This window comes from Carya illinoinensis, chromosome 16 (assembly GCF_018687715.1).
Source record: "Carya illinoinensis cultivar Pawnee chromosome 16, C.illinoinensisPawnee_v1, whole genome shotgun sequence".
NCBI lineage: Eukaryota > Viridiplantae > Streptophyta > Magnoliopsida > Fagales > Juglandaceae > Carya > Carya illinoinensis.
The window spans coordinates 22,352,672-22,424,760 of NC_056767.1; the positions used below are offsets into that span (position 1 = coordinate 22,352,672).

At 37.1% G+C, this 72,089-nt stretch overlaps 3 protein-coding genes and 1 pseudogene across 3 annotated transcripts; 1 reads left to right on the forward strand and 3 right to left on the reverse strand.

The window, feature by feature from the left end:
* LOC122298912 overlaps window positions 1-3,383 on the reverse strand; it is a 7,010-nt pseudogene extending 3,627 nt beyond the window's left edge.
* An 18,770-nt stretch (window positions 3,384-22,153) lies between these two features.
* Window positions 22,154-24,771, forward strand: LOC122298913. The gene is made up of 3 exons (XM_043108757.1): window positions 22,154-23,464; window positions 23,603-23,845; window positions 24,757-24,771. The coding sequence occupies exons 1-3, from the start codon at window positions 22,154-22,156 to the stop codon at window positions 24,769-24,771; spliced, it is 1,569 nt and encodes a 522-aa protein (XP_042964691.1).
* Window positions 24,772-54,405: 29,634 nt separating this feature from the next.
* Window positions 54,406-58,788, reverse strand: LOC122298914. The gene is made up of 4 exons (XM_043108758.1): window positions 58,213-58,788; window positions 57,993-58,081; window positions 56,798-56,851; window positions 54,406-56,554 (listed from the first exon to the last, which is right to left on the reverse strand). Exons 1-4 carry the CDS (start codon window positions 58,786-58,788, stop codon window positions 54,406-54,408), a joined length of 2,868 nt encoding a protein of 955 aa, XP_042964692.1.
* A 10,651-nt stretch (window positions 58,789-69,439) lies between these two features.
* On the reverse strand, window positions 69,440-71,339 carry LOC122298497 (organic cation/carnitine transporter 3-like). Its single transcript, XM_043108264.1, has one exon. The coding sequence runs from the start codon at window positions 71,149-71,151 to the stop codon at window positions 69,580-69,582; it is 1,572 nt and encodes a 523-aa protein (XP_042964198.1). The 5' UTR covers window positions 71,152-71,339; the 3' UTR covers window positions 69,440-69,579.
* Window positions 71,340-72,089: the final 750 nt, after the last annotated feature.

The window sequence follows — 72,089 nt, forward strand, 5'->3', positions numbered from 1 at the left end:
GTAATCGAGCCCAATGTCTTCAACCATTGGACCCCAAGTACAACATCACAACCACCTAAGGACAGAACATGAAAGGGAACAGGAAACCTTGAGCCTTGAAGCTTAATGATTTCTTGCCCACTGCCTTGAGTCACAATTTTTTCCCCATTAGCCACACAGACTTGCAAACAAGAATCTTGCTGAACTTTCAGCTTTGCTGTTTGAACTACTGCAGGGTCCAAAAAATTGTGTGTGCTCCCTGAATCCACCAGAACTTCAACAACACAGGAGCCCACATAACCATGCAACCTCATAGCATTACCCCCAATACAACCTGAAATAGCATTGACAGAAACCTCCAAGCTATCACCCTCATCAGACTTAGGCTCATCATGAATAGAGACCTCAGACTCCTCAACTTCTGGTTGGCTTTCTATATCAGAATCAAGTTGGATAAAATAGACTTTTGGTTTCTTACACACATGATTCGGATTCCATTTTTCTTCACAATGGAAACACAAGCCTTTTTTCCTCTTTTCATCAATATGAGAAGGATTAACCTTCTTAAAAGGCAACAAGCCTTTGGGACTCTGAGAAACTGAGTCATTAAGAGCAGTGGTGTTAATTGGCCACTTATCAGCATAGTGACTAGTAGGCCTCCAAGATTTTCGGGAGGACAACACATATTCCTCCTGTAACTTAGCCAGACCAAAAGCAGCCCCCAAATTCAATGGATTAAACATTTTAACAGGAATTCGAATGTCATCTTTTAATCCACTAATGAAGCAACTCATTTTGTGTCGTTCAGATAAGCCTCTCAATCTATTAGTCAATGCTTCAAATTGAGAAGTATACAAACTCACAGAAGAAGTTTGTTTCAACCGAGTCAGAGCTTCCATAGGATCATCAAATGAGGATGGTCCAAACCTTGTTTGTAAGGCTACCACCAAGGTCTCCCAAGAGTTAAATTGCCCCGAGTCTAAACCATTTTGATACCAAACCAAAGCATCCCCATCCATATGGTGTGAGGCAACCATTAACTTCTGGTGAAATGGAATTTGAAAACAGTCAAAGTACTGATTAGCCTTAAAGACCCAACCAGCAGGTTCCAGTCCATTAAAACGTGGAAAATCCAATCTGAAATTCCTTTGAACCCCACCCCTTTCATCATGAGGTCTAGCATCATTATCTCTATCGCTAGGATTGTCTCTCTCTCTACGAGAGATTATATTCACAGTTTCCACCAAAGTTTTTAAAACATCAGACATTTGATCTAACCTCTCTGCCATGCCAGAAATGGCGATCTGGTGATGCTCCAACTGTTGCTGCACCATTTCCTGCTGTTGACCCTTCAATGCTCCCCGTGTCCCTTCTGCCATCAGTAAGGATCGACCGCTATGCTGATACCAATTGTTACGTTCGTCCTGCTCAAGAAACCACCAGGAGAAGACCTCTGTCGCAAGTTACAGAAATTAACAGACTAACGTAGTAAACCTCACAATCTCACAAGGAAGGAAACACACAAACAAAGAATCAAGAATCACTATATTTCATTGGTAGAGATTTTCGAGCAATCCCTAAGCTCCACAATTTCTCACTGTGCCAATTACAAGAATTCAGATCATGATCTTCATTCCCAGATCAGTCTTTTTTTTTATACTACCTTCCGATCCTAACAGAAACAACTAACAATTACATGCAAATGAACCGACGTCGCTTTGCTTCTAGTCGACCCTTGCTAAGTCTTCATACAACGCACCGTTTTATTAATGTTGCAATGCAGCGTATTATAGCTTCAGAAACACTACTCCTTTAAGACCATACGCACCGTTTCATCCCGGCAGTTAAAGCCGTTAACTCCCTCTTCAGCCTTCAATCATACACACCTTACAGTGTCCCGCCCCTTGTCTCTGGCAAACATGCTGCAAACATCCCGCAACATCCTATTGCCAACCCAAACACCCCAAAAGATGCTAAACCATCTTTCCTGCCGACGGAGACAAGCATCGGACCGAACACGCCACCAAGGACGAGTGCTTCTCTTGTCATCGACGTAGCAGAGTTCCGAACACATGTCGGAAATAGCTCTACTGTGTATAATAATAGTATATTAACCACTGTAGAGGCGCTGAAGAAGGACACTAACTCAAGTCCAATCTGCAATCTTGTCCACATCTTTCCCTTCAAAACACACATGATGCTGCAAACACCACTATGGGTTGTGAAAACTATAATTGAATTTTTCCTTTCCAATTTTCCTATGAAGAAGAAAGTGAACAACGCAGAAGGCAGCTCGGACAAGGCATTGAAAGTGACGCCCAGATAGAGATTGAATGCCATGTTTCCCAGACCTAGTGGCATGCCATAGTAAACAAGTCCGACGCCGAAAGCTATCACCATAACCGCCGACAACCTTCGTAAAGCCCATTTTTTCGCCACCAAGATCTTAACAGTGGAGTAAAGATTGGCATTGCAAGTTTCCTGCTCAAAACACATTCCGGAAAAGTTCCAGTTTGAGCTGTCATGGTGAGTTGAAGCAATACTTTTCAAAGTGGCCACGGCTTCTTCTTCACGTCCATTCACAAAAAGCCATCGGGGAGACTCACGAACAAACAAGTGAACTAAGATAGAGTAAAATATCCCAGGGATGGAACTCCAGAGATAGAGAGATCTCCATGAAGACCCTCTGTTCATGTAAGCCATGGCTGGAAGGGATAAAAACCCTAATGCGAAACAAAAGAATCCCACGACCCCCACCTGGCCACGCCACCTTTTCCCCACAAGCTCAGTTGAAAGCACAAGCGCACAAGTACTGATTGCAGAACGGAAAAACCCGCAAAGGAATTTTAAAGCGGAGTAAATCCATATATTTGTGGAGAAGATCACAGTTAGCAGCGAAGATAGAGACATCATTAGACATGAGAGGAGGAGCATGTTTTTGCGACCGAGTGACGAGTCAGCGAGTGTGGCAAGAACGAGTCCACCCACTAGGCAACCCGTGAAGAAGGAAGACGCGGGCAGGCCAGGTACAAACGAAGCGGCACACTCCAAGTTCCATTCTGAGAGGATTGAAGTGTCGGCGGGCAAATCCCAGGCCCATGAATTCGTGGGCAGATTGCAGATATTGGAAGCCGAGTTGCATGACTCGTCCCCAAGCTGAGTACAGTGCCATGTTGGGTGTGCATCGGTGAAGACGCTGATGAATGTTTGCTGGGCATCGAAGGCCCACGCAATGGATACAAGCACGGCTTGAAGGAATTGGGGCAACCCGAAATTCCCGATGACACTCTCGATAATCGAATCAAGGGATGGTAGGTGTTTCACTAATGGTGGGGTGTCTTCTGACTCACCCGAGTCGGCTAGGGAGAGAAGTGGATGAGTTGAATCAGCCATTGGGACCTTGAAATTTGATCTTGATCAGGCAGGAGAGTTGTTCTACAGAGAAAGAGGGACCTTTGAAGGTTTTTATATAGACTATAATATTCTTAGAATTAGTATTTCTAATCTATGTATCCTTCCAAGCATTTTGAGATCAACTAGCACGCTAGGCGTGGTTGGACTGTTTTGGATTGCTGTTGTCAAGCTATTTGATGGTTTCATTTTTATAATTACCATTTGTGCCTTCTCTACCCACGAGTTTGAGTACTTGGACAAATATACATTAATGCGTATAAAACAGGAAAAAATAGAGAGAGAGAGAGAGAGAGAGAGGGAGAGAAGTCTTCCATGAACCAGTACCTACCATGAAATAACAACAATCAAATAAGTTTGTCATTGTCATTGTCCAGTCAGTAAATTAAGACGAAAATAGTAGAGTATACAAAAGGAACTTGCTCGTATATATACTATTGAACATTATTCACCAAGTTGCAAAGAAAAGGAATCGGTGCCATAAACCAATGATAGGTACAGAAAAGGAATCATATCATATACAAGCTGTAATTTGATGTGTTTAGACAGGAGGAATTTTAATTGCTGGTGTATTTTTGGCTCATAGTACTGCTTCTGTATATATAGCCTCTACTCTTAATTTTTATTTATTTATATTTATTTTTTAAGCTAGCCTCTACGATTAATTTACTCTTTTGTTGAGTGATATCTATTCATCATATAAAAACTATTAAGTTACTATATAAGGCTATATTACATGGAAAAGGTTGAGCAGATCATTCATCATTGTCATTACAAGAAAAATATAGACTTTTTACTACAACAAAAATAAATTTTTATGATTAATTTATTGCAAGAAAAAGACTATTCATTATAATAAATTCCTCATAAAAACTCATTTTTTTGTAGTATTTTTTCCGCAACACATTTTTTGTAGTATTAATAAGCAAAAATAGAGCTCTAAAAAAAACCCGCCCATTACTTCTGGTCTACAACAAGATTACATTTTGACAATTGGCTAAAAAAGAAAAAAAGAAAAAGAAAAAAGGAGGAGCTGCCGTTCGGAACATCCAATTCTTCCGAAAATATTTTTAGAATGGGTAATCAGAATACATCTGCATCGGTTGGGTTAATAGTCCTATGCAAAATTGTGAAACGAGATGAGATAATTTTAGATAAAACATGAGATGAGAAATGAGACGAGAAGGTTTTAGAATATAAAAGATAAAAATTAAATAAAATATTATTATTATTATTTTAAGATTTGAAATATATGAGTTGAGATTTAAAAAAGTTGAATTATTTATTATATTTTGTCTGAGAATTTAAAAAAGTTATAATGATAAAATAAGATAAGATGAAATGAGTTGAAATGAGGTGAAACCACCTCCCAATCCAAACAACACCTTAAGTATTGGCTTTTTCTGATCATGAACTCACGAAAATTGTCTCATCTTAATTGACCATTTACGGCGGGAAGGAAACGTATCTTTTTCAAAAAATTACATCCCAATTTTTTGTTGTTGGACAACATGTGCAACACTTAAAATTCTACCAACTCATGATCTAATAAATGCACTATTCAAATATATGATATTCAAAGCTTATTTCCACCGTATGCTTATATGAAAACATTAGCAAAGAAAAAAAATCTGATCTTTATCATTAATTAATTCCCACAATAAAAGGAAAATTCAAAGAATAATGCGCAGAAACAGTGTGCCATTGGATTGATCCAAACTAGCAACACCTTGCATTGAATTGGTCTCTGTCATGTTCCGATGAATCTTATATATATAATCAGTACTTAATTATAATTAATAGAAAGAAATATTTGGCCAAGGCCGGCAGATAACTGGCTGACTACAACTTATGTGTTGTACTGCATGCAATGGATCAGAATCATGACTCATCCACATGCACTATCGATAATATTGTCTGAAGTAATTAATTAAGCTTTTCCCTTTCATCTACAACGTACGTATGTATATATCTATATATATAAAGTATAAACCCCATAAAATAATATTCAAGTTGACAGAAGAATTATTGCTCCCTAAAAGAAATGCGTAATGATACTTATACAATACATTTTACAACACATTTCACTATACATGCTTTAAAATGATGGTTTTTATAAAGTGATATTACTTTTATGAGGTATTTTATAAAAATACCATTCATTTTAAAGCATGGTCGGTAATAGGTTGTGAATAGTGATATGTGTTTATTATTTTTCAAAAAATAAAAATAAAAAATCAAGAAGAACCTTTCATCCGAAAAGGAGCAAATCCTATTTATCAAAAGTCTCCGCTCTATTTTCTATCCAGAGAGATTGATAGAAGAGGTCTGAGTGTTTCCTTCGAAGCCTTTTTTGGAGCAGGAGGGTTTAATGATTCTTTTCATTGAGGGAAGCAAGTAAATGGATGGGATAGAAGAACTTTAGGGTCAACTAAGGTTAATAGAGGAAGAGAACCTCTCGATGGAGTTAGATGGAGGGCCTATGAAGGAGTTATAGAGGAAAGGAGAACGATGTTTGGTTGGCAAGGTGGGTATAGAAAGTTCAATAAGCAAAGCTATTATTTCATCCACAATGGCAAAATTGTGGAGGCTGAGCAAAGTGGCTTCTTTTCAAGAGGTTGGGCCAAATGTTTTTATCATTACATTTCCAACACGTGTGGATAAATAGAAAGTAGAGGAAGGCAGGCCATGGTTTGATGATTTTTTATAATAGCTTCTTCATCATCAAACCATTTGATGGGTTTACACAACCAAGGAATATGAGTTTTGGTCGTGCCTTGATTTGCATACAGTTTCACAATTTGCCAATAGTGTGCATGAACCAAGAGAGTGGGGAGCAAATAGGATGATCAATTGGCAATGTAGAAGAGGTGGATGTGGAAGAAGATGATGTAGGGTGGGGAACTTTCCTCTGTGTTAAATTTGCGATTGATCTAACAAAATTGTGATTGATCTAACAAATCCAATTTCGAGAGACTGAACAATCAACGTTAATGGGACTAGAGATGGTATACTATTAATGGGACTAGAGTATGGGGCAATAGTGGCTGAGTATGCAAATCAGTTTGGTTTGTGGCTTCGAGGAAGGGCTCTAGGGCTGTAATCGAGCCGAGCTGAGCCGAGCTCCTTTTTGGCTTGCCGAGCTCAGTTTGATTCAAAATACTCGAGTTCGAACTCTAGCTCGAGCTCGAGATTGTCCCACAAACGAGTTCGAGTTGAGCCGAGCTCGAGCTCGAGCATGAATCGTTTTTTTTTAATAAGATTGAATAATTAATAAACTAAATAAATAAATAAAAGAACTATTATTGAATTTATATAGCTAACAAGTAGAACCTCTACTAAATTATAAAATTTTAAAAAATTTATGAATAATTAATATCTAAATAGTTGATATTTATCCAAAATAACAATATATTATATGCCTACATATATTATTAGTACATATACTTAATATAATAGCATATATCTATTTCATATATGGTTCCCACATACTAGTATATGAAATTATTAAATTTTATCGGCTAATTATTATACAAATTATAAAATATATCTATGAAGCATATTCACTATACAAACATAAGTAATTAGAATACACATTATATGTTTAATTATAAAAGTGATATGCTTATATTATTAGTTAATACATATATACATGAATAGGTGTATGTATATATTTATCAATATATGAATGAGTTTTAATCGAGTCGATTCGAGCATAAACGAGCCTTAGTCGATTCGAGTCGAGTTTTGTCGAGTATGTATCATTTACATATAGAGCGGGTGTCTACATTCACGAAAGAGTTTTTTTTTTTTTCATGAGTCGAGTTCGATTTGAGTTTAACCGAGTGTGTACCTAGCGGACTATCGAATATACTTGTTCATTTACAACCGTAAATATAGCCTTACTGGAGAAAATGTAATTCTGCTTATTACACAAATCTAGCCAATAAAGAATTGAGAGGAGATGTGAATAATGGTCATAGGAAGGCTAGGAAAGGTGTGGCTGCTATCACGTAGGTCTAAGTCCAATAGGGGAGATGAGCAGTGAACCAGAATACTATTTTGGAAAGAACAAGGAACCAAGAGAAAATTTTAGTAGTGGGGTGATTAGGAAGGAAATAGCAGTTATCGAGGAGGAATTAAAGGGAGGATTTCAAAATGTAGATCTGGTTGATTCAACGGAGATCTGTTAATAGAAACGAGGGGATGAGGGGTGAATTTGTAATAAGTGAAGAAGAAAAGACCGGTATGATGGTTGATAAAATTAGCAAGATGGGTAAAGTGTATGAAGAGCCCATGCCTTAAGGCCTTTTTTTGATGGACAGATCATTATCCGGTTTAACCATCTAGAATCAATAGATAGAGAGAAGGATATCGTTGGAACTCACGACTCAGGGTGTAAATTGATCCGTTTCGGTTTGAAGGGGTGATGGATCAAAATTTTTGGTCCATCATTTTTACTAGAATGGATTGAACTGAACATCCATAGGGATTGGTCCTGTCGGTCTTATCTAATTATTTTTTCTTCTTTTTTTCCAAATAAATTAATAAAAAATTTTATTTAAATTACTAAATTAAAATTAAGTGAATTATTAATATAAATTATGTAACTAACTTATTAATAAAATATTTTATATGGTCAATGATAATAAATTAGATAAAAATTATATTAGTAACTTATATAATTACTGTATAAAAATAATATATTAAATTATTAAAAATATTTTTAAAATATATATAGGAGTTCGGCTCGATCCAATCCAAAATTTATAGACTCTGGGACTAAAATGAATAGTTTCATTCCACAATCTTTAGGATTGAGACCTAACTGTCTAGAGTTCGGTTTAATCCAAATGGTTTGGTCTGTTCAGTTTTTCTAGTTTGGACCGACTGGCTTACACCCTTACTCACAACTCGCAGGAGCACCTAGAGAATAGAAAGCAATAGGTACAAAGCATTTGGAAAAGAAGGGCTCGAACAAGAAGTTGGGGTCCTAACTCTCTAAATAGTAGTGTTTCCTAAAATTGGGTTTTGGTGGATAAGGAAATTATAGACACACAATTTTCCATGTCTAGGAAGCTCAAATTGGGAACAAATGAGAAAATTGAAAAAACGTGATCAATAGTAGTGTTCCCGGACATGGTTTGCAACATCCCCCAAACTTAAAACGTGATCAATAGATTCTGTAGCTTTATAGCAACAATCACATAGGAAGCCATGGACACTCCCCTACTGTGCGGTCTCTCATCCACTACTAGAGCTTAAAATCTAGCTTTCCAAACACACACAGACACCCTTTTAGGGAATAGTTTATGCCAAATCCACTCTTGCCACTGCAATAATTCTCCTTTAACCTGAACCACTTCCCACGCACTTTCCAATGAGAACGAAACATCCTTAGATGGTTTCCAATAAGAAACGTTAGAACCTTCTCTACCTATTGGGATATGTTGCACAATCTCAATTGTGATATCTTCTCCAACTAGTGCGACCACACGTTCATAGTCCCAAACATTAACTGACCAGCAGTCCTTAATTTTCAGCATATTATTTTGTATTGCATCAATGCGCATAGATAAAGGACTCGAAGCGAGCCATCTGTCAAACCAAAAGGAGGCATTTCCACCTCGCACTAAAACCTGGATATTCGAAGTAACCTTAGGTAAAACCAAGACAATTGCTTTCTAGAAACGAGATCCTGAAGAATTTGTAGTAGCAAGAATACAGTGACCAAGACTCAAATATTTAGCACGAAAAAAATCTATCTACAGGTTCTTCATCCACATGAGTCTTTATGCAAACTTCATGTGCAAAGAAAGTTGAACTTCTTTAAAATCCCTCGACCCCAAACCACCCTCTTTAGTCAACTTACACACCTTTGACCAAGCTTGCCAATGCATACACCACTTACCATTAGTATCCCCCAATAGAAATTTGAAAGAATAGAATGAATCTTTTGAGTAAGAATCAAAGGCAATGAGTAACCGACCTGAGATGAATAGCCATACTCAAAAGAACATGTCTCAACAAAATCAAGCGTCCCCCTTATGATAAAATTTTAAATTTCCATCTTGCCACCTTGTTACATATTTTTGCCACAAGGGATTCCAAAATTCTAGCAATTAATCTTCCCACCACAGGCAGCACTCCCAAATATGTCACTAGAAAGGTGCGTTCTTTAAAAACTGTCACAGCCAATCTCATCAAAGCTCGCCTTCGCGATACTTTGAAAGAAAGAAAGTATATTTTTCTTTACTGATCCTCTAACCTGACCAGCTTTCATAGAGTTCCAGTGTCTCCATAAGCCTTTTAATCGTTCGTCTCCCACCATTGACAAAAATTAAAAGATCATCAGCATTTGATAAATGTGAAATCAAAGGAACTCCAACTGGATGAAAAAACTGCTAATACGACTCTCTTCAAAATTCATCCTTAGCAAACATGTTAACACTTCCTCCATCATAATAAATAAATAAATAAGGAGATAAAGGATTATCAAGGAAGATATTGAAAATATGCAATCAACATCTCAAACTCAATGACAACAATAATCAAAGCCCGATTTTGTGCTTAACTTGATTTCAGGAACTGTTTTTATTTTTTGTTAATATCTTTGTAATTATGTTGTAAATCTTCAGTTACATTTTTTGTATTCCTTAATTCATGCTCTCGTATTTTATATAAACAGAGTACATATAGAAATAAAATTGTGTCGATTTTTCAACTCCGTATTGCAAATCCTCTTTATAGTATCAAGAGCCACGAATCTCTAACGAGATACCTATTCTTCCATTCCTCAAACGGCAGCCATCCATGTCACCAGTTTTGACTCTCCTATCATCACCATCAATGCTGCCATCATTATAAATGAAAAACTTACCCAAGCCACCTTCCCTTAATGGAGAGCTCAATTTGAAGCATTGTTAAATGGCTATGATCTTATCAATTTCATCATTGGAGTCCACAAATGTCTAACTATTGACGCAGAAAATCCCACCATATCCAAAGCCATGAACTCCCATTGGGTTTGCCATGACAAGTTAATTCTCCATGCTATTCTAGCCTCCACCTCCACAACTATTACTCCCCTTCTTGCAGCCTGCAAAACGTCCCATGAAGCCTAGACAACCCTTACTCTACTCTATGCAGGAAAATCACAAACATGTGCTATGCAACTCAAGGTATTCCTTAATTCATGCTCTCAGATTGTATATAAACATAGAATTTATAGGAATAAAAATCGTTCTTGAAATCAAGTTAAGCACAAAATCAGGCTTTGATTATTGTTGCAGTTAAGTCTAAGATGTTGATTGCATATTTTTAGCATCTTCCTTAGTAAGGATCTTCTTGTTGTAAGCCCCAAGAAGGTGAAAATAACTCTTGAAAGTTCCATTCATCATAATTGAGAACCAAGGAAATTTAACACACTCTCCAATTAAGCTACAAAAAATATTAGAGAAGCCAAAGCCTTCAAGCACCTGGAGAAAAAAAAACCCCTATCCACTCAATCATACAACTTTGCCGTATCAATATTGTTATAGACGCTGCAAATCTCAATGTAAATTATGTAGGCTCTTCAAGGGGCCTAGTCCTCCAATATGTAACACTCAAATGTCGTAGAAACTAAATGAATGTTCATTACTGATACTCGAGAAATATTTAAAAGAAATTATAGATAGACTTGGTCAACAATGACCCAAGGACTAAAAGAAATAACTACCCACAATACCAATAACCGACCCATAATAAACGTGACCCATACCATAAACAACTCTCTGCACTACAGCCATCGTGGCCCATTAGTTCCTATAGCCTAACATTGACTAATTCAACAAATAAATTGCAAATTGCAAAGCAAACGCTTGGCCCATTAACTGCCAACCCGGCCCATTGTCTTCAGACATCCCCTAAAGACTAGGATTTTGTCTTTGCCTCATAACAATTTTTGCCATCACATTGCCACCCCTGGATGTCTTACTCAAAGAATGCACCATTTATTAAGCAAGCGTGATATTTTCAAATATATTGCACCCTTGCACAAAAGCATTTTGCTCAGGAGAGGCCAACTTATGTAATAGGGGTATCATCCTCTTAACAACAATCTTTAAAAAAATCTTATAAGTCACAGAGCAAAGACTGATAGTCCAAAATTTATCAAAGGTGGTTGGGTTTGGAACTATAGGAATAAGAACAATGAAAGAGAAAAAATAGAACTTCGGCAACGACGTCCCACCAAAAAAGTTGGCAACTACCTCCGCCAAATCTTTTCTAACAATATCCCAGCATGCAATATAGAAAGCAGATTCGAGCCCATCAGGCCCAGAACTACAGTCTCTAGGAATGGAAAAAAGTGCTTCTTTTACTTCATCCTCCGTCAGTTCCACACTGTTAGTGAAATACACAATAATTTAATGAAAATTACAATAAAATTAACATTTAAATGGAACTAGTTTGGACCGAGGCATTGAAATCTCGCTCTCTTTAAGGGGATTCAAGCCTTCTACAGTATACAAAATCTCAAATTAACCAGTACAGCAGAATTAATCTTGACTTGACTCCTTTAGGATACAACAGCCTAACTGATTATCGTATAGCCCAAACCAACTCTGCACAAGTGGTTGAACTCAAAAATCCACCAGAAGAACACCTTTCTTTTAACTGGAAAATGCTCTCAAAAACATATGTACATACAACCCTTTTTTTATTTTATTGTATATCAAGACAACACTACTCTCAAAACCTCTAAGAGACACTAGATGGAAGCCCCCTTTTATCAAAACAGTTCCCCAAGCAAATAAAGAATTACTAGCCATTTTTATCGTAAAGCATCTGGTCATTCAATGAAAAAGACTTAACATGAAAAGAGACGTTGGCCATCAATGGTACTCAGTACTGCGAACGAGTAAATAAAAACCAAATGAACTTATTAGACAATTAATAGGCTGGTAAGAAGTTAATAGATAGTTAAGAATGTATAAGCAACCGTAAGAAAAATGTTATTAATTAAAAAATACTTTCAGACAAAGAATGATTATTATGCATCATGAAGTTGTGCCCTGCATTAAACCCTCACTTAGTGAAATAACAACCTTTACTCCAGAGTCAGTAGTGGTCTCAAACTTAAACTATGACTGCTTAAGAGAAATAAATAATTATTACTCACACATAATAACATAAGTGTTGACATGAGCTTTATTAGCTAGCACATTATGACCTTGTGCTAATCCTAGTTTCATGAGTGTATTTGAGAATAGTCCAATCCTCATAGAGAGCGGTCCTACTCCCACGCTCACATAGGTAAAATCTGTCAAGGGTGCTCGTATAATTCTTACACCCTACTCATAAGAGCTACAAAATTTCATTAAGAGTTTCATCAAAAACTCATCATCCACAATATTACAAGATAAATGCACTCACATCATAGGAATGAGAAATAAAATAAATAGTGCATTTCTTATGACCATCATATGATTCATTTTTTTCAATGAACCCGATTCTCAAGATCTTTGGTTTCAGTTTGGGTATCCTCATACATGGCTCATGAATTTATGGGTTTTAATCTCATTCTTCTCGATGTATTCCAAATCATGATTTCTCTTGTCAAGGCCTTTAATTTGTTAGTGGATCTACAAGATTATCACATGACTTAACATAATTCACGTTAATATATAACACGACCATCAATTAAATAAATTCTCACAGCATTGTACATGATTTTCTTCTGAAGGATCTAGATTTATCATTATAATAACGGTTTTGTACTCTACCAATTGTAGCAGTACCATCACAATAATGTATTAATATGAGTGAAGCTGATTTTCTCACAAGAAAACCTCATGTAATAAATCTTTCAACCAATTTGCTTCCTTATTGAAGCCAAAACAGCTCAACTTCCATAGTTGGCATTGCAAAAATATGGCAGCCAACCAACATTAAAACAATAACCACTAAAATTCTAAAACGGCTTAAAGCAATAATAATACATGCATTCAAACCCACCTCAGAATAACGTTAAATCTGAACGTTGAAATTAGGCTTTCGGTTATATATGACACTAATTCCAAAATTAATACCATATACGTTTTAAACAAACCAAACGGCAACAAATAATAGATACATCCGATGTAAATGTAAAACCGTTTGGAAAAGTTTTCCCATGCATCTAAATTCACGAGCGTATTCTTAACAATTAACACCAACAAATTAATAACAGTATTCACTTGCCAACATGTTGCCGGTGCTTCTACGGATGCTCCTAGCCTACTACAAACATCTCAGGCCTTTGAGAACAATTATCTAGTAACCAAGTTCTATAGTCTCCATTGTGTCAAACTGACTGGCGCCACACAGAAGAAAGACACCCGAGCCAAAATCTTTTAAACAAAAATTCTAAAATCTTACACCCCCACTAATTTTTGGATTTAAAAATAAATCTCCTTGTCATAATATATATATATATATATATATATATATTCCAAAAAAAATCACTTTATTCCAAAAAAATATGGATTGCTATTTTTTCTTTCACCTCTAAAAAAAGACACAAGCAGCAGATTCATGGATAATTTCCAATAACTAAACAAACGAATCAAACTCATTTCTACTAAATTGATTTTCAACTTCATGGTGGAATTCTTTGATTTTTCAAAATCATCATATTCTTCCACATCCATTTCCTCCACTAATTAAAATTCCTTTAAATTCACAAGAATCGGTGTGAATTTTATCTAACAATTTGGTATTTTTCTCATCAATTTTTTTGTAAGGCCGTTTAATAAAATATGCTTGAATACAAGCTTCACATTTTTTAAAATACATTTGTCATCAGATTGGGAATTAATCATAAACTACGCATGATTCTAACATATTAACAATTGATACGACATCAATGTGCATGCTAAAAATCTAAAGATGATTAATGCATATAATTAAAGAGAAACATTCTATGCTTTATTTTCAATATTCAATTTAAATATTCCCATCACAAGTATAGCCTTTGCCCACAAAAACTCTATCTTTTGTAATTACATATTGATCAGATTCCATAGTTTATTTGAAGCCCGTTTAAGTTGAGTAAAAAAAAAAACTCAACATCAAATTCTTCATCATAGATGGTGTAAAAAGTACATCTTTGAGTATCAATATACGTCTAAAGGTAAATTTTAGCTCAACCTCACCACTTCCAACAACTTTGGTGTTACTTGAATCACCAAGCAAAATTGTTTTCTCTTTTACAAAGGGAGTATAATTTTTTAACCAATTTTTATCATAGCAGACATGCCTATTTGTATCGTAATCTGCCCACCACCCTTCAACAAATTCATGAAGCAAGTTAATGTCTGTAATCATTGCTACAAAAGGTTCCTCAGTTACGTTAACTTGAGGATTATTTTCTTGCTTCAAAAACTTGCAAGTTTGAGCAAATTGCCCACTTATGCCACAAACAAAACAAGATTGAATTTGTGAAGAGCATCATTGGTTCTTACTCTTTTGGCTTTTTTTGTGAAGTCTACTAATTTTTTCTTGCGGCTTCAAATAAAAATTTCTTGAATTCTGACCTTTGGGCAAGACATAATTTTTATAAAATATATTTACCTTTGTCGTGAGAATATACAAGACTTTCAAAAGGTTTAGGTAGAAGAGAATATTACACTTCCATCTCTTCAAGTAGGCTTCCTTGAAACTTAAAGGCTTGTTGAGATCCCCAAAGCTTTCCGTGCATTTTTTGATTGTAGCTTCATTTGAATCTTCTTAACATTGCTAGTGAAATACACAATAATGTAATGAAAATGACAATAAAATTAATATTCAAACGAAACCAGTTTTAACTAAGGCATGAAAATCTTGCTCTCTTTTGGGAGATTCATAAAGAGGATTTGCACTATTTTTTTTTTTTAATTCACACACATTCATTTCTATACATACTCTAATTATATACAATCTGAGAGCATGAATTAAGCAATAAAAAAAGGTAACTAAAGATTTACAACATAATTACAATGATATTAACAGAAAATAAAAACTATTCCAGAAATTAAGTTCAGCACAAAATCAGTCTTTGATTATGGTTGTTGTTGAGTTTGAGATGTTGATTGCTTATTTTCAACATCTTCCTTAATACGCCCCAGCAAGAATGGGCTACCATCAGTAAGGTCGATCTTTTTGCATAAATAATCAGTCCGTTGTCATGAGAGAAGCTTGGTGAGTAAATCTACAAGTTCATCATTGGTATAAATATGCCAAACATGAAGAACATTCTTTTGAACCAAGTCTCACACAAAATGAATGTCAATTTGAATGTGTTTCATCCGTGAGTGGTGGACAGGATTAAAACTGAGGCGTGTTGCTTCCAAATTGTCACAGAGAAGTAGTGGTGGCTTAGATAATGAAAATTTCAGTTCTTGTAACAAAGCAAGGATCCACATAGACTCTGCTGCCACTGTTATGAGAGCTCTATAATCAGCCTTAGTTGATGAGCATGCTACAACACGTTGTTTTCTTGAGCTCCAGGAAATAGGTGTTGTGCCAAGCAGAATGAGATAAGCTGATGTGGATTTTCTGTCATCCAAGTTACTTGCCCAATTAGCATCAGAGTAGCATGTGAGGACTGAATTCATTGTTTTGTTGATGTTGATACCGTGAAGGATAGTGTTTTTCAAGTACCGTAGCAGCATTTTGGTGGCTGTCCAATGATTTGTGATTGGACAATGCATAAATTGGAAGAGTTGGTTGACTGCAAAACTGATATCTGGTCTAGTCAATGATAGATATTCTAGTGCACCAATAACTCGTCGATATTCAGTGGAATCAAGTGAGGAAGAACCATCAATTAGTTTTAGAGGGACTGAAGTAGATAATGATGTGGTCACATCCTTGGCACCATCCATACTAGTTTTAGCAAAAATATATCAGATGTATTTAAGCTAAGTTAAAAACAAGCCATCCTTTGTAGGAATAACCTCGACACCAAGAAAGAAGTGCAGTGGTCCCAAATGTCGAGTTATGCCCAGTAATAATCAAGTCATCAATATATACCAAGCAATAGACAAGAATAGAACCATTATGAAGAACAAAAAGTGAAGAATCAGATTTAGAATTAACAAATCCAAACTCTATGAGTGCTTGTTTAAGGGCTGTGTACTAAGCACAATGTGCTTGTTTGAGACCATATATTATCTTTTTAAGATAGCATGCATGATTTGGTTTATCATGATCCAAAAAGCCAGGAGGTTGTTTCATGTATACCTTTGTTGTGAGATGCCCATGAAGAAAAGCATTGTTTACTTCTAATTGTCTTAGAGACCAATCTTGCACCACAGCAAGAGTTAAAACAGTTTGAAAGGTGACTAGTTTAACTACAGGGCTAAATGTCTCTTTGTAATCCAGACCAGGTCTCTGGTTAAACCCTTTTGCTACTAGCCTCACCTTAAACCGATCAATTGAACCATCAATATGCCTCTTAATCCTAAACACCCACTTACAGCCAATAATATTATAGTGTGATGGCGGTGGAACAAGTTGGCATGTATCATGTTTCATGAGGGTAGTCAATTCAGGGGACATGGCATCACACCATCGTGAATCAAATAGTGCCTTAATGACACTCCTAGGTTGCAAGGAAGGGGGAACTGGATGCTTGGTGACTAAGATGATTCATGAATCAAGTGGTCATATTGTGAATGTGCACATCAGTGGTTAAAAGTAAGATAGAATCATGCATTTCTAATGGAGAAATTTGTTGTGAAATCAAAGGAGCAGGAGAAGACGTACTTACCAGAAGTGAAGTCGGCGCATGAGAGGACACCATCACAGCCATTGGTGTAGATTCAGTACCCATTAGAGGAGAAGCTTGAACTACAAGTGGAGCCAGATTCAATTTCATCAAGAAGATTGGTGCTTGTTTTGGATCACCCGAATATGAAGCGACATGTTCTGGTGTGTTAGGGTTCAAATTTCTAAAAGGGAAAGTGTCCTCATGAAATAGAACATGCCGAGAGTGATATATCTTTTGAGATTTGGGCTCAACGCATATGTATGCATTTTGAGAGAGTGAATAGCCCACAAATGTGCATAGTTGGGCTTTGGGCTCGAGTTTATGCTTATTGTAGTGTTGAGTCAGAGGATAGCACAGGCAGCCAAATGGCTTAAGCTCTAGATAATTTTGATGTTGCTTGAACAATTTTGCTAACGGAGATTGATTTTGCAAGTTGGGAGGGGGCATCCTATTAATGAGGTAAGCTACAATTTGGAATGCATATGGCCAGTATGAGAGAGGCATATAGGCATCTGTGAGAAGGGTAAGGCCAGTTTCAACAATATGGCGGTGTCATCTTTTAGACATGCCATTTTGTTGTGAGGTGTGTGGGGCAATGGTGTAATGATTGATGCCATGAACAAAAAAATAGGATTTTAGCCCAATGTATTCTCCTCCATTTTCTGAGTAAATGCTCTTTATTTTGTGTTAAATTTATTTTCCACAAGATTTCGAAATTGAGGAAAAATAATTTGAATACTTGATTTATTAGACATTGGATAGAGCAATATATATTTGGTATAGTGATTAATGAAAATAATGAAATATTTTGACCCATCAATAACAATTTCATGAGACGGTCCCTAAACATCAGTATAAATTAATTCCATGGGAGATGTGCTAGTGAGACCATGACAATTAAAGGGTTGACAATGAGCTTTTTTTTTTTAGAACACGAAGAACAAAGAGAGGAATGCCCATTTTTATTTAGGGGTAAGGAAAAAGCATTAATTAAATGATGGACAATTTTGGAGGATGGATGACCAAGCATTTTATGCTATCCATCAGTGGTTGTACATTCATGAACATAGGCAAAAACTTCTTTGGAGTTTCTAGCCAGGTTCTCTAGGAATGGGTACACATTACTTCACATTCGCCTTATATTTGGTATAGTGATCAATGAAAATAATGTAATATTTTGACCCATCAACACCAATTTCATGAGACAGTCCCCAAACATCAGTATAAATTAATTCCATTGGAGATGTGCTAGTGAGACCATGAGAATTAAAGGGTTGACAATGAGCTTTATTTTGAGAACACGAAGTAAAAAGAGAGGAATGCCCATTCTTATTTGTGCGTAAGGAAAAATCATTAATTAAATGATGGATAATTTTGAAGGATGGATGACCAAGCCTTTTATGCCATCCATCAGTGGTTGTACGTTCATGAACATAGGCAACAACTTCTTCGAAGTTTCTAGCCAAGTTCTCCGGGAATGGGTACACATCATCTTCACATTCACCTTTGAGTAGTGTCTCCTTCACCAAAAAATAAGAGGGTTGAAATTTGAGATAGACATTATTATTTTTTGTAAAATGATGGACGGAAATAAGATTTTAGCTAATTGTGGGAACACAATGGGTATCACGTAAATGAAAGACATGATTAGGCGATGCAAATGATAAAGAACCTACATGAGATACTGGCAAACCTAATCCATCACCAATTACCACCTCATCAGCACCATAATATTCAGAGTGGATGGACAAATTTGAGCGATCTGTTGTCATATTATGAGATCCACAGAGTCAACAAGGCATTTTTGATTTTTTTCCTTGGGAGGAAGTTGCACAGTTGGTTGTGGGTTCAACCGAGTTCATCTTTGGACAAGCTTTGGCCGTATGGCCCACTTGGTCACACCATTGGCATTTGGGCTTGTATTTGCGAAAGCCCAAATTAGAAGGCCCATTCTTGCTATTTTTGCCGCTACCTTTGCTGAATGAGGATCGCTAGTTCGATTTGTTCATTCGAGAATCCCCTACTTGCCGATGACTGTAGTTTGTAGTTGCAAGCATGTTTGATGCCGATTGAGTCTCCAACTAGCGAAGGTAGTTTTCATGACCTACCAGAAGATCATGAATTTCCTCAAACTTCAAAGATGATTCACGAGCACGAATTGGGGCTGTAATTTCTCTAAACTTAGGACCAAACCATTTAGGATATACAAGGTCAAATCATCATCCGAAACTAGATGATCAATAATTGCAAGTTCATCTGCAATTATTTTGATAGTTTGGAGAAACTCCATGACGGAGCAGTTGTCGTGAGTGCTCAAGGTAAGGTCCTCCTTGAGTTGCATAGCACTTGTTCTTGATTTTGCTGCATAGAATCGGGTAAGAGTTGTCCAGGCTTGGTGGGATGTTTTGTAAGCTGCAAGAAGAGAAGTAATGGTTGTGGAGGAAGAGGCAAGAATGGCAAGGAGCATCAACTTGTCTTAACGAACCCAGTGGGAGTTCGCAGCTTTGGAGATGGTGAGATTTGCTACATCAATGACTAGACATTTGTGGACTCCAGTGACGAAATCAATAAGATTATAGCCAATTAACAGTGCTTCAAATTGGGCTCTCCATTGGGAGAAGGTGGTTGGGGTAAATTCTTCATTTATGGTTGTGACAGCGCTGTTGGTGATGACAAGAGAGTCAGAGCTGGTTGTAGGGATGGGAGCCATTTGATGGCGATGATAGGGGGAATAAATGCAGGGCGGAGCTAACAGGGGCGGGGTAGTGGGGTGCGTGGCCCTACTGCCCACCCCTAGGGATAAGGAGGGAGTGCACCCCATTATTGTCTAATAATCCTATAACTGCTGGACTTGTTAATGGATCTTTACATGATCAAATTGATTAGCTTTAAATCTGCAAAAAAACTAGTAATCTAAAGCAAAGCCACCTACCTGTCATATCAGCAGCACCTCAAAGGACTCCTCAATAATACATCTCAATTACTCTTGGTCTTTCTTTCACATAGCTAGCAAACAAGGTTCATTCTTTTTTTCCCATTTATCAGTTAGTATTAGTGGCTGCTTATTCAACTTGTATATGATTAATTTCTCTATATTTTTTTCTTCCATGAAATAGAGGGCTGCATGCCTTATATGCTGAAAACATGTGTTTCAAAAGTAATATTGAGTAGATTTGGGGTTGCAATTGATTTTATTTCTGACAAGGAAGATGATTATCTTGTTTTCATGCGGTGAAAGTAAAGGGAGACTACTTGGACCTTTCTGATTGCATGTAGGGAAGGGGAAGTTTGACGGTTGCGTTCTGTGAGACTGAAGTGAAAAACCATAAAATCTATCCATTACATCCATCTGGATCTGGCAATATTTTCTAGGTAAAATTCATCTGAAACCAACAAACACCTCAATATTTGATGCTTGTAGCATAAATAGGCTAGGAGAAATGGGGCTTCAACATTTCAAGCACGAGCATCCATTTTCCTCAATGAAGAGGGTGAAACACCTTTTTGCGAAGACTGTGATCGCTTTGTCCTTCTTAAATCTTGTTTTGAACTACCTTCTGAGTTGCAGCACCCATTGCACTCAAAACATCCTCTTATTCTCATCTCTGCAGAACTAATTTCGAACAAATCAGGGCAAATATGTGTTAGTTGCAGAAAACATAGACACTTCACTTACAATTGTTCTCATGACTGTGAGTTCAATCTTTGTATCAACTGCTCCTCTCTACCCCAGACCAAAGAAGCTGAAGTTCAATTGTGTGAAGCAAGGCAATGGCATGTTTTACTTTTGTGCTCCGTGTTCATTTGTTATCCACCCACAGTGTACTTCCTTACCATCAATTGAACAACCGGTCACCCTCGAAACTGAAATTCATGACCACTCTTTGACACTACTGCGGAAATCGTTTCCATTCACTTGTAATGCATGTGAAAAGGCAGGGAATAGCATGTTTTACTTTGTAACATGTGTTTATTTGTTGCCCACCTGGATTGCACTTCCTTACCATTGATAGTTAAAGTTATACGTCATGAACACCCTCTTGACCTCACCTACTCCGTTACAGCCACTCAGTCGAGCCACGTAGTTTGTAAACTGTGTGTAAATAGAGACTACGCGTACTATTATTGCTCAAGTTGTGATTTTGCCGCCCACCTTCATTGTGATACAAGCAAGGAAGATAAAGATGAAACGTTTCTACAGATTTTGAAGATAATGAGTTTAGTGAGTCATCAAAAACTATATTGGAATATGAAGACATAGGGACTGATGAAACCATTGGCTCAGAAGAGTTTATTGTCAAAACGACCAAAGTGGGAGTAGATGGAATTGAAATAGCTACAGAAATCAAACATTTCAATCATGAGCATGACTTAGAGCTCATTGACAAGCATGGAATCAACGAGAAATGTGATGGGTGTGTGCGGTCCATCTTTCCTCCTTTTTACACTTGCGCTCAATGTGGATTCTTTCTTCATAAATCTTGTGTTGAATTATCAAGAAAAATCTGACACCCACTTCACCAACTGTTGGAGTATAGCCTCTCACATTGACAGCATGGAGTTGAAGTCTAAAGAAGAAAAGCTAAAGGCAGAAAAAGAGAAGGAGAAGATTTAAAATACAGTTATTTCTGTTACATTTCTGATATACATTTATTCCTCTGTGTAGTATAAATATTACATAGACCTTCATGTATTAATTATCAAGTATCGAGTTAATTCATATCAGATTACACAATCCTTCCTCTGTTTTTAGTTTTCTTTGCTATTCATCAAGTTCTCAACATGGTATCAGATTGAGAATTCACAAACACTGCTTCCGCATATTTTCCTTTCCTCTATTCTTGCAATCTGCATTGCACACTCTAATCTTTCTACTTCAATTACAATCTTTCTACTTCGATTACATATTTCTGCTCAAGAATCTTTAATTCTTGTTCCTCGAGAATCTTGTTTCTCAATTCTTGCACTTTCTTTCCAATTCTTGGAAACATGGCAGAAGAAAACTCCCCTCATTCTTCAGCTTCATCTCGTATTCTTAACCCTTCAGATGATTCCTCTAGCCCATATTATCTTCATCCTAGTGATAATCCGGGTTCTCTCTTGGTGTCAGAAATCTTTGGAGGAGACAACTACATTGCTTGGAGTCGTTCAATCACCATTGCCCTCACTGTGAAGAACAAGATAGCTTTCATTGATGGCTCAATTACTGCTCCTCCTACTACTCAGCGTCTTAATCATACTGCTTGGCTTCGTGCCAATAATTTGGTACTTTCTTGGCTCATGAATTCTATTTCTAAAGATATTAGAAATAGTTTACTCTATGTTGCATCTGCTGTAGACCTCTGGAATGAGTTAAAAACAAGATATTTGAGAAGTGATGGACCAAGGGTTTTTCATCTTGAAAAATCCCTAAGCTGTATAAACCAAGGTTCATCCTCAATTACAGAATATTTCAGTGCTTTCAAGACTCTTTGGGATGAGTATGTCAATTATAGGCCACTTCCAACTTGTACATGTGGCAAGATGGCTTCTTGCACCTGTGATCTGTTCAATTTCTTGCTTCTTAGGCAACAGTCAGATTACGTGTTGAAATTTCTGGTAGGATTGAATGATTCTTATGCCTCAGTAAGAAGTCAATTGTTACTTGCTGTTCCATTGCCTAGCATGGCTAAAGTGTTTTCTTTGCTGCTTCAAGAAGAAAGTCAACGGCAATTGACCAACTTCACAAGTAATGACACACATGCTTTGTTGGCCAAGCATTATACTCAGTCCAATCAGAATACTCAGTCCAAGTTCATCAAAGACAAGCTGAAGAAATCCTCACTGCATTGTACTCACTGTGGTTATAATGGTCATACAATTGACAAGTGCTTTCAATTGCATGGCTATCCTCCTGGATGGACTGGACCTAAGGGAAAAAGAAATCTTCCTTCTGCACATGCAGCCATTTCAACTGAAGAGGTCTTTATTAAAAACAGTAATGAGAGCCAAAGGTTTAGTCTAACTGCTGAAGAATTCAATAAACTCATTGCACTTGCCAATTCGAGTTCAAATACTCAGAACATTGATACATCCACAGCAGCAGTAAATCTAGCCACCACTCAATTTTCTGGTAATCTTTTCAGTCAATGCAATTCTGTTTCTACCAAGTTAAAATCTGAATTTTCTTGGATCCTAGATACTGGTGCAACAGATCATATGATCTGTTCACCACTGCTATATTCTTCTACTCCTAAACCAGTTACAAATTCCATAAATCTTCCTAATGGTCAAACTGTTCCAGCATTATATATTGGAACTGTAAGTCTTTCTAGCACATTACATTTGCATAATGTCTTGTGTGTTCCAAGCTTTTCATTCAACCTATTATCTGTTTCTAAACTAACCAAAGAATCTAATCTTTGTCTATCTTTCTTTGATTCACATTGCCTTTTACAGGACCAATCAATGAAGAAGATGATTGGGATTGCCTATGAGAAACAAGGCCTTTATTACCTACCTCAAGCTTCTTCAAAAGCTAATTCTTGCCAGCACAATCAGTTTAATCCTACACCAATCTCTGCATCAATCATTACTCGAAATCAGCCAAACCTTTGGCACTACAGATTAGGTCATGTCTCAAATTCTAGAATACCTTTTCTTAGACAAATAGACAATTCAATAACATTTGATTGTACAAATGTCTGTGAAATTTGTCCACTAGCAAAGCAGAAAAAGCTTTCTTTCCCTGTATCACAAAGTATTTCTAATAAAGAATTTGAATTGATTCATTGTGATATATGGGGTCCTTTTGCTACTATATCATATTCTGGTTTTAAATTCTTTCTCACTATAGTAGATGATTTTACAAGATGCACTTGGGTGTATATGCTTAAAACTAAATCTGAGGTTTCATCTTTACTACCAAATTTTTGTAACATGGTTAAAACTCAGTTCAATACCTCTGTAAAAACCATAAGAACAGACAATGGTTCAGAATTTTTCCTTACAAAATTTTATGGTGACAATGGAATTGTACATCAAAGAAGTTGTGTAGAAACTCCACAACAAAATGGAGTGGTTGAAAGAAAACATCAACACTTATTAAACACAGCTAGAGCTTTGATGTTTCAAGCAAACTTACCTTTAATTTTTTGGAGTGATTGTGTATTGACTGCAGCCCATATCATAAATCGAATTCCAACTCCTCTTCTCCAAAATAAAACACCTTTTGAAATGTTATTTCACAAATCACCAAATCTTTCTCATTTAAAAATTTTTGGATGCTTATGCTTTGCATCTACAATTACTAGTCACAGACAAAAGTTTGATCCAAGAGCAACAAAATGTCTATTTTTAGGATATCCTTCTGCTGTCAAAGGTTACAAACTTATGGACTTAAACACTAATAGAATCATCATTTCCAGAAATGTTGTGTTCCATGAAACCAACTTTCCATTCAAAAGTCTTCCAGTTAATTCTACCATACCTAATTTTCTGTTTCCTCCTTCAGAATTCCAATATAATTCCTCTCATATAAATAATCCTATCTCTTCTGATCAAAATATTACATCACTGATTCCTAATGAATCAGATTCCTCTCATATTGACAGCTTCCATCATACTGACTTAGCAAGTTCAGATTTCTCTCATATTGACAGCATGCACCAAAATGACTTAGAAAGTTCAGATTCATCTCATATTGACAGCAACCATCAAACTGACTTAGCAAATCCTATCCCTGCTGTCAGAAAATCATCAAGGATTAAACAAACACCAAAATTTTTGCAGGATTATTATTGTGGTACTGCCTCATTGTTTCCTCATGCAATCAACTCATCTGCTTCCATTGGTTGTTCCTCTAACACAGGTAATCCCTATCCTATATCCTCTTTTATTTCTGTCAGTAGACTTTCAGCTTCACACAAAGCTTTCTTAGCTTCAATTTCTATTATCAAAGAACCCAAAACATATCAACAAGCTGCAAAATCTCATGAATGGCAAGTTGCTATGAGAAATGAACTTACTGCTTTAGAGTTAAATAAAACTTGGGAACTTGTTACTTTACCTAAAAATAAAAAGACCATAGGTTGTAAATGGGTTTTTAAAGTGAAATACAAGGCTGATGGAACCATAGAAAGACATAAAGCAAGGTTGGTAGCCAAAGGCTACACTCAACAAGAAGGATTAGACTTCTTTGATACTTTTTCCCCAGTGGCAAAACTTACTTCAATTCGGTTATTATTAGCTGTTGCTGCTATTAAGGGATGGTATATTCACCAATTAGATGTAAATAATGCCTTTTTACATGGTGAATTAAATGAAGAAGTTTACATGGAAGTGCCCCCTGGTATGGATGTTAAACATCCCAATGTAGTTTGTAAACTGTTAAAGAGTCTTTATGGCCTGAAGCAGGCATCTCGACAATGGTTTGCCAAACTCTCTCAAGCTCTTCTTCAATATGGCTTTACTCAAGGCAATTCTGATTGCTCACTTTTTATCAAGAAAACTGCCACTTCTTTCATTACTTTACTAGTATATGTAGATGATGTTCTACTAGCTAGTGATAATCTAATTGAGATTCAGCAACTCAAGATATTTCTGCATGATAAGTTCACAATCAAGGACTTGGGGCAATTGAAGTACTTCCTAGGATTGGAAGTAGCCAGATCAAAATCTGGCATCTCTCTCTGTCAAAGAAAGTATACTTTGGATATACTTCAAGATGTAGGTCTCACAGGTTCCAAGCCAGCTGCATTTCCAATGGAATCTACTCTTAAACTTAGTACAGATGATCCTAATCTCTATGAAGATGCCTCAGGTTACAGAAGGTTAATTGGCAGGCTACTATATTTGACAGTTACAAGGCCTGACTTGGCCTATTCTGTTCAAGTCCTTAGCCAGTTTCTTGCTAAACCAGCAGTTTCTCATTATCAAGCTGCTATGCGTGTGCTTAGATACTTAAAAGCTACACCTGGACAAGGATTGTTCTTCTCTTCATCTTCAGATTTTCAATTAAAAGCCTTTTCTGATAGTGATTGGGCAGGTTGCTTAGACACCAGGAGAAGTGTTACAGGATATGCAATTTTTCTAGGAGATTCTTTAATCTCATGGAAATCAAAGAAACAAGCCACAGTTAGCAGATCATCTGCAGAAGCAGAATATAGGGCTCTTGCTGCCACAACCTGTGAGGTGCAGTGGTTATTATATGCCCTTCAAGATCTCAGTGTTGATCACTCTCAGCCTACAATGCTCTACACTGACAGCAAATCAGCTTTGTCTATTGCAACTAATCCAGTACAACATGAGAGGACTAAACATATTCAAATCGATTGTCATCTTGTTAGGGAGAAATTGCAGCAGAATGTTATAAAGCTTTTCTATATTCCCTCAAGATTACAACTAGCAGATATATTTACCAAGCCTCTCGGATCACTGCCTTTCCATCATAATTTGCGCAAGATGAACATTATCAATATACATGCTCATCTTGAGGGGGGGTGTTGGAGTATAGCCTCTCACATTGACAGCATGGAGTTGAAGTCTAAAGAAGAAAAGCTAAAGGCAGAAAAAGAGAAGGAGAAGATTTAAAATACAGTTATTTCTGTTACATTTCTGATATACATTTATTCCTCTGTGTAGTATAAATATTACATAGACCTTCATGTATTAATTATCAAGTATCGAGTTAATTCATATCAGATTACACAATCCTTCCTCTGTTTTTAGTTTTCTTTGCTATTCATCAAGTTCTCAACACCAACATCCTCTCATGCTCCTCCCAAGATCACCTTATCCTACTACGAGGTGTTTTAATTGCAGTACTTGTCGCCGTTTGTGTAATGGATTCATCTATTATTGTGAAAAATGTGATTTTCACCTTGATGTCCTGTGTAGTCAAGTCCCATATTTGTTTAAACATGTTAGTCACGAGCATCAGCTTATTCTTTCGAAGCTACCAATTCGTAAAAGGTGTAGTTGCTGCAATTCAAGTCAATCGGGATACAAATTCTGCTGTGCTGATTGTGAATTTATTGTGGACTTCAAATGTTTAACACTGCCAGATATGATCAGATACAGAGAACATGAGCATCCTTTCAAACTTTGCTATACTCCAGAAGATGACTCTAGTGAATATTATTGTGATATTTGTGAAAAGAACGAGAACCAGAGCATTGGTTTTACTATTGTGCAAATTGCATTTACCCAGCTCATCCCATATGCATTTATGAGAATTTCCTAAATGTCAAGTTTGAGAAAGCTTGCACATATGATATCCACCAACATCCCCTTACTTCGGTTCAGAAGACTGAAGATGCGCCTCTTTGTAAGAAATGTGGCAAAGTTTGTACCGATCACTTGTCTTATGAATGTGTCAAATGTAATTTCAATTTTCACATGAAGTGCTTGAGACCATATACCACCTTAAAGGAACAAGAACTCCCTTAAGGCTTGTGTGTCCACTTTCACTTTCTTGTTGAACAAAAATTTATTCTTATAAGTTAAAATGTTTTTGTAATTTTTTAGAGAATAATGTTTCCTCTTCTTGTAAAAAATGTTGTTGGATTTAATTTAACTTGATATTTATATTGTAACAATGATGAAATGGAAAGTGGAAAGTACAGTGATTAAAACCTAAATTCATATTTCCCAAGTAGCGAGGCTACTTCCATCAACTACGGGGGCTGGTTCCTTCAAATTTTCCCATTGACTGCCCAAAGCGAGCCTTTTCTATCACTTGTCATATATGGTCAGAATAAACTAGGTATGATTTTTCTTAAACACGTTATGTATTTGGTTTTATGTTATTATTAGTTTTTTTAAGCAAGTTTATATATTAATAACAAATAGAGGAATATAAGACTAAAGGATGGGGAAGACCCCAATAAACACCTTTAACAACTAGTACAATACAAAAGAAAAATAAAAATTGGCACTAGGAACATACAGTTGTTCCCTACCCTATCCGGCAAAGGGTGAGCTGCACAAAACGGCAATTTTAGTGTAGAATAATGCTACTCCCACCTTTGCCAACTCCCGCACTGGGCTACTACTAGCAATTTTTTTATGTTTTATTTTTACTTTGTGATTAAGAAAGTGTTATTTAATGATATTGTGAATTTAAAAAAATAATATATATATATATATATATATACATTTATTTAAAAGTGTAAAAAAAAAATACATGTTATAAAAAAGCCAACAAAAAAACTCACAAAAATAACTAACGGGGGCTACCAGCGGTTGCTGTAGTGCAACCTTTTAGTGTAATCCGATAAGTGGATTGTGAACCCAGGGTAGAGAGGCCTTGGTGTTTGGTTCGGTTGATATATCTAAAAATGAATTACCACGTAAAGAAATAAGGATAAAATAATAGAGAAGACTAAGTACTAGGGTTGAGCAAAAATAGGGAAATCTGACTCCAATATTTTTGACTCCGCTCTAACTCCGATATTGTACATGTGAAAAATATATGTATTTTTCTATATATTAATTATATATTTTTTATATAAATAGAACTTATGTAGTTAGTTACATTCAGTAATATAGTGGTAAGTGGTATGAGTTAATTATTATAAAATAATATCATAGTATTACTACCACATAATACTAATGTATAATAATACTAATATAATAATACTATAGTATAAAAAGTTAATAACATGTAATTAAACATTATAGTACAAGTCTATAATAGAAATAACTTAAGCACTAGTATAGTACAAGTATGGTACCAATGTATAATAATACTAATATAATAACATGTAATACTAAGTCTAGTATATCATTAAGTTAGAAACTATTATAATAACATGTAATTAAACACTATAGTTTAAGTCTATCAAATGAATAAGTTAGACACTAGTATAGTACAAATATAATAAGTTAATAAAATGTAATACTAATGTATAATAACACTAGTATAATAAATAATATTTAAACACTATAGTACAAGTCGGTTTAATAGTAATTTTTAATAATCAATACTAACAATTAAATTGAGCAATAGAAAAAATTATAAGAAATATAAATAGAATGATCAATACTAACAAACTATAGTATATTAACACATAATTAGACACTAGTGAATTAGTATTTACTAATAATCAATACTAACAATTATAAAACCATAAACAAAAAACACTTAGAGCTAAAACAAAAATTAAGATTAAAATTAAATTTAGGGTTTATTTTAGGGTTTAGAGGAAAAAAAAAGCCCAAAATGAGAAATAAATTGGGTTTAGAAGCCCAAAATAGAATCAACCCAGCCCAAAAGGTACTACTAGCCCAAATTTAGTCAAAATAGCACTGTTTTGATTTTGTTTCTTTGCTTCTTCCCCCTCCCCCAAGCCAAAAGAATGCAAAACCACATAGTTTTTATAGGAAAAAGGGTGCCATTTTGACTAAATTGACTACCATGCTACCCAACCCCAGCCCCTCACTCAGCCTGTAATAACCCGCCCCTTATTTTTTCTATAATTGCGAGTCTTGTTTTACGTGTTGAGCACCGATGGCGTGTTTTAAAAGATATCAAGTGGATTTTAAAGCAAGATAAATATTTTAGAACTTACGGATATTTTAAATATTCTAGAAATAGTTATATGTGATATTTTCAGTGTTATTGAACTAAACTTGTTTTTAAATAACATAATTATAATATTTTAATGAGCTCTAAAAATATTATAATTGTGAAAAATTATTTAAATTAAAATATTTTAATCATTTAAAAATATTACGAGATTTACATTTTTGTCAACAGCTTTAAATTAATTTAAATGGTTTTATTCTTTTCGAGTGATTAATGAGACTTCATCATTTTAATTAATAATGAAGAAATATTATTTTATAAACTTTAGTAATTTTGATGCAACGTGGTGTGAAAGAAGTACATTGGAGCATACTCCATGTAGTGCAGTGACGTGCCATGTGACATGCGCCGTGGTGAACACATGGCGTGTGCTTTGTGTTGTGTAGCGATGCACTGTAAGACGTGTCACATATAAAAGGATGGTTGCGTAGTTAAGGAGCATAAAAGGTGTTGTGTAGCGTCAGGAACTGTGTAATAGTGTCCCAAAATAGCTGTAATGTCACCTATAGTCTGAGGTGTCGGGTGTCACCTTGTGGTTGACTTATGGCTGAGAGTATGTATGAAGTGGTGGAAAAGTGTAAGAGCAGAAGCATGACGGGCGTTGTGACATGACTTGGGATTAGTCTCGAGTTATGTGGCGTGACAGAGGTGCATTTGTGGATGCAGTCCTCTTGTTAAGTGTTGGGATGAGCTTGTACAGGGCCGAAAAGTAGGAAGAGTCCTATTGACCAGATCTAAACAAGTTGGTATTGGAGTATGGAGGTTGTTTATACAAGCGGGCGTTCATTAGACTATAAGTTGGTCTTAGGTGATAAAAGGGATAAGATACATGTGCCTCTGACGAGATACGTGTGACGGACAGGTTTGCCATATGTCATGGGTAATATGTCCTTAGCATGGTTGCACGATATTTAAGTCTTAGAGTTGGCTTAAAGTCATGTAGCCTGTATGAATGGAAATGAGGATTGAGTATGGACTAGGATACATGAAAGTAGTAATGGGTAAACTGTCTAAGATTAGGATGCGTAACTTAGTCAGTTTGAGTTATGTGTCAACTTGTGGTTAATAGAAGAATAAGATGGAGGTCTTAGTGTCTTAACCATAAGGTGAATCACGGAGGTTCACTTTAAGGAATAAGTCTCCGAAGGTTTTAGCATAGTAAATGGCAATAAGAGCCCAGGGATGGATGAAGAATGTTCTAAGTAAGGCATATTTCTATTTCTAGCATAGTTGCTTATGCATTAGATAGAACATGACGTAAGGTTATGTACATACATGTAGGTTGCCATCTGACATGCACACGAATAGATTGCATGGAATGAGTAAGCATGAAGTCTATGTAAGTATTGCGTTCATATTCTTCTAGAGTTTTATAAATAAATAAAAATGAAAATGAAATGCTTTTCTTTAAGATGCTTTGCGAACTGACGCTTTTCCTTACGAAACACAATTTATGGAAAAGAATGCTAAGCCTAAGTTTTCGAGTATACGTAAATAATGGCCCTCCTTAGCAGCCCATTTTCACGCACCCAAAGTACATAAGTGTATGCATGTGGATGGATGCTATACATGGTATGTATTGTATATATGTTCACGAAATGAAACAAATCGAAGCTTATAAGTTTTCAAGTATAAGCACGCAATGACCCTCCTTGGCAGTCCATTTTCATGCACACAAGGTATGTAAGTATATGCATGTGGATAGATGCTATACGTAGTACATATTGTATGTATGTTCACAAAAATTTTCACTCACCCAAAGTATGTAAGTGTATGCATGTGGATGGATGCTATATGTGGTATGTATTGTATGTATGTTCACGAAATGAAATGAACCAATGCTTTAAAATGATGCACGAACTGACGTTTTAAACGATGCCGCGAAACTGTTTTTAAAATGACTTTTATGAATGAGCTTTTAAAATTACTTTATGAATGAAATGAGCTGAAGAACTGTAAGAATTGTAAGGGACTAAATGGACTGAAAAGGAATGAAAGAATTGAAAATGAATGAATGGACTGAATTATTAATGTATGAAAATACATAACTGCCACATGAATGGAAATGGAAAAGGTACCGAAGGATTGGATTGGGCAGATTGTAATGTCAGGTAAGTAGTACTAGTAGTACACCCAGTGCAACACCCTAACGAAATGGATTCCCAACCTGTGGCCCCAAGCAGAATCAGGTTCAAAAGAACGCTAACCCTAGTACACGGGGCACAACAGGGTGCAACGGCCAATGATAGCGATAAGAAAGAATGTATGCATGTATGTTAAGAAAGAATGCATATATGTATGAAAAGATGTATGCATGAACAGACTCTTTAAGAAATGAAGGTAGCGAGGCATGGGGAACTGTTTTACGAAAAGGAAACTTTTTTAAAGAAACCCCCACCTCCCAACATTTTAAAATTATTTGCATGTCTATGCATGATACGTATGATATTTATGGAGTGATGAATGCATGACTGAAAACCTATGTTCATATATGTTAACTATATGGAGTAATACTTACGAGTCATCAACTCATTTTTGTTTTTATGTGTGCTCTCCCAAGGATAAGATGAGCATGACACGTTAGGAAGGGCACAGCCCAAGAGAAAGAGCACGAAAGACCAGGCCTGCTATTTTGTAAGAGAAACTTTAATTATAAAATTTAATATTTTTCCACTGTAACCTTTTAAGTTAAGAAAACAAGTTTTATTTATAAATATGAAGTCTTTTGTATACTGGCACGAAAGGAAAGAAAATTTCAAAAGGAACCGTAATTCCTGTCTATTTTCTTAAAATCATTTTCTAAAGGACCCACACAAGGAGGGGTGTTACACAACCTCACCCACCCAAATTCTCTTAGAAACCCTAGGTCCTAACTCAGTCTGTCGCCTCTCTCTATCTTCTCTCTTCTTGTGGCTGTTGATCGACTTCCCCTTCCTGTTTGACTCACCCACTCTCACTCTCTCTCAAAGATCTGCAGGCAACCAACACTCTCACTCTCTCTCAAAGATCATTGTCTCTCGAGTCTCAATTTGTCAATTTTATTGGGTTTAATATTTTTGGTTTTAATCTGAGTCTACGTATACATTTTGGTTTATTTTTTCGGTGATTCAGTGATTGGGTGATTGTGATATGTGATTGGGTGGTGTGGATCTAACTCTGCTCTGATTTTGACTCCAACTTGTTGGAGCGGAGTCTACAGTGATTGGAGTCTGAGTTCAAATTCAAGATTCAAACTCCGACAGTTGTAGTCAGAGTTGGAATTAGAGCATATCAACTCCAATTGAATCAATAATCAACCCAAAAATTGAGAGGAGAATAGCAAAGGGGAGAGAGAGAGAGAGAGAGAGAGAGAGAGAGAGAGAGAGAGAGAGAGAGAGAGAGAAGGACTTATTAGTGCTGCAGAAAACATGGTGATGGGCCACGAAGGAAATAGTTACAAAACATAATATAAATCAGAACATGGGCCGGTAGGTACAACAACTAGCAAGCCCAACACATTGCAATACAGACAAGGATAAGGAACCAGCCCACCAAAGGTTTTCAAATAACAAAGGTAGTAAGATCCCAATGAGAGGAAACAAGAAGAGTAGAGCCAGATTTATGATGGTAGGTCCACAATGAATTCTATGCATCCCTCCCACCCTCCTATAGATTGGGGCTTACAAATTTTTTCACAACATGAACTTGCAACATTTAAAGTTATCAATTTTTTTCATAACCTACAATCTCAACACTACCCAACATAAAATTAGTGATATAGGGTTGACAAATTTGAACCCCGTAATCAAATGGGCCGAGTTATAATCAGAGAGGAACCCCCCCCCCCCCCCCCCCCCCAAAAAAAATCTTCAAAATGCATACTTGATTTTTGATATGTTGTGCAAATATTTTGTGGTGTTGTGTTTGTATGAAGAGAGAGAGAGAGAGAGAGAGAGAGAGAGAGAGAGAGAGAGAGAGCTTAAACCATAGGAAAACATCAGCAATGTAGATACAAAAAAGATGGCAAGCCACATAGATCATTGTTAGTTATGACCACTTTAGAGCCTTTTACAAGTTGAATAATGCTACTTACAAGTCAAATGGAAGATACATTCTACACACCATTGACATGTCATAATTTAATTTATAAATGGATTTAAATTTAAAATTTTTTGCCAATTAAATCATTCTATGTCAGTTGTGTAGAGGGTGTTTCTTTTGCACTGGCTTGTAAATATATTTTTTACACATAATAGGTACAACTTTTAGCTCCTTAATAAGATGAGAAGACCCTTTCTCACATTGACATAATCTATTAGCTTGCATTGAAAGTTGAGAACTAAATATGTAACAGCCCGCTAGAAATTCAATGGTGGAATTTCTATAGGCTTTAAGAACCTCATGAAAACTCCATAAGTTTTCACAAGTCGACTAGTCGCAAAGGTTTTAGTCTATCAATATAGTCAGTATTATCACTCACTATGGTGCCAAAAATGCGATTTTATTTATTTGATATAGTTAGAAGTGTCAGAATACGTTATAGTCTATGCCACTAGACTCAGTTGAATATTTAGGATTTTATGGCACAATAACTCATTTTCATAATTTTGGACAAAATGCTTGTTCGAAATTGTGAAATCTTTTTTTAGGGGCACTTCAGGGCTGAGTTTTGGTAAAGGATTTTCACTGTAGTTTAATATGAATATTTAAGATTTTTCAGTGCTAAATTTATTATACTTTTTTTTGGAGTAAATAGTAACCTCGATAAACGTACTAAGTGCAGTGTTTTCAAAATCACAGTCTAAAATGTCCAAATTAGGTTAGAGAAGTTTTATTTGGACACTTGGCAAGATCTTAGCCACACATAGTGAATAGTATTAGATACTTGACACAAAGAGGAACCATTAGATAGATTTGCGAAAGAAATCAAGGTGTGAAGTCATGCCACCTAAACAAAATCTTTTTTCATCTGATCAACTAGATTGAGCCAGATCAAAGAGGGTTTCAACCCTAAATGGTTGGAATCCAATTGAAAAATCCCGAAATTTTGGTCGAAACCGAAACCCTAAACGGTTTCCCCAAACCCTAAAGTTGGCCTTCAAACCCACTTTGATCCAATTTCTAGCATTGTGTTTAATCACTTGATTAAATCACTTCCACATGCTATTAATTTCTCAAATTCTTGTTATAACATCATTATCCAACCTTTTAAACCTTGGAAATTTGATTGGGCCAAGAAAGATTGGATTTGGGCTTGATAGCATCTCAAACGCTAACCAAACCCCCTTTAAACCCTAAATTGAAACCCACTTGGTTGAGGCCCACCAAGGCCCACGAATTTGGTCACCTTGGCAAGGCTTCTTGAAAAAGTTTCCTCTCCCACATGGCAGACCATTCACTACCCTTGGCTGCACCCAATAGTGCCTTGATGAGATGGAGAAACCTACCCCATCAACCCCAACTATTCTCACTATGCCCCTCACTATTCTCCACTTTATGTCACATAGCCACCAACAATCAAGGTCATTCAGGTCCATATCTTCCCCCTATAGAATTATTGAGTCGTGAAAGACACACTTCCTTTCCTTTCATCACTTCTTCACCCCATTCTTAGAGAGAAACTCAAAAGAGCTCTCTCGGGCAAATTTTTGGATCTTTTGATGTGGAGCTTTTCAACCCTTTTAAGTATTTTCACATGATAAATCCTTCAAAAGAGTTGTTCATATTTGAGTCTAGTTTTCATAGATATATTATTTGTATCATTACATGGTAATTTGGTTGGTCTAAAGTATTTTTAACCATGGAAAGGTCATTCTGAGCGTGAAACTTATGTTATGTTTTTGGAATTTTTGACCAAGTTAATGGACATATCTTGGTCCAAAAATTTTATTGAGTATTTTTAGCATGTATTTAAGAGTTTTCATTGAAGTTTTGTTGCATGAATAAAGCTTTTGATGATATATTTTCTTAGATCTAGAAACTTGAAAACTGGAAGTGGAAAAATAGTTTTTATTTGGAGAAAGTTTGAATATTTCATGGTCTGATCTTACTCTAATGGCTTTGCTATTTTTATATGATAATCCCTAGTATCTTATTTTCATGTTAGGATGTTATTTTGAAGATATTTAGCATTAATTTCAAAGATATGATTTTTCTATGCAAGAGAAGTTCGGTTAGGCCTAAGATTTGATGTTTTTGGGTTAGATCCATGTTTTATTGAGTTTTAGCCATGTGATTTTAAGCTTGATGGTTGAATATTATTTAGGACACATTTTAAAACCATGTGATGTTTTTTTTCGAAGATCTCACCTTGTTAAGTCATTGATCGATTTATCAAAGTTAGTTGAGGAAAAAGTTTCTGTTTTTAGACTAAGTGTAAAACCAAAAACGCCAAGTGTTATTTTGTGATTTTAGTGACTTTAGTTTGATGATTTAAAGAATGGATGATCTTAGGATGATGTTATGAATATGTTAGAACTAAGATTTTTTTTGTTTTTGGAATTTTTGGAGATGTTTTGATTTAGGGTCAAAACTTGTGATTCATTTGTTTGGATCTTTTTACAAAAATGTTTGGTATTGATTATTAGTTTTTTCTAAATGGATATTTTAAGTATAGTTTTAACCTTAGTATAGGAAGACGTTTGTTGCAAAATTTTGGTTTAAGCATGAGTTTTGAAGTTTGAAGGACTTGCAACAAAAATCAAGAGAAATGGCCTATGGATGTTTCGGCCACAGTGTGTTTTTCTTGGTTGTGATTCTTTTTTTCTAAGTTGATATTTGAGTTTAGGACAAAATTTATATGAGAAATGTAAATTTTGGAAATTTTTGGAGTTAGGATGTGAAATCCTTAAGTTAGGGGTAAAACGATTATTTTTTCACATGTAGAGGGTAAAATGGCAAGTTTACTCTAAGTTATCTCTTTTGCACATTTCTAATTGTTAGTAATTAAATTTCTAATTTTTAGAATATCTTCTCATAGTTCCTCGTGTTTTGCGCTTTGTTTTTTTAGAACATGACAAACAAGGTAAGTTAGTTTCTAACTTACTATCAGTTTACTGCGTATGTATGATGGTTAAAGGAACTACAATTTATGTATGTATGTTATCATATATGCCATGCCATGCCACATCATTACATGTTTATTTGTTATGCATGATTTATTCTGTCATGAATATTTATCTGTTACACAATCTATTATGTCACGTATTGCTATATGTTATAAGTATGTCATATGTTACATGTATGTCATATTACGTAATATTCACTATTGCAAGTATGTCATGCTAAGTAAAGAAGTCAGATCAAGTTTATGTTAAGTCAAGTTTTAGATAACGTTCATGTTAAATTCTTCATATCAATCACGACCCTAAGTGCTAGGATGGGGTAATATCCTAGTGGAACTCCTTTGTTCATGCTGGAGTGTCTAAATAGGTGTGAAATTCCCTAAGTTGATAAAGTACAGTCAACAAGTTGCGAATGGGGCCTAATTAACTGGTCACAGGAGCGCGCCAGGCACTAACACTGATGGTGCCATATTTTATTTTACGTGTGTTCACAGCAAGTGTGGCACAAACAATTCATGGGGCCATAACAAGTGTGGAGCATAAAGTATGAGACCACAACAACTGTGGAGCATATATTACGTGAGACACAGCAATTGTGACACGTAGAATACGTGAGGTCATAACAATTGTGGAATACGTATTAACGTACTCATAGCTGGTGTAGATACCTATGTTGTGATGTGGTAATCGGCAGGGACACAAGGCTCAAGAGGACCCTTGTAGCACCCATATGGTCACGTTATTAATTAAGTCTGTTAAACAAGATTCCAAGTTCATGTCATTGAGATAAGAATAAGTTTCAGATCAAGTTTATATTATGTTATTCGTACATGTTATATTCATGTTCACGTTAAGTTTCAAGTTCATATTCATATCATGTTATGTTCACGTTTATGTAATATTCAAGTTCACATACATGTTATGTTATATTCACGTACATGTTATGTTAAAGTTTACGTTTATGTTATGTTATATTCTGTTCATGTTTACATTATGTCTCAGTTCATGTTTATGTCATGTTATGCTCATGTTTATGTTAAATTCAAGTTCATGTTTATGTTATGTATATTCATGCTACGATTCAAGTCCATGTTATGTTTCAAGTTCAGGTTCATGTTATGTTGCTAGCCCATGTTATATTTTAAGCTTAGGTTCATATCATGTCAAGTCAAGTTTAGTTCACATTTCAGTTCAGTTTATGTCAGTTATACCATGCTATATGTCAAGTTATGTTATGCTTACTTATGACTTTAATTATACATTCATGCTTTTACTACTATGCATGCATCATTAACCTGTGTTTGAGTTTCCTATTAACTTACCGAGATTTATAATCAAATCTCATTGTGGTAGTCCCAACTACCATTCCCCCCAAATGGTAGGCGATGTGTCAGGATTAGAGCAGGGAGCGGACGTTGGTAGACTGAAGGAGGTTAACTAGACGCCGCAAACACGACATGAAACTTACAGTCTTCTGAGACTCGTACTGAAATCATGGATGTTTATTTTATTAAGTATGCTTGGATTGCAATTTAACTATTTGGGATTTTATAAGTTTGGTGCATAGTATTGCTCAAAAAAAATTATCCGCTGTGAATATTGCATAATGCTAGAAGTATGTTAGGAACATTGCATCTTTTATGTCATGAATGGGGATAGGTAACCTTATGTTGCATGTCCCGACACTTCGGATGTCCATCCGATCCCAAATGGAAATCTGGGGGTGTCACAAAATACATATTTGAAAAATAAGTGGAACGTTCCATGCTTACATCATTAAGATAATTAACAGCAACCCATCAACAGAAGGGGAGAAAAAACAAGGGTAAGGGGGAAAAACAAAACCAAAAACAAGAATATTTATCTTTCTTCAACCTGGAGCAAAAAATAATGGTGTGAAGCTTGTTAGTAGTACACAAGTGACTAGTGCAAAAAGACTCAATAGAGCTCAAGAGTTCCCTGGCTTAACTTTTGGCCTTCAAAACAAATGATTGAAGATTTAACCTTGCACTGATAGCATAAATAAAAGATTCTTTACCTTGCTTTTCTTTTGCAACAACAATAGCTGCAATATAAAATTTTCTTGCTTCTTCCATACGGCGCATCTCTATCTCATCCAAATCATCCTTTCAAACAAGCATAAATGTCTCATTTGCAAAATATATTACAGCTGAAGAGTAGAATTTAAATGTATCTGTAGACTCAACCCAGTCCCTCTTAAACAACATATTGACTAAATGTTTGTAATGTTTATTGTCTCAAACTCCTCCTAAAAATATCTCTCTCACATGACCTCACAATTCATTGTTCTTCATTTTCTTTGTTCCAATTTGTGAATCATCATTTATAGAGCTATGTACTTTCCAAGGGCAACCAAACATAAAATAAAATAAAAATGCAGCTGTAAAGATGCTGCAAGTGAGTCTCAGTAATATAAAGTGACAATTCCTTTTTTTCATTTTCTTTATTGTTTCAATTTGTGAATCATCATTGCGAGAGCTATGCACATTCCTGTAAGAGATTTTCAGTACACAGCTTATACCAGCATTAAATTAAGGTTTTAGGGAAATCTAGCAAATAAGGATTTCAAAAGTAGTCAAAGAGAGGATATGATTTGAAGTGAAAAATGAACGGAAAAAACATAGAAGAAACTACGGTTTTTCTTATATGTCTGAATGGTGATGTGAAGAAGATGGGCACAATGGTTATGGGCTCAAAAGAAGATGAAGTAGCCAAAAAACAAAATGAAAAGAAGATGACAATGGGAAAGACACCCCTCCGCCAGTCCTGCACAAACCACCATTCAATTTTTAGTTTCACTCATAAACTTTGATTCACAAACCAGGCGTTTGGATTTTGAGATAAACTTAGATGGTCTGAGTTGATATGTAAATACTAATGATTTAAGGTTTTCATTGAGATGCAATTAAATGTAAATATATTGAGATATGTTTTTAAATATATAAAGTACGTTGATTGGATTTAACTTTTTTTATGAGAAAGCTGAAAAAATAATGAACTCCATCAATGATTGATTTGATAAGGGTTGAGATCACTCAATTAACCAAACATAAATGCTAACCAAACCGAGTTCAAATGTCCACTTTAATCAGCAAAACAATACCGATCCCACCAAACATAAATGCAAACCAAACCAAGCTGGGCTATCCACTTTAATCAGCAAAACAATACTGATCCAAACAAAGCAAAGCCACTTTCTATTATACCTGTTGAGATCAATAATTGTGGAAAATGAATCCATCCCATTGCACCTACCTTTGATATTAGCACCTCAAGGTTGTCCACACCTCTCAACTCTTGGTCATTCCTTTCACATAGCAAGGTTCTTTTTTTTCCCCATTTATCTATTAGTATTAATGGCCGCTTATTCAACTTGTATATGACTAATTTCTCTATATTTTTTTAGTCCATGAAATAGAGGGCAGCATGCCTTATATGCTGAAAACATGTCTTTGAGAAGTAAAATTGAATAGATTTGGGGTTGTAGTTTATTTTGGTTTTTGACATGTATTGGATCCATTTGAATTGGAAGATGATTGTCCTATTTTCGTGCAGTGAAAGGAAAGGGAGACTAATTGGACGTTTCTGATTGCATGCAGTGGAGAGGAAGTCTGACGGTTGCGTTCTGTGAGACTGAAGTGAAGAAACCATAAAATCTATCCATTACATCCATCTGGATAGGAGAAATGGAGCTTCAACATTTTAAGCACGAGCATCCATTTGTCCTGAATGAAGAGGGGGGAAACACCTTCTTGTCAACTGTGCCAGCAAAGTGTCTCTAGTCCTAATTATAGTTGCAAAGAGTGTTATCACTTCGTCCTTCATAAATCTTGTTTTGAATTACCTCCTGAGTTGCAACACCCATTGCACCCAAAACATCCTCTTATTATCATCTCGACCAAATCGAGGCAGATATGTTGTAGTTGCAGACATAGACTTTTGGGCTTCACTTACAATTGCTCTCATTGCAACTTTAATCTTTGAATTAAGTGCTCTTCTCTACCACTCACCAAAGAAGCTGAAGTTCATGAACACATGTTGACCCTTACATTGAATATATTCCAATTCAGTTGTGATCGTTGTGCAAAGCAAGGCAATGGCATGTTTATTAAGGAAGATGCTAAAGATATTCCACAATCCCAACTAAAGCAACAAATCAAGGAACAATTTAAATTTCATTTGTAAATGCTGCCAGTTTTTATTCTCTATAAATGCTATATGCTTTATATTTCCATAGATAGCTCATTCAAATCCTGTATTTAAACCTACTATGAATAACAATATTTGTGTGTTCAAAACTCAAAACCAAAGCAATGTTCTATTTCTTTATGGTATTAGAGCACCATTGCTCTAACGAGATTTCCTATCCTACTTTCTTTTGATCATCATGGCTACTATCCTTCCATACCCTCTCCATCCGAAACACCGATCATCATCATTAACACTACCTCCACCATTAATGAAAAAATTACCCCTTCCACATTTCCCCAATGGAGAGCTCAATTTGAAGCACTACTAATAGGTTACAACCTCATTGATTTTGTCACTAGAAAACATCAATGTCTAGCCATTGATGCAACCAATTCTGCCGCTTCCAAAGTAGCAAACTCCCACTAGGTTCGCCAAGATAAACTCCTCCTCCATGCCATTCTTGCCTCCACCTCCACAACCATCACACCACTCCTTGCCTCCTCTCATGAGGCTTGAAAGACTCGCACATCTAGATAGCCAAGCCCAGCAATATGTTGCTATGTTTTGCCAACCAAAGCTAACACATGCCTAGGCTAGGGTTTGTTGATGGGCCTTAGCAACCCGACCCACTTGGCCGAGGTAACAGACAGGTTTGATAAAAGCAAGCAAGTGGCCAGCATTGGTACCTACCCGGTCATATATAACCCTCTCAGTCTAAGTATATAAGGCTAACATAAAACACTAAGTTCTATTTTCAATCTCAACTGTCTCTCCCACACCTTACTCTTTCCTTCTCTTATCCTCCCATTCTCTCTATCCTTTTCTCTTTCTCTCCTTTCTTTTCTTCTCCTTTTGTGGTGGCTCATCCCTTATATAAAGGTCTTGGTGAGGTTCCATGGTGCCAAGGGTGCTAGTCAAGCGGTTAACACCCAAGGTTTGATAGGGTTAGGTGTGCCTCATCCAAGTGGAAGTACACATGTAGGTTACAGGTACAAGATCGCAGTGGAAATAATAGAGGTTTAGTTGGTAAACTAGACCTTGTAGTACTAGAGTTTAACATAGAGTTACATGCAACCCAAAATGGTGTGTTCATTGCCTAATAGAAAGAATGCCAAATATAGCTTGTCACCCTTCTAAAAGGCTAAGTACAACTCAAAATGATGCATGGCTCCTACCACAAAGAATGGCCTCCATCTTCTATTCCTCCTCAGGCATCACTCTTGTTTCTAATTCTACATCAAAGTCTATAATTCTGAGAGTAAAATCATAGGTAGGTTAGGTTGTCAAAACAAAAACTACTAGTGAGAGATAATGGCCCAGAAAATATAATTCAATTCATGTAAATAGAAAAAGGACACACATATGTATACTTTGGAGAGGGATCCCTTTGAAGCATAGACACATGGGTTCATAAAATATGGCTAGCAATCACTCTGTTAGTGAAACAATTATTTATATAAGCTTGGCGAGAAACCATCCTCTAAGGAATAACCCTCTTACGAATTGTACTTTAAAGCATTAGTATTATTTAGACTAGGAATCACCTATTGCTCCAGTATGTCAAATACATAAAATCATATCAGTTTCATTGGTACAATTGCCAACACAGAGGTTCAGCACATAGATATCTGTCAAACAAAGATGTACATCGCCTGATGGGCAAACAAGGAATGAGTTGCTTCATCGCTCGACATCAGGAAATCCTTTCTACCCAATTGACATGGTGTAAGACAACTCGCTTGTACCCTAACATTGGTTAAGTCTCATACAGACATAACATGTTGGATCGGGATATGTGTAACTAACCAACGAACTCGAAACACCAAGACGATTCTACATCCCGATTATGGTGAGGCCAACTTGATACCATTGCACCTCAATCATTTATGAGGAATCCCATTACCAGTTTGAAGATTGTGGCGATGTCTAGTAAGAATAGGCCTGTGGAATTACGTCCCGTCCCATGAAGATTGATGCACGATATAGTTATTCACACATAGATATAAGTATTCACACCAAGATCATGTATCTGTAAAAGGAAACAACAAATACATCCAAGCACTCAAAAAATAGGAAATGAACGTAAGATAAATATAATGATCCAAAATAGATTTATTCATGTTAAAAAAGGGAGGGTTACAAAAAATGCAAATACCTCTTACATACAATATTCACCCCAAATTCTCCAGTCCTCTCTTAGAAGCTAATCTACCTCATAGTGTCGAGTTCACTACTCAATTGCGATGCTCTACGCGGTCTTGGGTGTCTAAGAATTTAAAGGAGAGATTTTGTCCTTTATCCAAATCCCTTTTATTTGTTTGGACTGCAAGATGTGATTCTGACATTTTTTAACTCCAAGTATACTTCAACAGGAGTCTTTTGGCTTCGACTTTCATACTGCAGAATGAAATCAATAGACAGTTAGTGAATGATCTGCATTTCCCTACGGCCTTCCAACTCTTCAGTTTGTCCTTCATGAGGGTCTTCCACGTAGCGTTGAGCCATACCTCTAGGTTTAGATGATATGACTTCCAAAGTCATAATCCCTCTAGCAGACCCACTTCGGATGTGACCCTTCAAGTGGAGTGGGGGTATTTGTGTACAACATTGCCACTATTCTAAGCATCTTCTATGTTGCTTACCCTAGGTAAGTAGCTCTTGTCTCATCAGAGCCATTGGCCTCTTCAACTCCTCGTTCTCACCTACATGGTGGACAACCTTTCTTCCTTTTCTACCATGTGGCAAGACTTTCATCTCCATCTTGCTCTAGGACTCTACTAGCTTGCCTACATGGTGCTTGCTTGCCCACCTATTAAACTAGCTACATTTTGCAAAACCCACGAAAAGTTCCTCACCAACTAATTAAGTGTTTCTCATATTTCTTTCAACTTAATCGCAATGGCAGTCTGTCCCCTTGCGCTGGTGGGGTCCTCATGTTCTCCTCTCTTAACAAGGAATTTTGTCCTCTAGATTCGGTGAGGGTTTTCCCTTGCTCTATCCTTCCAACAGAGGGGATCTCAAACGGAGATCCTTTGACACTTCTAATCGCCTTCGACTCCTGAGAGGGCTTTCTCTCAAATGGTTCTGCGAACTGACCTTCACCATTTGCAGAAGGGACATGAGATGACTCCTAACGTCTCATTTGCCAACTCTGCTTGGTTGCCCACTAGTTGTACTCTCGATGATAGCTTCATCACTGGGTTCGACCCCATAGCATAGGATGTTTGGAGATCGTCGCCCTTGTTCTCATCTGTGCTCATCACATTCCGACACCTTTTTTTTTCTCCACTCGTTATGCCACGTTGGTGTCTTTGTGTTGCAACATCTCCACTATTAAAGCTCTAGTATTCTAAGTACTTTCTTTGTCTCGGTGACGCTCCTTGTCTAACCTCTTTCAGTTCATCTCTAATCTCTCTCTCTCTCTCTCATGTCATTCTTCTTGGAATCAGCACATTATTTCTAGTGGCATTGCTGCCTTAGGGGCAATTCTCCTTTCTCTCACCATGTATATATTCTCATATGTTCTTTATGATACGTTTGAAGAGATTAGATTCAAGTACTATTTAAAGATATGACATCACCTTGAAATTGCCCAAATCGCTTTGAGCATTATAGCTCATTACTACAGATTGAATATATTTGGAAATTGCTTATGCATGACCCACTCATTTACCAAGTGAGCTCCTTGTTTCCCATGTATACCCATTTTTCTTTGAATTAGTTGGAACCACTTTCCTCCATTTGACTAGCAAGATCTCATCCTCGCCAAAGCTGGAATGTGTAGGTCCTTCGCCTTTACAAATTCTTTATCAGATCCTTAGCAATTTCACTTTCTTATTGGTCCTTCAACTCACTGCAATCGTGTACCCTAATTTGTTGAATTGTAGTGAGGATCTCTTTTGGTGGTTGGTCCTTTATCATCACGTGTCTCATCCTTTGCATGAGTGAGTCCACCTCTGAGAGCTCTCCTGTGTCTCTTATCTTTGACTTGCAATCGATGGTCCTTGAGTTTGTCTCTTACACTTGATGAGTTTGGTGAACAACTAATAGTTCTTGAGTGTCTTCAACACCAATCTGAGGTGACTCCCATGCTCCTCAACACCTCTGGAATATACTAAAATGTCTTCTATGAAGACTATTACAAATAAGTCCAAAAATAGCCAAAACACTATTCATAATGTACATATAAGCCTTTAGGGTGTTAACTAATCCAAAAGGCATCACCTTAAATTCATAATGGTCATACCTAGTGATTGAGCTGAATTATTGCATTTTTAATGCTTTTGGAACCAATATATATTAATTCCTTCATTACTTTATCATTGGTTTTATATGGAAAAATGAATAAATCAAAGTTGTAATTTTAATTGATTAAAAGTATGAATTTCTGCTTTAATTTTATCAACTGTTGATTACTATAGATTATGGTACATATCGCTCGAGTGAAGGCTTTTGGCCGCTCGAGTGAATTCAGGCAGATTCAAACGCTCGACTGACGCTCGACAGTGAGCTCGAGCGGGTGTGCGGGAAAGGAGATCGCCCGAGCGGAGACATTTGGCCACTCGAGCGAAGTCAGGCAGAGTGGAACGCTCAATGTTTGCTCAACCCTCTACTCGAGCGAATTTAGGCAGAGTCAAACGCTCGATGTTCGCTCGACAATCCGCTCGAGCGAATATCGTATTTTACAGATTAAGGTTTATTCCACCGTCAGAATATATAAATGAATATTTACATCTTATGAACGAGGCTTGGCTTGGAAAACTCGGTTTTGAGTAGAGAAACACTTAGAATTCATTTTTCTCCATTGATTTTCATTCAGATTTGGAGAAGAGGATTCATACCAGCGATCATTCACACAGCTACACAATTTTCACTGGATCATTCACTCACGCTGCAGCAAATTGAAGAACTCCTTGAAGGGGTCGAATCTTCATCTCCATTCAATTGGCTTAATCTTTTCAATTCCCTACTTGCCATTTCATTTCAGTTTTAAGTTTCTGAATTATTTGTTATTCATTTAATTCATGTTATTTATTTTTATCATTTCGTTAAGCTTTCATTTTAATAGTGATTACAATTACTGTGGTTTAATTTGAGAATTTATGATTTGAATACAATGATGAACCCTAGAACATTGATTTTGGGGCTTTTCAATTTTCAGTGCATGTTTTGTCAATTACTTTCTAATTTAGTTTAATTCTTAATTTAGTTTTATTAAATTCTGAGTTTAATCTATTAGTCCTTTACATTCCAATCCGACAATGAAAATCCAAAAATATGAATCTAGTCCAAGACTAGTGTCCTCTTCCATCCTTTGCATATACCATCATTTTATTTTCTCTTTGTAAAGTTTTCACCTTTTTCAACGAGATTGATTTTTGAGTAAACTTTCCCTGAGGAGATGATCTAGGAATTTATTCCTAAGTATTACATGACATCCTCCTGCACTTGGGATAGCCTTAGTGCTACTCATTTTTGAGTGAGTCAAGTTTTTGGCGCCGTTTCCGGGGAAAGTATTTTAGCTTAAATTTAAACCCGTTATTTTTGTTATGCTCTTTAAACTGATGTTTCATGTCATGGGTGAGAGATAGTTCAAATAGGTTGCTTAGAGTCACAACGAGTGTTGAGAGTAGTATACGCAGTTTGGAGATAGATAGCTCTTCTGTCTTTTCTATGAGTGAGTCAGGTGAGGAAATTGAAATTGAACTAGAAAACATGGCATCACCTGTACCATGCACTCTTAAGGATTATTTGCAACCCACTCGCACCACTACACCTTCATGCATTGTTTTACCTGAAAATGTATCTAATTTCTCTATTAAGCATGGCATGATGTCAGTGATACCTCAGTTCCACGGGATGGATTCTGAGAATCCTAACCAGCACTTGACAGATTTTGAGTTGGCTTGCACTACTTTTATTACTAGGGCTGTTATTGATGAATTTATTAGACTTCGTTTATTTCCTTTCTCTTTAAAGGATAAAGCGAAGATTTGGTTTAATTCTTTGAGACCTAATTCTATTTCTAGTTGGTCTGATATGCAGCGTGAATTCTTACAAAAATTCTTTCCTTTTCAAAGAACATAGTTTTTGCCAGAGCAAATCAGTCAGTTCAATCAGAGACCTGATGAGACCTTTCAGGCCAGTTGGAAAAAATTTAAAGATTTGGTGAACATTTGTCCACATCATGGTTTTGAATCTTGGAGGCTAGTGAGCTATTTTTACACTGGTCTCACTCTAGAATGCAAGGAGTTTGTTCAGACAATGTGCAATGGGGAGTTCTTTAACAAGTAACCTGATGAAGCACTATCATTTTTTGACTACCTTGCTGAGAGCGCACAACAGTGGAACACTTGTATTGGTCGAGTTCCATTAGCAGCACAACCACTGAGGGCTATTTCTGGAGGAGGTAGATATGAGCTTAAAGAAGACACCAATATTCAAGCCCGAATAGCTGCATTGACTAGAAGACTAGAGGTCATGGAAATGGAAAAAGTGAAGGCTGTGAAAGTAGTAGAGGCATGTTCTATATGTGCTGATTCAAACCATAAGACCCAAGACTGCCCGATTATGCCAGTATTTCAAGAAGGTGGGTCTAAGCAGATGCAATCAGCTAACTGGGTTAATAGAGCACAGAATCAGCCTTTCTCCAACACATATAATCCGGGGTGGAGGAATCACCCAAATTTCTCATGGAGAAATGATCAGCCTGGTTGGTACTCACCACCTCAGCAGCAGCCATTTAATCAGGGTGCTCCTCAGCACCAGTATCTGCCATATCAGAATCCTCAGAGCTATCCTTATGTAGCTCCTCCTGGATTTCAGCCTCATATAGCTGCACAGAGTTCTCAACCTTCATCATCTGCAAAGAAGACTCTAGATGACAATATGGCTCAGATGGCCAATACACTTCAGCAATTCATGCAGATTTAGGCCACCACAAATAATCAGAACACTCAGGCCATAAATGAGTTGAGAAGCACTATGAATAAGATGAGCACGACCTTGAGCACCCTAGAGAAAGGGAAATTTCCAGCACAGCCTCAGTCTAATCCTCAAGTATATAGGCAACACCAACAAAAAGTGCATAATGTCTCAAGGGATGTTATTGAGACAGCGAAGACAGTTCTTACTTTGAGAAGTGGGAAGGAAGTTTCCCAACCAGAGATGCCAATGGACACACAAGTAATTGGTCCTACACCTGAAGATGTAATAGAGACTGATGAAGTTGAGAAAGAACCAGAGGTAGTGAGATCAAAGCTAAAGAAGCCTGTGAGTGTAGATGCTGAGACTAGTAAGGGATACCAACATGTGGTTCCCTATCCTCAGATATTGGCAGCTGGGCAAAAGAACAAATATCACACAGAGATTCAAGAGATTTTCAAGCAAGTAAAGATCATTATTTCACTCTTGGATGCCATACAACAAGTGCCCTCGTATGCAAAATTTTTGAAGGACTTGTGCACAGTGAAGAGAAAGCTGAATGTGAAGGAGAAAGCTTTCCTAACGAAGCAAGTTAGTGCATTGATATTGAGCGAGACTCTTCAGAAGTTTGGAGATCCCAGTTCTCCCAACATTTCTATTATGATTGGTGAATCATGCATTAGGAGAGCTTTACTTGATTTGGGGACTAGTATGAACTTGCTACCATTCTCAGTATATGAGCAGTTGGGATTGGGTGAGCTGAAAAAGACCTCCATCATGCTACAGTTGGCTGACAGATCAGTTAAGGTACCGAGGGATATTGTAGAGGACGTGTTGGTCCAAGTGGACAAATTCTACTACCCAGTGGATTTTGTGGTTCTTGAAATGCAGCAGCCGTTCTCCACTATTTACCAAGCTCCTGTCATCCTAGGAAGACCATTTCTAGCTACATCAAACACTTTGATCAATTGCAGAAGTGGAGTTTTGAAGCTTAACTTTGGGAACATGGCACTTGAGTTGAACATTTTCAACGCTTGTAAGATGCCAGCACATTTTTATGACACAAGTGATTTGAATGCTGTAGAGAGTTTGACACCAACAGATTTTATTTGCTCAACTTCTCCCTTCTCTGATGATGATTATATTTTTCAGACACCTGAATTTTTACTTAATGAGAAAATTGATCATATCAATGAAGATGACTTTGATTTTTTTTATTATTTTGCATATTCTTCTTTACCACTTGAAGTACAATTTGCAGGAGCAAGATGAAAACCTCAGTTTGAAGCTCTACCACCACCAGACATGCTTAAATCTTCAGAGAAAGAAGTTCCTCAGTTGGAATTGAAACCACTTCCTCAAGATTTAAAGTATGTGTTTCTTGGTCCTGAAGAATGTACTTTTCCGGTGGTGATTTCCTCAAAGCTAAATCAGAAGGATGAAGCCCAGTTGATTGAAGTATTAAAGAAGCATCGAAGCGCAATTAGTTGGACAATAGCTGACATCAAAGTTATTGATGCCGCTGTATGTACCCACAGAATCCATCTTGAAGGTTCGTGATGCTCAACGTAGGCTCAATCCTACCATGAAGGAAGTTGTGAAAGAGGAAGTGCTTAAGCTACTCGCAGTGGGTATCATTTACCCCATCTCAGACAGTAAGTGGGTAAGTCCAACTCAAGTGGTATCAAAAAAATCTGGATTGACTGTTGTTAAAAATGATAAAAATGAGTTGATTCCAACTAGAATGGTTACTGGCAGGAGAATGTGCATTGATTATAGAAAACTTAATTCAGCCAGTAGGAAGGATCATTTTCCTTTACCATTTTTGGATCAAATTTTAGAAAGAGTGGCTGGTAATGCATATTATTGTTTCTTGGATGGCTATTCTGGTTATTATCAAATTGCTGTAGCCTGAGGATCAGGAGAAAACTACTTTCACCTGTCCTTTTGGCACTTTTGCTTTTACTAGAATGCCTTTTGGTTTGTGTATGCTCCAGCTACTTTTCAGAGATGCATGCTGAGTATTTTTTCTGACATGATTGATGATATTTGTGAAATATTCATGGATGATTTCTCTGTTTTTGAAAAATCCTTTGAGAGTTGTTTGCATAATTTGGCACGTATTCTCCAGAGATGTGAGGAAAAAAATCTTTTACTTAATTGAGAGAAATGCCAATTTATGGTCACTCAGGGTATTGTCTTGGGACATATTGTTTCTTCTTGATCGTCTCCTCAGGGAAAGTTTACTTAAAAATCAAACTCGTTGAAAAGGGTGAAAACTTCACAAAGAGAAATAAAATGATGGTATGTGCAAAGGATGGGAGAGGACATTAGTCTTGGACTAGATTCATATTTTTGGATTTTGATTGTCGGATTAGAATGTAAATGACTAATAGATTAAACTCAGAATTTAATAAAACTAAATAAAGAATTAAACTAAATTAGAAAGTAATTGACAAAACATGTACTGAAAATTGAAGGGCCCCAAAATCAATGTTCTAGGGTTCATCATTGTATTCAAATCACAAATTCTCAAATTAAACTACAATAATTGTAATCACTATTAAAATGAAAGCTTAACAAAACGATAAAAATAAATAACATGAATTAAATGAATAACAAATAAATTACTCAAACGTCTAAATCAAAATTCTCCAAAATAATTCAGAAACTTAAAACTAAAATAAAATGGCAAGTAGGGAATTGAAAAGATTAAGTCAATTGAATGGAGATGAAGATTCGAAGAGGTGGAGGAGGCCGAGCTGCAGTAGCAATTGGACCCCTTCAAGGAGTTCTTCAATCTGCTGCAGTGTGAGTGAATAATCTAGTGAAAATTGTGTAGTTGTGTGAATGATCGCTTGTATGAATCCTCTTCTCCGAATCTGAATGAAAATCAATGGAAAAAAATGAATTCTAAGTGTTTCTCTACTCAAAACCAAGTTTTCCAAGCCAAGCCTCGTCTATAGGATCTAAAAAATCATTTATATACTCTGACGGCGGAATAAACCTTAATCTATAAAATACGATATTCGCTCGAGCGGAGTGTCGAGCGAACATCGAGCATTCGACTCTGCCTAAATTCGCTCGAGCGGAGGGTCGAGCGAACATCGAGCGTTCCACTCTACTTGACTTCGCTCGAGCAGCCAAATGCCTCGGCTCGAGCGATCTCCTTTCCCGCACACCCGCTCGAGCTCACTGTCGAGCGGCAGTCGAGCGTTTGAATCTGCCTGAATTCGCTCGAGCGGCCAAAAGCTTCCGCTCGAGCGATATGTAACATAATCCATAGTAATCAATAGCTGATAAAATTAAAGAAAAAATTCATGCTTTTAATCAATTAAAATTATAATTTTGATTTATTCATTTTTCCATATAAAACCAATGATAAAGTAATGAAGGAATTAACATATATTGGTTCCAAAAGCATTAAAAATGCAATAATTCAGCTTAATCACACCCCCCAACTAGCATTTTGCTAATTCTTAAGCAAAATAGTAAAAATTAATTGAGATGAATATTGCATAACGATCGAAATTCAAACAAAAACAATCAAACACAATTCTGAATTCTCACAAAAGTGACACGTTACTACTCAACCCCCAAGGGTTATACCCACCAAGACTATCTCAATAATCTTTCACATAGAATTAAGGCAAATGTCTCAGAACTCAAATGTGTGCGTGAAGCTAGACCGATTGTGTATTCCTCATTACTAGCCATGATTTGCCATAAGATTTTTCAACCTTAAGATTAATCATTGCTAATTCTAACTACCTCAAAGCCCAAAGGACTAGCAGTTTTCACGCCAGCTCCGTTTTTAAAGGTTGGACACTCAACTCCTAAAGTTTTGGTTAAATGTTTCTAATCCTTTTTACTTAGTAAAGTTCACTAAGTCGCCTTTATTCATTTTCTCTCTCTCTCTTTTTTCCCCTCTTTTTTTTTGTTTTTTTCTTTTCTTCTTTTCTTTTCATTCTAATCTTTTCAAATCATTTTCTTTTTTTTTTCTTTTTCTTTTTGGCATGGCTCGGTAGTCCTACAGTTTACTTCTCCAGTGTTAAATCAATGAATGGTAAATAAGGAACACTACAAGCGTAAGCATGTTCTATAAAAATTTTATCAACTTTCATCTCAATAAGCATGACATCTTGGTGTTTTAAGCCACATATCAACAAAATATGATGTATCAAAAATCATGCTCTATGTTTAAGTTTGAAAATAAATCTTTACAAATGATCCCGCTCAACTACTCCACCAAGATGGTCAAATTCACAAATCTTATTTATTTATTTATTTCTTTCTTTCTTTTTAAACTGTGCACACATGCTACCCCCAACTAGTGAGAGACATAGTCCTTAATGAGTCGAATGAAAGAAAACAAAGTGCACAGAGAAAAAAAAAAACAAGCAAAACAAACAAACAACATAAATATAAAATCAAAGCAAAAGAACAAATAAAAACAAAGCAAGTAAAGAAAACTATAAAGAAGGAGAAGCAAATCAAAACACTTCCCTGGAGTCTTGCACAAGCAAGATCTCTTCATGTGGATCAAAACTCTTCAGAAATGACTTTAGACGTTATCCGTTGACAGTGAAGCTATTACTATTCTTCGGATTGACAATATCTACCGCACCATGAGGATGAATGGTCTTTACAATGTACGGCCCACTCCATCGGAATTTCAACTTTCCAGGAAAAATGTGCAAGCGAGATTTGTAAAGAAGAACTTCCTGGCCAAGTGTGAAATGCTTTGGATGAATTTTCTGATCATACAAAATTTTCATGTGCTCCTTTGCAAGCTGAGCGTTGTCATAAGCATTCCGACAAGCTTCATCCAATTCATTGATCTGCAATTTTCTCAACCCTGAAGCTTCATCAAGTGACATGTTAACATGTTTTATGGCCCAAAGAGCTCGATGCTGAATATCAACAGGTAAATGATAAGTTTTACCATAAACTAATCGATAAGGAGACATCCCTATATTTGTTTTAAAAGCTGTCCTATAAGCCCACAAAGTATCAAGAAGTTTAACCGACCAATCTTTCCTATTAGGCTTGATGGTTTTCTCTAAAATAATTTTTATCTCTCTTTTTGCCAATTCAGCTTGCCCATTTGTTTGAGGGTGATAAGGGGTAGAAACTCTGTGTGTGATGCCATATTTCTTCATAAGTGTAGAAAATAGTTTATTACAAAAATGAGAACCTCCATCACTTATAATAACTTTTGGCATGCCAAAACGAGCAAATAAAGATTGCAAAAATTTCAAGACAACATGATGGTCATTTGTTTTGCAAGCAATGGCCTCCACCCATTTTGAAATATAATCCACAGCTAAAAGAATATATGTGTTTTCAAAAGAAACTGGAAAATGTCCCATGAAGTCTATTCCCCAACAATCAAAAATTTCTAAAATCAGAATAGGGGAAAGAGTCATTATGTCTCTTTTGCTAATAGATCCTAATTTTTGACAAGGCTCACAAGCCTTGCAAAAATTATAAGCATCTTTAAACATGGAAGGCCAGTAAAAACAGCTTTACAAAATTTTTGAAACTGTTTTCTTTGCTGAAAAATGACCACCACATGCACCCATATGACCAAATCTCAAAACCGAAGAAACCTCATCATCAGGAATGCATCTTCGAATCAATTGATCCGAACAATATTTAAAAAGATATAGATCATCAAAATAAAAGTGTCGTACCTCAGGGAGAAACCGGCGCTTATCTTGGGTGGACCATTCAGAAGGCATTCGCTCAATCACCAATAATTGACTATGTCAGCATACCAGGGAGCTCTATCAACCACAAACAGCTGCTCATCCGAAAAACTATCATCAAGAGGAAGGCTGACATTTGAAGAAGGAGATGATGACAATCTAGAAATGTGGTCAGCTACCACATTTTCAACTCCTTTCTTATCCTTAATGTTGATGTTGAACTCTTGAAGTAATAGAATCCAGCAAATCAAGCGTGGTTTTGCATCTTTCTTAGCCAACAAATATTTAAGAGCAGAGTGGTTAGTGAAAATAGTAACAGGAGTACCAAGAATATAAGTCCAAAATTTATCAAGTGTAAAAACCACTGCAAGCAATTTTTTTTCAGTAGTGGTATAATTTTTTTGGGCATCATTCAAGGTTCTACTAGCATAATAAATCACAAATGGCCTATTATCCACCCACTGCCCCAAAACAGCTCCTAAGGCATAATCACTAGCATCTGTCATAATCTCAAAGGGAAGGTCCCACTGTGGAGGTTGCACAATAGGTGCAGTGGTAAGCGATTTCTTAAGGGTATCAAAAGATTTTTGGCACTCATCAGTCCAAACAAATTCAATATCATTTTGTAAAAGAGTGCACAAAGATTTTGCAATAGAACTAAACCCTTGAATAAACTGCCTATAAAAGCCAGCATGACCAAGAAAAGAACGAATATCCCTAACCGTCCTAGGAATAGGAATTTTAGATATTAATTCAATCTTTGCCTTGTCGACCTTTATACCCTCAGAAAGTGGCTGGAGCGTTGGTGAGGCCAAAAGGCATCACCAAAAACTCGTAATGACCCTCATGGGTCCGGAAAGCCGTCTTAGGAATGTCACTAGGCACCACTCTTACTTGGTGATAGCCCGACCATAGGTCAAGCTTAGAGAAAATCACTGCTCCAAAGAGTTCATCCAATAATTCATCAATGACTGGAATAGGAAACTTAGCCTTCACGATTTCCTTATTAAGTGCCCTATAATCCATGCAAAGTCGCCAACTTCCATCGGCCTTACGAACCAGTAAAACAGGGGCTGAAAAAGGACTAGAACTAGGTCTAATCAATCCAGACCTCAATAACTCAGCCACCATTTTTTCAATTTCTGTTTTCCGGTAAAACGGGTATCGATATGGTGCAATTGCCACGGGTTGAGTGCCCTCCTTGAGGACTATTTGGTGGTCATGGGAACGAGGTGGTGGTAACCCTTGAGGTTCAGCAAATACCTCTTTAAAATCATCTAAAAGTTCTGAAAAAGGTTCAGCCACCTTTCCATCTTCATGTTCCATCTCCCCAACACACATAATCTGTAAAAGAACTCCTTTCCCTTTTGCTATAGAGGCCTTACAAACCTTCTCACCCTCCTCTACAACCTCAATGGCTTTCCCTTCCAATACAAAACTTATCAGCAACTTTGCAAAGTCCCACGTGATGGGACCCAAGGTTTCTAACCATTGGACGCCTAATACAATATCGCAACCAGCAAGGTCTAGTAAATGAAGAGGGGGTTGTAGTAAGTTACCTTGTATCTTCAGCTGTACAGTTCTACACAACCCGTCACTGCTTACGCCTTGTCCATTAGTTACCCGCACCTTCAAATTAACTGAGTAATCCACTGGCAGCTGCAACTTAGAGGCCAAGGCTGAATCGATAAAGTTATGCGAGCTGCCCGAGTCCACCAAAATCACCACTTGTGCCCCGTGGATACTTCCCATCAACCGCATAGTTCTTACAGTAGGGGTACCAGCTATAGCTGCCAAGGAAATTTCTAGCTCTTCCTTTTTGCTGGTAGGAGGAGCTGAAATTTCCAGTGTTGGTTTTTCTTCAATTTCTACCACCTGCAGTGTTTCTTCTTCCTCACTAAACTCCTCACTCACATCCAAGAGATAAATGCGAGGAGTTTTACATTTGTGTAACGGGTTCCACTTCTCATCACAATTAAAACATAATCCTTTGCGACGCTTTTCATTGATTTGCTCGGAGGAAATGTGTTTAGCACCCCCCATAGGTCGCTTCCACTTGTTGGTAGCATCACTAGAAAAGGACCCTGCAGAAAAAGTGGTAATGGGCCTGTCCCCCTTAGATTTCGCAACCTTCCTTATACTTGGGAGGTATTCCTCTTGCATCTTTGCCAATGCATATGCAGCATTTAAATTCACCGGGTTTAGCATCCTAATCGGAATGCGGATCTCATCCTTCAAACCGCTGAGAAAACAACTCAGCTTATGAGTATCTAACAATCCTTGTAAACGGTTGGTTAATGTTTCAAACTGCGTCATGTAACCAGCCACTGAGGTGGTTTGCTTGAGCCTAGTCAAAGCTTCCATAGGGTCGTCATAAGCTGTAGGGCCAAAACGGAGGAGTAAGGATCTAGAAAAAGCATCCCAATCTCGAAATAAGCCAGCAGCAGCTGAATTGTCGAACCACACAAGCGCGTCTCCTTCCATGTGATAAGAGGCCATCAACAATCGGTGGGGTAGCTGTGTTTGGTGGAAGTCAAAGTAATGGTTGGCCTTAAAAAGCCATGCAGCAGGATTAACCCCTTGAAATTGGAGAAAATCCAGTTTGATTGTCATGATCTTGAGGAATTTCATGGTTAACTGGGGTAAAGGGGGGTTCTGATTCTGTGGTTGGGCAAAAAAAGTGCGTAACATGTCTTTAATCTCTTGTATATCCACTTTCACCGTGGCCACATCCACTTTCAAAACACTAACATCTGCTTTTACTTCCAGGATTTCATGTTGATGAAGGTCCACGTGATGCTGTAAATGCTCGAGCTGCTGTTGCTTGGATCTGGTGTTGTCCGCCATTGAAGATTGTGCTGTTTGGTTGATTACTGGGTTGGTAATGGTGCCGGTTGGCTGTGTATAGGTCTGTTTTGGGTTAAAGTTTGGCCTGGAAATTATGTAGTGAAGGCTGAATGGATGAATCTGTATTATGAAATTAGGCTGAACGTAATTGTGTGCTTGTAATGGCCGGTAAGTAAATGAGTAAGGAAATGAGTAAGGAAATGAGTGGGCTGTTTGGATAGGATCGGTGGCTTGATACCAATTGTTAAGTTCCCTTTAATTTCCAGAAATGTAAGAGATATAGCTTGCAGGATTCAATCGAATGACAGTGGGAAATTGATGAAAATACCTCAAATGTTCATACGCTTTGGGGTATTCGAGGTCCCCAATTCCTCCATGAAAACTACACAGGAAACAGGTAAAAAGCTCCAAGAATGAATCCTCCTCATTCCGGCGTGATTCTTAACATAAATAAATAAATGAAGCCCGGCGTCTATGGAAGAACTCCCAAACGAAAGCAAGAAAGGAAACTAAAATAAAGTCAAGCAGCCTCCGCGTAGGTCTGCACCTCTACCAAGCACTAACCAAAAAAGAATGAAAATAAACTTCTAATAAACACCTCCAGACGCCGAAAACGCAAGAAAGAAAAAGAAGCTGGACTAAGAACAAAAAAAAAAAAACAAAAGATGCAGTCGTCTAACCTCTCTAAACTCCAACGTAAAAGAAAGAGCCCCAGAAAAAAAATAAAAAAATCTCCCAGCCGCCAAGGTCCCCTTAGGTCTCAAAACTTCTCCACCTCACGTAAAAGTATGGAAAAGTCAAAATAATCCTTCCAATCAAAAATTTTTGCCATTAAATAATAAAATCTCGTAAATGCCCTTTAGCCAAGAATTGAATTTGCCGCTATCTTCCAGTCCGAAATCAGCTGGCCCCTTTTGTCTTGCATCTTGAGTTGAGTCCCAGAAATTCAATTTCCATGCTATACGTGCTCTACTGTCCATTTCCCAATGCATCCTTTTATTTTTTTTAATAATATCCTAAAACATTTAAGTGGTAAAATTGAAAAATTAATTCTAATGTGAAAGAGCTACATTATAAATCTTTTTTTTTAAGTGCAAAAACATCAGAATTTTGTTAATGAGTCAAGTACTAGAAATCACTGCATAAGTAAGTACTTAATTCACTTTTTGATTAAACAATTCATTCACTTAAATAACTTAATCATGCAGTTTTAGCACTTTATTAGGTCGTAAGCATAGGTACACCCAATCTCTATCTTTAAATTTCCTCTCAGATCTATGCTTGTCTGCTTGCATCTTCATTCTATTTCTAGCAACTTCTAAATTTTCCTTTAATACTTTGAGAATCTGGTCTCTAGTATGTAATGTTTGATCCACCGGGTGATTTGAAGAAACTCCCGGTACATAGGACAAAAGTCTTGGGGAAGGGTACCCATATAGGGCTTGAAAGGGAGTCATCTTAGTGGCTCCCTCTATAAATGGCAGCCACTGCAACCACCTTTGAGGCTCAATTCCTGCTAGCACCTTAAGTAGCCTTCAAGGCATTTGTTTAGGACCTCTGTCTGCCTGTTGTACTGCGGGTGGTAGGTTGAGCTATGATTAAGAGTAGATCCCTGCAAAGAAAAAAAAAAAAAGCTTGTCAAAAAGAGCTCAGAAAGACAAGGTCTCTATTTGTTACAATAGTACATGGTAGTCCATGTAGTTTAAACACGTGGTTGAGGAATAAATTGAACACCCCTATTACCGTGTATGGGTGAGAAAGAGGAATAAAGTGTCCAAATTGCATGAATCTCTCAACAACTAGAATCACATTAAAGCCGTTGGACATGGGTAGACCCTTTATAAAATCCATGGAGATGACTGTCCAAGCTTGCTGGGGTATTGGTAAAGGTTGTAACAACCCTACCAATGGTGTTGTCTCATACTTCACAGCTTGGCATGTCTCACATTCTCGGACCAGCCTTTTAACATCCTTCTTCATTTCCTGCAAAATAAAATCTCTCATAGCACAATGATAGGTTTCCAAATAACCAAAATTTCCCCCATGGGAATTGTCATGAATGTAGTGCATTATCTTCCCCATAATAGTTGCATTTATAGGATTTACAATTCTGCCCTTTTTCAATATGATACCCTGTTGCAAGTGATACCCCATTGGTGGAGCAGCACCATCCTGTAGTTCTTTCAGAATATCCTTTATCTCATTCGACCCTTCACAGATGGCGTAAAGTTCCTCTACCCAATCCGGAGTGGAAAAGTTGATCATAGGTAGGGATCCTTTGTTGGGATCATTTTCTTCCCCCTTGCGTGGTAAAAGCATCTACCACAATATTCTTCTTGCCTCGTTTATACTCAATCATGATATCATACCCCATCAACTTACTTACCCACTTTTGTTGGGTTACCATGCCTACTCTTTGTTCCAATAGGAACTTTAGGGCCTGTTGGTCTATCTTTACAATGAAAGATTGCCCAAGAAATTAGGGTTGCCATTTCCTCACTACTGTCACAAAGGCTAATAACTACTTCTCATAAGTGGAAAGGAGTAACTTTCCTTTCAATACCTTGCTCAAGTATGCAATGGGCTGCCTGGACTGTGATAAAACTACACCCATTCCCCTTCCACTCACGTCACACTCAATTGTAAATTGTTGAGAAAAATCCAGCAACTTAAAAACTGGGGATTGTGTCATGGCTAACATCAGCCCATTAAAGGCCTTTGTTGCATCATTACTCCACACAAAAGCATGTTTTTTAAGCAAGTCAGTTAATGAGGCAGCTATTGTGCCATACCCCTTGATGAACTTGCAGTAGTATCCCGTCAACCCTAAGAACCCTTGTTAGGATTTCACATTAACTGGCATAGGCCAGTCTAGCATTGCTGCCACCTTATGTGGATCTTCCATGACCCCTTTTACACTGATCCCATGCCCCAAGTATTCAACTTTCCCGAACCCAACTCACATTTAGATAACTTTACAAATAGCTAATTTTTTTGTAACACTTCTAGCACTATCTCCAAGTGCCCTAAATGGCCCAACACTTTCTATACACCAATATATCATAAAAAAATACTAAGAAAAACCATCTTAAATATGGCTGGAACACAACATTCATCAACCCTTGAAAGGTAGATGGAGCCTTAGTCAACCCAAAGGGCATCATGAGGAATCGTAGTGCCCCTCCTAAGTCCTAAAGGCTGTTTTAGCCACAACCTTGGGAACCACCCTTATTTGGTGATAACGGGACCTTAAGTCCAACTTGAAAAAACAACCAACCCATACAACTCATCCAACAGCTCTTTGATCAGCGGGATAGGAAGCTTATCCTTCATAGTTTCTTGGTTAAGTGCCCTATAATCTACACACATTCACCACCCCCCATCCGCCTTACAAACCAATAATATGGGAGAAGAGAAGGGGCTAGTAATGGGTCTCACCACCCCTAATTCTAGCAATTCAGTGATGATTTTCTCAATTTCAAACTTTTGATAATTGGGATACTGGTAAGGTTTTTGTTGTGATAGGTTGGGTGCCTTTCTTGAGTGAGATCTTATGATCTTGGGCCCTTGAGGGTGGTAACCCTCTTGGAGTTTTAAAAACTGTTGAAAACTTAGTGAGTAATTCCTGCAATTCCCCACCCCATTTAGAATTCTTTTCTTTGTTTTCCCCAACCAGCAAGTGTAAAAACAATCTCTTCCATCTATTCATAGAAGTGAGCATAGCCTTGCCACTCTTCTCACTTTTAAGCCCTTCTAAACTTAACCACTTCAACTCGACAAATTTGCCTAGATGAGCAAACTGTAAACTTAATTTGGTAAAGTCCCCCACAATCGGACCCAAAGTTTCCAACCAATCTATCCCTAACACTACATCACAGCCACCAAGAGCTAATACATAAAAAGAGGGATTGAATTGAATACCTTGTATTTTGCTTTTGATATTGCTGCAATGGCCCAAACTCTAGACCAACTGGCCGTTGGTTACTTGACCACAATTCTTTGGGTAGTATTGACTACTAATTGAGCTATTTGGCAATAGACAAGTCCAAGAAACTGTGCGTACTCCTGAAGTCCACCAGAATCACCACTTGGGCAATCCCAATCCATCCCACTAAGCGCATAGTTCAAGAACTTGGTATTCCAGTAATTGTGTTTAATGAGATTGTTGGTTCAGCAGGTACAACTTGTTGCTTCATCACCATTTCTTTACACAACTCATTCTCTAACTCCTCCTTGGCTCCAGCTCCTTCTACTACCTCGGACCTAGTAACAAATATAGTATAGGGGTTTTACAGACTTGAGTGGGATTCCACTTCTTGTTGCAATGATAACACAACCCCCTCTTCCACTTTTCATCCATCGACATGGATTGAATTGGTTTAGGAGGTGAACTAAAATTTTGAAATCGATTATTCCCATTGCCAAACTTATTGCCATCTCCAAACTGAGTTACTTCCTTAGAATACCCCTGGTGAAAAAATCCCTTTCTATGTACTAAACCTATAGGACTTTATAGTAATCAATAAGTATTCCTCTTGTAAGCGAGCCAAATCAAAAGCAGCAAATAGATTCAGAGAATTAAACATATGGATAGGAATTCAAATTTCATCTTTTAACCCACTGATGAAACAACTAAGTTTATGATGGTCTACCAATCCTCTTAACCTGTTGGAGAGAGCTTCAAACTGGGCTTTATAAATTGCTACTGTTGTTGTATGTTTTAGGCGAGTGAGTGTTTCCATGGGGTCATCGTAAGCAGTAGGTCCAAAGCGAGCCAACATAGCTCGAATCAATGTCTCCCAATTCATAAACTATCCCATATCCAATGCATCCTGGTACCATACTAGAGCTTTCCCTTCCATGTGATAGGAAACTAATAGTAACAGTTAGCTAGTAGGGTGTTTGATGGAAATCAAAGTATTGAGAAGCTTTGAAAATCCATGCTACTGAGTTATCCCCCTCAAAACTTGGAAAGTCTAGGCATATACCCTGCTATATTGGCCCTCTCTGAGCATACTGATTTGTATCTTGTTGCAACTGTAGGTCCCTAGTGGCTCCATTTGCTTGTTGACCCATGAATGTGTGAAGCATTTCAATCATCTGGTCTAGCTGCTCTATAATATGGTCCAACCGCCCTCTAGTGTCACGCAACCCTTCCTTCAATCCATCAACCTACTTCTTAAGAACTTCCTGGTTTTGATTGGAATGGGTCTCTTCAGCCACGAGGAACGTCGACTCCTTGATACCACTTGTTAGAATTCCCTTGTATTAGATGATTGTAGTAGTAGATGCTATTGTAATGGAGGTAACAATGGTTGTAATGGAAGCTAGTATCATGGATATGGATGAATGCATAAGAGTTGTTTGATAGAAGGACTCAACAAGCCACAAATTGTATTGCCACAGGCTTTTAATAAGACCCCACCTTCTTACAGGAAATTCTAGAAAAACAACATACATTCCAAACAGACTCCTCTATGTTCCATTTCTTCCTATATAACCCAATCATAACAAACTCCTACAATTGATAAATTCACCCATACCATACTAAAGTAAATCTGACAGTATTAAAAACACACCGTTTGGTTCCTACTCACCAAACGCTTTGTTTGACTCACTAAAATGACACACAACCCAATTAACTAAAATGCTGCACATTGCAATATAAGAAACGATAGGCTTTCCTCATTTTTTTCAAATAGTGTGTTCCACTCTGACCAAGCCATGTAATACAACATTGTTTCCAGTTCCCAACCTTCAGATTAAACCCCAGTTCACTTCCTTCTGCAATTTGTGCCAACCTAACTTAGGATTCTTGACACATGAAATGTTATTTTCCTCAAATTTAAAAGTTCAATAAATCTCCCAGGACATTAGTAAAACATATAAGATTACATCAGGACATACCATGGCTAAAATTTCATCCCCAAACAATTTATTCAAACATAACTTCAAATCTGAATTGAAATGCATGTCCTCATATTAAATCTTGTATAACTCAATCAAATCTTCATTCTCATGCCATGATTGAAAGCCTAACATGCCAACCTATGGGATGTTATACTTGTGGAATTCATTGGTTGACCTTGAGTTGCATATCGACGCTCTCTGATACCAAGTTATGGTGCCCCATCCCTTGTTTAATGGTCCTTAGTGAGTTTCTGTGTTGCCAATGGTGATATCCAAGAGGTCAACACCTAGGGTTTGATTGGGCTAGCTGTGCCTCATCCACGTGGGAGTGCAAGTGTAGGATACATGTATAAGATAACAGTGGAAATAATAGAGGTTTAATCGGTAAACTAGACCTTGCAATACTAAAGTTGAAAACACATTCCAGCAATCATTACTATCATTCCTAAAAAAAATTAGCATAGAGTTACAAACAATCCAAAATCATATGCTTATTGCCTAATAGGCGGTATACCAAGTACAGTTGGTTGCCACTTTCTAAGAGGCAAAGTACAACTCAAAATAATGCATGGCTCTTATGACAGAGACATGCCTCTATCTTAAGCATTCGAGCGGGGTTGGCTCTTCCTCCTCGGGTATCACTCTTGGTTCTAATTCTACATCAAAGACTATGGTTACGAGAGTAAAACTATAGGTACGTTAGGCAGTCATGATGAAAACTATTAATGAGAGATAATACTCCAAAAGATGCAATGAATAGTTCACATAAATAGCAAAAGTCATATATATGTATGCTTTGGTGAGGAATCACCATCTGAGGCATAGACACATGGGTCCATAAAATATGGTGAGGAATCACCCACTGAGGAATTACCCTCTTACGTATTGTACTTTAAAACATGAATATTATTTAGGTGAGGAGTGACCCATTGCTCCAGTAGTTCAAATTCATAAAAATTATATCGGTTTCACTGGTACAATACCTACTGCAGAGGTTCATCACATAGATATTTGTCACACAGACCTTTTCACACAAACATATATCACCTGATAGGCAAATGGGGGATGAGTTGCTCCACTGCTAGACATTGGGGAAATCCCTTCTACCTGATTGACATGGTGCAACTCAACTTGCTAATACCCAACATAGGTCACCTCTCACACAAAGATAATATATTGCACTAGGGAATGTCTACCCTACCAGCCAACTCGATGACACAAACACGTGATACGCCAGGAGATTCTGCATCCCAACTATCAAGTGAGGCCAACACAATATTATCCCAACCCAATCATACGCGGGGAGTCCCTCTACCCATTTGAAGCTTGTGGCAGCATCTTGTAGGAATAGGGCCGAGGAACTCCGTCCTGTCCAATGAAGATTGATGCACGGTATACTTACTCCCATAGAGAAATAGGTATTCACATTAGGATCATGAATTAGTAAAAGAAAACAACAAACACATTCATTATTTCAAAAATACAAGAAATGAACATAAGATAAACGTAATGATCCAAAATAGATTTATTCATGTTCAAAAAGGGGAGGGTTACAGAAAATGAAAATGTCTCTTACATACAACATTCACCCCCACATTCATCAGTTCTATCTTATAAGCTAACCTACCTCACAATGTTGAGCTCGCAACTCAGTTGCGTCACTCCTTCCTTGCTTATGAAGATTTTGGCTCCATGGGGTCTCTGGTGTCTAAGAACTTAAAAGCAAGCTTTTATAGGGTGGGGTTGTCAGACATCATTCTAACATATCTTTGACCCTGGTATGATTGAATATAAGTCGTTTGGCTTCGACTCTCGTACTACAATATGACAGAGAGAGATAGCTAGGGCATGGTACACACTTCCCTATGGCCTACCAACTCCTTAGTCTATCCTTGAATAAGGGTTTCCATGTGCAATTGGGCCATACCTCGAGGTTCAGATAATATGACTTACTAAGTAGTAATCTCTCCAACAGAGCTACTCCAGATGTGACCCTTTATATGGAATATAAGCTTCTGCGTACCACATTGCCACTCTTTTGAGCAATTTCTATGATGTTCTGGAAAGCTCCCTTGTTTGCATTGGTCTGTCCATTACCATTGCTCGCCCTGAACAAGTAGATCTCATTTGTGAAAGCCATTAGCCTCTTCAGCTCATCATTCTTGCCTACATGGCAAGTGGCATTTTTAGCACACCTAATATGGGGTGAGATGTCATCTCCACCTTGCTCTGGGACATATCTACTAGCTTGTCTACAAGAAGCTTGCTCAACCACCTATTGGACTAGTTGCACTTTACAACACCCGCATCAATTTCCTTCTCTAACCAATGGAGTGTTCCTTTGCCGAGAGATCCTCAACCATGTTTGTGGATTTCTAGAGCTATTTTTATTCGAGAGACCCATGGTGATGGTTGTATTTGCGCTAGTTGTAGTCGAGGGACCCATAGCCACGGTTGGCAGTCTCTCAATCTAGTTATAGCAAAGAGACCTGCGACCATGGCTGTTAGCTTCTCGATCTAGTTGTGGCTGAGATACTCACGACCAAGGCCATCCATCTCTTGAGTTGGTTTCAACCCCACGGTAGTGGCTTGGTTTTGGGTTTTCATAGAGACCCACAACCAAGCCATGACCATGAGTTTCTGTGGCCCATTGCCAAGACTTGGCCAATGACTATGGGTAAGTTGTTTTTCTCTATTTTTTTAAATTTCTATTTGGATGTATGTATTTAAAGCTTGATCTTTATTCTGGAATTTGAATATGAAGATTTGGGGATGGATCAAAGATCAGTGTCTCTGTATATGTTTTTGGAAGAAGGGTAGGGAAAAGCAAGGGGCCAACGGCCATAGTGGATTTTTTTTTGGGTGAAGAATACCGATGGTGGGTTGAAAAATCCACCAGTTTGTTAGACTGGGGTAGATGGTCATCGACCTAGGGTGAGGCTGGAGGTGGGGCTAAAAATTATTACTCCTCCCATGTGGGTGTGGGGGGTGAGGAAGGGTGGTATTCGGCCATATAGAGCGGGTAGTACCCCTAGCCTTGGCAACCAAAACTAACACACACCTTGGGGACAATAGCGGTCAAGCAAGTCTCCTGTACCTAGATGGCTAAGTTTAACAACATGGAGGCTTAGCTTAGTGACCAAGGCTAACACACACCTTAGTGACCATAGTGGTTGAGCTAGCGTCCCACCACAATAGTGGTCATTACCTCCTGCGACAATTGTCCCAAATGGGTTATCTCTGGGAATGAGCCTCTAAGCCCGATAATCGCCATGTGCATATTGCCTTTGGGAATGAGTTGATACACTCTATGACCACTTGGTGCAAGCTACAACATAAAAACTCAAAACCTAAATGCCCAAATCAAAGAGACAAATGTGAAATCACCTTGAGGCGGCAAGAAATAAGCTTGCACCAACAAAAGCAAAAACGATAATGAAATATGGAAAACGTGCTTTCCACACTCTTTGCTTATGAATGAAAAAGCATCATATGCAAATATTTTTCCTATGCTAGCAAAAAACAAACATCCTAGGGGCCCATCCTCATAGGCCCTTATAGGGATTTACAAGTCTCCTTGAGATCCACCATCCGAGATCTTCATTGCATCACACGACAAAGAAAAACCAAGGACATTTCCTAAAATTTATTTTTCTATAGTTTTCGTACACTATCCCTATCATGGTTGACTTGAACATTTTGAAGACCTACTTGTTGGACAAATTGACCTTAAGAATCACATGTATATATTGGATATGAAATGAACTAGGGTTCAACTCATTGGAAGCCCATTACCAGTGATAAAAGGAAAGTTGACTGCAAAAGTGACGTAATGCTATTAGGACTCAGCTACTCCAAGAAAGGAATGAGATCTCTCTAAAAGAAACGAAATGCTACAAACGTTGGGGTATGGGATATCTCTACAAGGAAGACTCTACCATATCGAGGGACTCTCTCTCTTTTTCTCTCTCTCTCTAGTAGGGAGTTAACAACTTTTTAAACCTCATTGAAATCCTATTTTCTCCATTATATTGAAAGTTATGGAAGGCCAAGAGAAACTGTAAAATCACTCAATATAATAGATTTCACCCCCAAATGATATATGGATGTTGGCTTTTATATTGAACTATATAAATCCATGTGTGTCTCTTTATTCACAATTTATATGCTTTTGTTTATCGTTTATTTCATGGATGCGCATCTAAACACTATATCACCACCGCCCAAGCCATCGTGGGTGATTCAACCATATTTTTGGGCTCCAACCCCATTGGAAAAATGCATAAACACACCCTATACTATTTTTTCTTTTTAATGGATTTCTTAAAATGTGTTTCGATTAACACAAATAAAACATGAAGCCTAAAACAACAACATAAGAGAAAGCCAATAACTAGTGTAATGATCATAACCTAAAATTGCAAAATAATAAGGAGGTGATAACATAATTCGATCCAAATCCCAATTAATATGGAACCACTCAGGTACCCCACCACTGATGAAAACATTAATTTGCCATCAAAATTTTAAACAGTAAAAAAATATCAAATTTGTTGTAATGAGTATGATTAGTTTTCAAAGATTTTTCTCTCTTTAATTGGCAGACATTTTTGATAATTCTGGTCTATATTTTTTTATATGGGTATATAATATATACAATATATCTATATGAGGTTAGTCTTAATATTTATATATATATGCTAAACCATAATATATAGTTGTCATCCAACTCGAAGCAAATAACAATAATAGTAATAATATAAAAAAGTAATCTATCTTCAAATTTATTATAGGATTCATAATTTGACCTCTTGCATCAATGGGCAAAATATTTTGTAGAATAATGTTAGTTGTCCAGAGGCCCGAGGCCACTGACAATAATGGGTGTCGATACAATTTTTTTTACATGGTGATTAAGGAAGTATTTTTTAATAATGTAGTAACTTTTTTAAAAAATATTTAAGGGTATAAAAAAATGTATGAAAAAAAAGATGCCAAATGGCCAAATGGCCTTATATGTGGTGACATATTCGTAGATCAAGTACTCATTATTATTATTATATATTAATTACATACTGATGTGGTAGTTTTATCCTACTATCTCGAATCCTTAATAATACCTTTCAATATTTAGAAGTAGGCCATATTTGCTAGCTAGTTTAGTAGGTTGTTTTGGTGTTAGTTGTAGAAGAGATTTGGATGGTATTCTGTCATATCTAGGGTTATACAGGAACTGATCGGATCAGTAGTCACTGACGAGAACTGGCCGCCAGAATCAGGAACCAACTGGAACTAGTACGTCGACCAATTCAGTCCTGATTTGAACCTATATCAAACCGTCAACTTGGCCGATAGTAGATATATATATATATATTTATATATCTATATTTGATGTGAAACGATGCTGTTTAACTTAAGCGAATTAAATGACATTGTTTTACACCTGAGGTTTAGAAATATATATATATATATATGAAACAACGTCGTTTGGTTTAATACGTCATTTGGATTTAGGGTTTATTACAGCCTTCCCCTCCTCCTCCTTCTCCCATTTTTCTCCTTCTTAGGTTCTCTTTTAGACTCTCTCTCTCTCTCTCTCTCTCTCTCTCTCTCTCTCTCTCTCACGTAGTGCAGCACATCCTCTCTCCTCTTTCATGCTACTAGTGAGATCCAACTCGTCCAGATGTTATCTTTGTAACTCATGTCCAATCTCTCTCTCTCTCTCTCTCCGAATCTCTATGTCTATATGCCGGTATGATTTTTATTTTTTGAGTTTGTTTATTATGAAATTTTACAATATAAATCAATAAATGTGTAGTGTATATTTATTTTATGTTTTCCATATTGGTTGCTTCTGTTGCCAGTTGGGGATCGTGTTATATTGCCGATTGTTTTGGACCTTGGTCATTTTTTGGGTTTGTAATTTTGTATTTGTGTTTGTGTTTGCATAATCAACTAGTATCATAGCCGATTTTCTCCCCCTTAACCGTCTAATTTTGGCTGGTTTTAAGTATCTATAAAATTAGACCGTTTGGTTTCTATTTTGAATCAAAACCAAACCACATCTGTCGGTTTTCACACCTAGTCATATTATCGAAGTTTTGAAAAATACAGTATTCTATTAATAGTATTGTTAGATAAAGTCTTAGAATATGTAAATCTCATTGTTAAAAAATAACTTTTTAGATATGGTTCTCATATCTATTTATTTTAAAAACGTATACAAAACTATAATCTAAAATTATAAATATTATTTTTCTTTTTTAATATGTGCTGGTGAAATGCTAGCTAGTTGTCCTGATGATTGGACGTCTTGAAAATGGTCCCAATACAATTTTATTTTACGTTTTATTTAGTTATTAAGGAAATAATATTATTGTTATTTTGAATAATTTTTAAATATTTAAGAATATAAAGAAAACAATGAAAAAAATACAAAGAAAAGATCAAATGGGAGTACCCATCCTCGGGTACAAGGTGTAGCACGACTCTCTCTCTCTCTCTCTCTATATATATATATATATATATATATATATGCCGGATGTCTTTGTCTCGATGGGGGTTGGCCCCTAGCTAATTGATGAGCGCAATGACTTAGTACTACACAATATCGATTCATTAGTTGAGAGGAAACACAATAAAACAAAAAAGATTGATTGATTTGCAAGTTGAATAAATGTTATAATGACTTCTTCTCACTCAAGTTTCCGTTTCAGCTTTGAATGCTTCTCTATTCCGGAGCTATGTTAAATTTTGAGTCTGCTCTCAGTACTGATCTCTCTCTTGTTTGTCCGGTTACGTGGCTTTGTACCCACTACTAACCCGATCAAGATTTTCCCATCTCATATGAAGGCACTTCTCTTTTTGTGTCCGGATTCAAAAAATGCAAAGAAAAACACAGCTTCATATGCCTTGCCTACTAGCTACAAATTAATATAATATTTCTATGTACTTTAAATTTTGGATTATGTATATATGCACAAGCATGATGCACTAATCATGATTGTGGAGTTACCTAGCTTGACCTCTAACGTCGAATTATAATATAATATACAGAGGATTAGAAAAAAGGAATAACACGACTAATCTCTCGTTGAAAGACATCAAAACATCTTGCACACGCACCAATCATTAATAGAATCAACATTAATTATTCTCCATACTTCTGGATAAACCAAAAACTAAGGCGTCTAGCTATATCTAGAATTCCCCAACCCAATTGCAGCTTGCTTTCTGTAATTTGTGTTCTTCCTCCTCCATTGTATCACAAAGTGCCGCACCCCTTGTCTCTGGCAAACATGCTGCAAACATCCCACAACATCCTATTGCCAACCCAAACACCCCAAAACATGCAAAACCATCTTTCCTGCCGACGGCGACAAGCATCGGACCAAACACGCCACCAAGCACGAGTGCTTCTCTCGCTATCGACATCGCAGAGTTCCGAACACATGTCGGAAACAACTCTATTGTGTATAACAAAATTATATTAACCACTGTACAGGAGCTGAAGAAGGACACTAACTCAAGTCCAATCTGTAATCTTGTCCACATCTTTCCCTTCAAAACGCACATGATGCTGCAAACGCCACTAAGGATCGTGAAAACTAGAATTGAATTTTTCCTTTTCAATTTTCCTATGCAAAAGAAAGTGAACAACGCAGCGGGCAACTCCGACAAGGCATTAAAAGTGACACCCAGATAGAGATTAAATGCCAAGTTTCCCAGAGCTAGTGGCATGCCATAGTAAACAAGTCCGGCACCGAAAGCTATCACCGAAACCGCCGACAACCTTCGGCAAGCCCATTTCTTCTCCACCAAGATCTTAAGAGTGGAGTAAAGATTGGCGTTGCAAGTTTCTTGCTCAAAACACATTCCGGAAAAGTTCCAGTTTGAGCTGTCATGGTGAGTTGAAGCAATACTTTTCAATGTGGCCATGGCTTCTTCTTCACGTCCATTCACAAAAAGCCATCGGGGAGACTCACGAACAAAGAAGTGAACTAAGATAGAGTAAAATATCCCAGGGATGGAACTCCAGAGATAGAGAGATCTCCATGAAGAACCTCTGTTCATGTAAGCCATGGCTGGAAGGGATAAAAACCCTAATGAGAAACAAAAGAATCCCACGACCCCCACCTGGCCACGCCACCTTTTCCCCACAAGCTCAGATGAAAGCACAAGCGCACAAGTACCGATTGCAGAACGGAAAAACCCGCAAAAGAATTTTATAGCGGAGTAAATCCATATATTTGGGGAGAAGATCACAGTTAGCAGCGAAGATAGAGACATCATTAGACATGAGAGGAGGAGCACGTTTTTGCGACCGAGTGACGAGTCAGCGAGTGTGGAAAGAACGAGTCCACCCACTAGGCAACCCGTGAAGAAGGAAGATGCGGGCAGGCCAGGTACAAACGAAGCGGCACACTCCAAGTTCCATTCTGAGAGGATTGAAGTGTCGGCCGGCAAATCCCAGGCCCATGAATTCGTGGGCAGATTGCAGATATTGGAAACCGAGTTGCATGACTCGTCCCCGAGCTGAGTACAGTGCCATGTTGGGTGTGCATCGGTGAAGACGCTGATGAATGTTTGCTGTGCATCGAAGAACCACGCAATGGATACAAGCACGGCTTGAAGGAATTGGGGCCACCCGAAATTCCCGATGACACTCTCGATGGTCGAATCAAGGGATGGTAGGTGTTTCTCTAATGGTGGGGTGTCTTCTGACTCACCCGAGTCGGCTAGGGAGAGAAGTGGATGAGTTGAATCAGCCATTGGGACCTTGAAATTTGATCTTTATCAGGCAGGAGTGTTGTAGCTAGAGAGAGCCAGGGAACTTTGAAGGTTTTTATATAGACTATAATATTCTTAGAATTTAGTATTTCGAATCTATGTATCCTTCCAAGCAATTTGAGATCAGCAAGGGCGCTAGGCCTGGCTGGACTGTTTTGGATTGCTGTTGTCAAGCTATTTGATGGTTTTAGTTTTATAATTAACATGTGTGGCTTCTCTATCCACGAGTTTGAGTTGATATATACATTAATGCGTATAAAACTAGAAAAAATCAAGATAATAATAATTAAAAAAAAGGGGGAAATCGGACGTCTCATAAACCAATGATAGGTACAGAAAAGGAATCATATCATATACAAGCTGTAATTTGATGGGTTTAGACAGGCGGAATTTTAATTGCTGGTGTATTTTTGGCTCATAGTGCTCCTGTATAGCTAGCTAGCTATAGCCTCTACTATTAATTTTCTCTTTTGTTGATCAGTGATATCAATTCATCATGTAAGAACTATTAATTTACTATATAAGGCTATATTACATGGAAAAGATTGAGCAGATCCTTCCTCAAGGACATTACAAGAAAATAGAATTTTTACCGTAAAAATAATAAATTTTTGTGACCGATTTATTATAATAAATAGTATTTTTTCTGCAAGACATTTCACCAGAAATAATTAATAAGTAAAAATAGAGCTGTAAAAAAATCCGCCCATTCCTTGTGGTCTACAACAAGATTATATTTTGACAATTGGCTATAAGGAAAAAAAAATAAAAATAAAAAATAAAAAAGAGGTGCCGTTCGGAACATCTAATTCTTTCGAAATTATTTCTAGAATGGGTAATCAGATCAATACATCTGCATCGGTCGGGTTAACAATCTTAGGTAAAATTGTGACACGAGACGAGATGAGATAATTTTAGAT

Bases quoted from the DNA above. Each gene is read 5' to 3' on its own strand.
- LOC122298913 (XM_043108757.1), top strand. From the start codon at position 22,154: ATGGCAGAAGAAAACTCCCCTCATTCTTCAGCTTCATCTCGTATTCTT. The intron at 23,465-23,602 runs GTAAGTCTTTCT...TGCCTTTTACAG, and splicing joins CAGCATTATATATTGGAACT to GACCAATCAATGAAGAAGAT.
- LOC122298914 (XM_043108758.1), bottom strand. From the start codon at position 58,788: ATGCTTTTACCACGCAAGGGGGAAGAAAATGATCCCAACAAAGGATCC. The intron at 58,082-58,212 runs GTAATAGGGGTG...TTTTCTTTGCAG, and splicing joins CTCTTTCTCACCCATACACG to GGATCTACTCTTAATCATAG. The intron at 56,852-57,992 runs GTGCTAGCAGGA...TTTCCTGTGTAG, and splicing joins TGCCTTGAAGGCTACTTAAG to TTTTCATGGAGGAATTGGGG.
- LOC122298497 (XM_043108264.1), bottom strand. From the start codon at position 71,151: ATGGCTGATTCAACTCATCCACTTCTCTCCCTAGCCGACTCGGGTGAG.